The sequence below is a fragment of the Mustela nivalis genome, assembly GCF_964662115.1.
Source record: "Mustela nivalis genome assembly, contig: HAP1_SCAFFOLD_1051, whole genome shotgun sequence".
Classification (NCBI taxonomy): domain Eukaryota; kingdom Metazoa; phylum Chordata; class Mammalia; order Carnivora; family Mustelidae; genus Mustela; species Mustela nivalis.
Genome location: NW_028135613.1, coordinates 148809 through 220897, shown reverse-complemented (window position 1 = coordinate 220897; position 72089 = coordinate 148809). Strand labels below are relative to the sequence as shown.

The window sequence follows — 72089 nt, the reverse complement described above, 5'->3', positions numbered from 1 at the left end:
TGGGTGGTAAGGTAGCTCTATTTTCAGCTTTTTGTGGAACCTCCATGCTGTTTTCCAGAGTGGTTGCACCAACTTGCATGCCCACCAACAGCGTAGGAGGGTTCCCCTTTTTTAGCATTCGCTCCAGCATCTGTCATTTCCTGACTTGTAAATTTTAGCCATTCTGACTGGTGTGAGGTGGTATCTCATTGTGGTTTTGATTTGTATTTCCCTGATACTGAGTGATGTGGAGCACTTTTTCATGTGTCTGTTGGCCATCTGGATGTCTTCTCTAGAGAAATGTCTGTTCATGTTTTCTGCCCATTTCTTGATTGGATTATTTGTTCTTTGGGTGTTCAGTTTGCTAAGTATTTTTTATAGATTTTGGATACTAGCCCTTTATCTGATATGTCATTTGCAAATATCTTCTCCCATTCTGTCTGTTGTCTTTTGGTTTTGTCAATTGTTTTCCTTTGCTGTGCAAAAGCCTTTGATCTTGATGAAGTCCAAATAGTTCATTTTTGCTCCTGCTTCCCTTGCCTTTAGCAATGTTCCTAGTAAGAAGTTGCTGCTGCTGAGGTTGAAGAGGTTGCTGCCTGTGTTCTTCTCAAGGAATTTGATGGGTTCCTTTCTCACATTGAGGTCTTTCATCCATTTTGAGTCTATTTTCGTGTGTCGTATAAAGAAATGGTCCAATTTCACTTTTATGCATGTTCCTGTCCTATTTTCCCAACACCATTTATTGAAGAGACTGTCTTTTTTCCATTGGACATTCTTTCCCACTTTGTTGAAGATTAGTTGACCATAGAGTTGAGGGTCTATTTCTGGGCTCTCTATTCTGTTCCATTGATCTATGTGTCTGTTTTTGTGCCAGTACCATACTGGGCAAGAACATTTTTTAACAGTAATTTCATAATATTCCATATGTACAAGAGGGTAGATAAGATAGAGCATGTAAGTAGAGATAGAAAACATGAAAGACACAAATTAAAATTCTAGAGATAAAACTGTCTAAATATACACTGGATGAGTGAACACATCACCAAAAAAGATGTACAAATGGCCAAATCAACATATGAAAAATAGTTTGTAATTAGCCATTAGGCAAATGTGAATTAAAACTACAATGAGGGTAAAAGGTGACTTCAAACTTTGGACCTTGAGTAACTGGAATATTTATGGTATGCATGACTATTAATATAGGAAAGCTAGTTAGAACTGGACGTAAGGGATTTAATTTTAGATACGATATGTTTGAGGTAATAGAGGAACATCCTGAGTGGAAATATTTATCAGACAGATGAAGATATAGAACTAGAACTTGGAAGACACGTGATGTCCAGATATATAATTAAAAAAAATAGAGCCATGAAAGCTATACCTGAATGCTTTTTCTTGATGGTACAGTGTTCTATGTATGTTTTGTGTATGCTCATGTGTGTAGTCATGTGAAAAGCTTATGTTTCATTGCTTTGAAGTAGCAAGCACTCAAATGTCTAAATTAAATTACATTTGGTTAAATGAGAAACAGCATACTCAACCCTTACCTATTCCTCTTGTTCAGAGTGACACAAAGTTAGAAATCCTGGGAAAAATGCATTTTAATACTAATATTTAGAAAAGATCAATGAATAGCTTTAAGTCTAATCCTGCATGCAAGTCATTTTGCATAGGTATGCCTCATCATCCATGGCTACCGTCAAAAACAATACACAGTCCCTAGCACACCTCCCCTCCAAGTCTGTGTTAGGAACACCATTAACAATTATAGCCAAATAGTAACATGCTGTATCACTTATGGAGGAAATGAGATAATTAAGTCTTAGCATCCTTGGATTTAAGCCTAATATTAGATTGAACTATGTAAGGAAATGTTCTCTTAGAGAGAGCCATTTGCACAAGAACAAATAAAACTTGGTGGCATGTTGCTGAATTTGGTGAGGGTGTTGGCTAAGAAGTTCTTGCTTGCTTGCAGCTTCCTATCCATTGAAAGCATGACCGCTATGGATATCCCTGGGTATTTTTCAGCTCGACTACTTTATGTAGACAAAGAAATTTCCATTCTGGCATCCCAAGTATCAAGCTGATTAGCATAAGCATTTGTTGATCTTTCAGTAGTAAAAACATAGTAGTACTCAAGTCAATGATATGAAATTGAAAATGTTTAGCTTAGCACATTATCAATAAAATGACTTTTAGAGGCATTGAAATCCATTCAAAACAGATGCCTAGAAGCATTTTGTCTCGAGTGTTTTCTCTTCCAAATATCAAGTAAGGTTTTTAACACAGAGACATATGTTTGAGCAAAAATGTTCTTTCTATAAAAAGCAGGATAACACTAAGCAGTGTTGTTTGTTGTTTTTTTTTTTTTTTAGCAGTGTTTTAATCAATAAGCTTTCATGAATAGAATACCTATAAAATTCTTTTGTTTTGGGGGGTGTTTAGGCTGTTTTTTTTAATGTGAACTTCTGTTGGCCTCATACACAAGAATAACACACAAAACAATATGCACAAACGATACATGTTCAGTTGAATGACTTTCCAGAAAGTGAACACTCCTATGTATTTGATAACCAAAGACTGAAAATTACCAGCACCTAGAATCTCTCTTGAGTTCCTCACAGTCCTTGCTTCTCTCCTCAGGGTTAACCACCATTGTAACTTTTAACACTGTTACTTAGTTTTACTTGTGTCTGAATTTTATGTAAATTGAATCCTATTCTTCAGGTCTGGGTTTCTTTCACTCAACATTGTGTTCAGGAGAGGTGTCAATGTTTGTGCATGCATGATGGTACAGTGTTCTCTTATGCATTCTCTTATCTCAATGTATCCATTCTGGTGTTGATAGACATTGAGTTTTCAGTTTGGGACTATGACAAGTATTACTACTATAAATATTCCTTTATGTATTCTGGTAAACATAGGGGTATAGTCCTGTTGGGTATATGGTAGAACTTACTGAAACATTGGGTAGATACTAATTTCACCTAAGAAGTTGCAGTGTACATTTTTATCACCAAGCATTTTAGTTGTTGCATAACTTAGCTAATAGTTGATCCTTAAAAACTTGGGTATGAACTGCTCAAGTCCACTTCTATACTGGATTTTTTTTTTAATAGTACTGTAAATGCATTTTCTCCAAGGATTTCTTAACACTTTCTTCAGCATGCTTTGTTGGAAGAATACAATATATGATACATGTAACATACAAAATGTGTTAACTGACTTTGTGTTATCAGTAGGGCTTCCAGTCAACAATAGTTAGGTTTGGGGGGAGTCAAAATTTACACATGGATTTTCAAATACGTAGGTGTCAGTGCGCCTCACCTCTGTGCTATTCAAGAGTCAACTGTATGTGGTATTATTTGCCTTTAATTTGAGCCATACCAGTGGTGGTACTGCACTGAGTTTTAATTTGCATTACTCTGATGATTACTGATGAGCCATTGGTGTGTTTGGCCATTTTCAATGTCTTTTTTCATAAAGTGCTTATTTAAGTCCTTTGCTCATATTTCTGTTGGATTATCCTTGAGTTGTAGGAGTCCTTTATGTATTTTGGATATGACATCTTATTGGAAATATATGGTAGTCATAATTAAAATTTGGAAAAAAAAATTGTAAATATCATCTCCCATTCTGTTGTACCTTTTGATAAATAGAATTTCTTCATTTTAAAGTAGTCTAATTCATCAGATTTTTTTGTCTAGAACTTTTCTTTGTTTTTTTTTATTGTTTTTAGAAATTTTTGCCTATCCTGAGGATTTGAAGACATTCTTTTTTTTTTTTTTTTTTTTTTTTCAAAAAAATCTTGTCTTCTCATTTAGAACTATAATCCTCATGGAATTTTTGTATATTATGTAAAATAGTCAAGATTTATTGTTTTCTATGTGGTTATCCACTTTTGCCTAGATATTCATCACCTTGGGCATTTGATTATTTCTTCCTAGTGGAACAAGGACAGTAACTCCCAAGAAATAACATATATACATATATAGGCGCATGATATAGACATACATATATTGAGGTACAGACTGTGCTCCAAACATTCACTTATGAGTTGGCTTTTTTTTTAATGTTTCTGCATACATTCAGTGTTACTGATAGATTTCCAAGACAGCTTATAAAATGTTCCTTGGTACCTACTGTACCAGTATAGTGAAAAATGTATTCATATTCCATTTATGAACCCTAGGACATCTTCCCTTTCACTCACACAGCAAGATAACATGGTGCTTCGAAAGTGAATAAAGAGATGGACACCAATAGGAGTGATATGAAGGAGTAAGTAAAATAGCTGCCATTGAACAATAATAATTCTCACAACTCATGGATGACAAAATCTTAATCTCTTCAAGATATTCTGAATTGAGAAACAGTAAGTACTTCCAATGCTAAGGCAAGAATTGTATTGGCAGATTCCAGGCTGTCAGTGTAAAAGTGGAAGATTATATCCTACAGATCTCCTGGGAATGGGTCAACATTAATACCCCTCAAAGTGAATGGTACTCCTAGAGTTGTACAGTTCAGTACTGTGGTCCTGTTGGGATAGAGATATATATGAATAATAGATATGTCATACACATTTCCCAGGTATCAAGGAGGAATTGTTGCTAGAATTGGAATGTCAAATTTGCTGATGTATTATCCTTATTAATAGTTATGAGTAAGAAGTTATGCATTCTAAGCCTTTTGTACCAGATGCATTTTAAGCAGCAGTAGGCTATAACAAAATATTTTACACTATACTGGAATTTTCAAGCAACATAAACTTCTTCCTTTTACTATTTCTAGTGCTAAAGTTCGTTGTTGTAAAAGAGTGTCCACTAAGCATGTAGAATCCTGTCCAGGGAAAGGAATTCAAGTTAACTTATTATAACCAGTGCTGATTATTTCTGTGCAGTTAATCTATAAAAGTTTTATAACATAGCTGAGTGTCCAAGTTGAAAGGTGAAAGGCAACACAGTAACACTTTTCCCAAAGTTGTCTGACACAAGCCAAACCTTTTGAAGTTACTGTTATCAGCTTAAAAAATAAAACACTTGACATGTCCAAACAGCCACAGGGAATAACTACGACTAAGGTTTAAAAAAAGATGTAGACTTTCCTAAGCTTGGTATTTTAGTAGATGAGATCACTTGCGTTAGCGTGATCCTTCTCCATGCTGGCCTTTTATCTGCCTTTCTCAAGCCCACTCAGGAAAGGCTCACCCCACTCAGCAACGTGGCTTCGAGTCTCTGCTTCGATCCTTCACCAACTTATTTTAAAACTGCTGCTGTCAGGTGAGTGGCAATGCCTCCTCCGCGGACTAAGAAAAGACAGAGAAACTACATACTTGGATGTGAGCGGGCCGGGCGGGTGCGGGGGAGCTGATTCATAGCTTTGGGAGCTCTCAGAACAAATGCAGGGCTCACTGCCAGCCACCAAAATGGCAGATTGAGTTGGGAGGACGGTAGGGATATAGGTTCACCAACAATGACTCCAAGGTCAATGGTGCTGTAGCAGAAACACTAAAGGTCGGACAATCCACTGGAAGTATGGATATATTCTACTGTAGGTCCCAGGCCCTGTTGTGGGCACAAACAAGATACAAGAACACCCCTAGCTCAAGAAATTCACAGTCTAGTACAGTCACTCTGTGGGTGTGTACATCAGAAGCATCCATAATACCTTTAGATATACAGTTACTCAAGATCACCCAAGACTTTGAATCATAATCACTGGGATCAGGACATGAGAATCTCCATTTTAGCAAGTTGTGCAGGTAATTCCAATGTGCATTCCTGTCTAAATGCCTGGTCTACGGAGGAAGAGCAGCAGCCCTTGGTGTCTACACTGATCCTGACTCCCACCTCTTCCAGGGCCCTGGGCACGCTATTTAGCCATCGAAGCCTCAGTCTTCCTACCTGTACAATGGGCACAAATAAAACGGACCATTTATTACATGCTTCCTAAATGTCAACAACTGTGCTGAATGCTGTGGGTTTTTTGTTGTTGTTTTCTACTTAGTCCATAAAATAATCTTGTCAGGTAGGTGCTATTAACACATGTAAACTCATATAAAGCCTTTGCATTCTTTTTCTCTTGCTGTGTAACACATCATCGCAAATTCGGCAGCTGAACACACATGCCTGCTGATCAGATCACAGCTTGGTGCCTATGAGCAGGCTCAGTGGGTTTCTCTGCTCAGGGTCTCACCAGACCAAGGTTAAGGTGCCAGCCAGCACCGCTCTCACCCAGGGACTCTGGGGACAGTCCACTTCCTGGTGTATTCAGGTTGTGTTGGCAAAATTCAGTTTTGTGGTTGCAGTGATTAGTGGGGGCTGCTCACCACCCCTAGAGCTGCTCAGATCCCTTCTATGGGGGCCCTCCATCTTCAAGCCTCAACAGCACCAGGAATCTCCCTTGTGCTTCAAATCCCTCCGACTTCTGCCATCAGACAGAGAACTCTCTCTGCTTTTCAGGGCTTATGTGATTCAACTGAGCCCAGTGGCGTAATCTCCCTTCTTAATGTAAACTGTGAGTATAACATAATGTAATCACTGGTGTGGCCCCTCATAATAGTCACAGATTTCAGGGATTAGGGCATAACCTCTTTTGGGGCCCACTTTAGACATTCTGCCTAGCATAGTTATAGCCAACAAAATGAGTACAAAGAGTTTTCAGAGTCTTAAAGGGTGAAACTCCCTCTCTGCTATTTATTTCCTGTTTGCCTCTAGGCAAGTTACTTAACCCCTGTGGGCCTCACTAGCATGGTAAGTCAAAGGGAGGACATTATTACCTAGTTTAGTAGGTAGAAAGATTTACAGAAGTTACACCTATAAAACCAACCAGAATAATGTGTGATACGTAGTCTGCTCAGAAATGGATAGTAGGGTCTAGAAACAAAAGACGCTCTTTTGTGGTAAGGATCACATCTACATATTGAGGATGGTGTTGGGGAATAAATAACAAGAATGTAATGGGCCTTGAAGAGATTTTGGCCCATGGAAGGTGCCTGATATAGCTCCTTTCTTCCCAGAGTTTATGGGTTAAATGGCGGTGAGCCGTCTTGTTTAAATGTCACCGCATCCCGATCAGGTAGGTGAGTTATTATTACGTGTGTTTTACAGGTAACAAAGTTTCAAGGACTTAACACAGTGCCTCTCATTAAATGAGAGCAGAGCCAAAGGTCAACTACTCTGTCTTAGCCCCTAGTTGGATGGTTTCTACCCCAGACTTTATTTTTTTTAATAAACATATAATATATTTTTATCCCCAGGGGTACAGGTCTGTGAATCGCCAGGTTTACATACTTCACAGCACTCACCGTAGCAAGTACCCTCCCTAATGTCCATAACCCCACCCCGTTCTCCCATCCCCCCTCCCCCCAGCAACCTCAGTTTGTTTTGTGAGATTAAGAGTCTCTTATGGTTTGTCTCCCTCCCAATCCCATCTTGTTTCAAACAATCACCCTGTCCGTGGCTGAGTCACATCTGTTGCATCCACCATTGTAAGCACAATTTCATGGCTTTCATTTTAATCCCCCTCACACTAAACTCACAGAATTTCTACTGAATGTGCATCACTCTTGGACCACGGCACGAGTATCATAAATTGAACTGCTATAGACTGGGACCATCTGCAGAGAACAAACACACCTGGGACTTGGGACAGGAGTGGCATGGGAAGAATAAATAACCATGCTCTTTTCATGTCATGCTAGGGTTTATTTTTGCTCCTGGTGGGCACAGGAAGTCCAGGGCTGATTTTCTTTTCTTTTTTTTTTTTTTCTTTCTTTCTTTTTTTTTTTTTTTTAAATCTTTGATTTATTTGAGAGAGAGAAAGTATGAGCATGGGGAGGGGCAGAGAACCAGGCTTCCTACTGATCAGGGAGCCCAATGTGGGACTTGATGCCAAAACCCTGGGATCATGACTTGAGCTGAAGGCAGATGCTTAACAGACTGAGCCACCCAGGTGCCCCAAAGACTGGTTTTTATTTAGAATGGGAAATCCTGATATTTGAATAGAAGAGATCTCTGTGATCCCAGAGTAGGAGGAGTCAAACTACAGGGGCAGAGGGCTGGCAAGAGACTGACTTCAACCTCTCTGCCAGACCCTCAGGTCCTCCTGGGGATCACACAGGAGCCAGACTCCCAGGGATACCCCACTGGATGCTCTACGATGGTGAAAGATTCTGTGCTCACAGAGTAGCTACTGGCCACAAGTAACCCTAGAGCACTGGAAATGTGGCTCCTCCAAATGAGGAACTGGATTTTAAATTTAAATTTACATGTAAGCCTGCCATATGTGGCAAATGACAACAGTTCTCAGAGAAGACAGAGTTAAAATTTGCTCAAATAATCCCTCTCTTATCCTCCTCTCCAGTGCTCTAGCTTCCCAATCCTTTGAGAAGAGATAGTCCCAGGGGTGGGGGAAGACATTTCTGGACACTCTATTTACTAAGAGTTCACCCACGATTTGAGTTGTCTGAGGACAGGGACTGTGTCTTTTCTCTGTATACCTGACATACCTGGCTTGGGACCGGATTCAAGGAAGGTCTTTTGAGCTGAAGCAGACATTATCCAAATGAAAGATAACCTTTCCACAAAGAGAGGCAATTCATCTTCTCTTGGGGGAAGCTTTACAATTAAACACAAACCATTTCTGAGGCTTTCTGAATGACCCGGAAGTATTTGTTTACTTCTTTTCAGTATCAGGGCTCTGTGCAAAGTAGGCAGATTTTCTTCCTATCTAGGAATGCCCCTCTAATTTTCTGCTACTAACTAAGCAAGGGCATCAGTTATAAATTTTCTGATATCAAATAAATAATAACTTTTCTATTTCTAATATTACTAACTATAAGAAATACTGTAAGAAAAGAATAATAACTAACATAACTAGTGTTTACTAGTACTTCATGGTTTATGAAATATTTGTTCAAGCACAATGGGCTTTGATCCCAACAAGAACCTTGTAAGTTTCAAATCTTCATGCCCATTTTACAGAGGAGGAAGTAGAGGTTCAAAGATTATCCAAAGTGTTCAAACACACATAGGTTCTAAGGGGTAGAATGAGATTTGAAAACCAGATTTATTCTAAAGTCGTTACTTACCATGTGTAAGGAAAACACTTTGGGTCAATGTGAAGATGAATTATATATAGATCTTGAAGAACAGATTCGATTTAGACATTAAAAAAAAGGTATAAAGAGAAAGGCATTTCAGGAAAAGTACAAGCGCCACCTGCTCTATTTTCCCTGCCTGGAGTCCCATAACTCTGTTTCTTCTTCTTTCTTTCTATTTATTTACCCAAAAGATTATTTCATTCCTTAACCTGGGATGTTCTGACTGTTGATTCTTTAACCTGGGAAAACTTTCCAGTTGCTCAAATCTGTTTATTCCCTTTTTGTGGGTCCTCTCTTAGACTGTATTCTCTGGCAAAGTCAGTTCTCCCATCTCTTAGTCCAATTGCATTTTCTGTCCCACACCCTCTAAAAACCTTACACTTTAATCATCCATTTTCATGTCTGATTCCTCGACTAGACAGTGAGCTTGCCATGACAAGGCACCATAGTCTCTGTCTTTGTGTTTCAAACACCCACCACAGTACTGGGCACATAAAATGGGCACAGTAAATATTCGATGTGGTTGAGGGAAAAAAAAGGAATGGACCAACCAATGAAGGAAAGATGGATAGATGGGCAAAGAAATGACAGAGTGATGAGTCTTTGGTCCATGCTTTATAGCTGAGTATCACCACGTAAACTTCTATGGGAAGTCATACATCACCAAAAACATGGTAGAGGGAATGTTAGAGCAAGAACGATGATCACTAGCTGAAAACCCTGTCTGGAGAAGTATTTGTTGCATTGTTATTTTTGACCAGTGAGAACACTATTAATTTCCCTGCAAATTGGGGACACAGGGACTGCAAATGTTCTGTTTACTTTTCATCTATGGCTTCAAATGAGCACTATCAAAAGTTGCTTGCAACACTCTGAGTCTCCCTTTCTTTTTCTGTAAAGTGAAGATAATGATATGTAACCCATGAAATTTTGCCTTGAGGGCCAGAATGCTCTAATTCATGGGGAAGCAAACGGCTGACCTCGTAGTCAGTAAATCTACCTGATTCTCCTTTCTCTTGTATTGCCGTGGAATCTGACTTATTGTTCTCTATAGTAGACCGTGATGGCAGAGACTTGCAGCACCCCCTAACCAGTCCGCAGGGCACAGCCAGACCACATTTCTCATCCTCTGTCACAGGCAGATGCATTCTACCCAAGTGAAGATGATGAGTGCCGCCTTAGAACCTGGCCCAGAAAGACCCCGGTGGATGTTTTTTTCTTCCCTTTGTCTCTTCTAACCATCTGGAATGGAGACCAGCCCCAGGAAGATCCCTTGGACCTACTTGTAGAAAACGGCAGAGCCTCCTTAGGTCTGCATTCCTGAATGACCACACAGAAACAAAATGCTTAGCAAGTGGTTCCTTTGCCCAGGACCATTACATGAGCAGGAAGTTAACTCCAATTTTTCTTGAATGATTACACATTCGAGAGTGGCTGGAATTCCCCTCACACGAATTTACCCTCCTTTAGGGCAGGGTCCACATACTGAGCATGCCACAGAGCAAGGACAGTGCTTGGCAAATAGTGTAGACTCGTTAAACACTTCTAAAAGGAAAGAAAGAAAAAGAAAAAAGAACAAACGCGTGATGGTATCGGCTAACGAGTGCCAGCACTGAAAATGTGTCCTTGAATTTGAATTCATGGACTTTCTCAAAATTGACTCTAAAAATAGTGTTCAAAGTATTATAGTTTCTGGCTTTCCTGCTTGGTAACTCTCAGCACATATTGATTTAGACGCTCAAGTCTTGGCAATTCCCCGATAATGCTTTTCCTCAGAATAATGAAACAGGAAGGTCCCCTACACCCACAGTTGTGCTGGGAGTGGAGAAGCTGTGATTTTCTTTAACCACAGGTTTCTGCGCTTGCTCAGGCCCTCATTATGGCAAATGGATGTTATTTAATCTCCAACGAGTCCCTAACACTTTTCTTCCTCCTTAGGAAACCCAGTTGCATTTTTTTTTTAAAGATTTATTTATTTATTTGAAAGAGATTACAAGTAGGCAGAGAGGCAGGCAGAGAGAGAGAGGAGGAAGCAGGCTCCCTGCCGAGCAGAGAGCCCAATGCGGGACTCGATCCCAGGACCCTGAGATCATGACCTGAGCCGAAGGCAGCAGCTTAACCCACTGAGCCACCCAGGCACCCCCCAGTTGCATTTCTTACAGATGCTGTGTTGGCTTCACTATTGTACTTCCCAGGGTAATTCTCAGAATTAACCCACCTGATTTCTGCTTTCCCTCAAACAAGAGAGGTACGTCAAGTTCGTGATCCCTAGATATGGGCACTGCCAAGTCAGACCTTCCACAAAGGTTTCAATTAGCACTTCAGGCTTGGATCAATTATTCAATTGTCAGGTGTCTAGAGAAGGCCTTCCAAGAGTTTTGTGGTGAGGAACTGACAGTCTAGCTGGGAAAATTAGACAAATCGTCAAAGGAACAGAGTAACTGAATTCTGATAAGGACCTTGGATATATAGAGAAAAATATATGCCAATTTATTTACTCCATTATTTATTTGTTTACTGAGTACCATGTCTCGGGCCTTATGCTAGGAGATGGGAATATATCCCTGTACAAAACAAAGTTCCCCACTCTTGTGAAGCTCTTAACCAAATAGTTATAATTTGATTTGAATGTACCATGCCTTTTCCTTACTTTGCACACATTAACCTTCTACCCAGAATGTCCTTGTGCTCTTTTCACTTCCTCCTCCACCAGCTCACATTCTGCATCTGACAACTTCTGGCTCCATTCAAAATTGTGCCCAGGCATTTCCTCTTCTATTTGCACTGCTCTGATAATCTATGTTTTAATCTAAAACGTATCCTACTCTTCCATACCTTGCATTAATTTTCTCTTTTGCATTTGGCAAGTTATAATTGGGAATGTACAGATATTTGCCTTTACTTTATTTGCCTTTAGGTCTTGTGCCCAGAATCAGGACTGGCACACAATAACACAGGAAACTTCTGCTGTCCTGAACTCAACTGGAAAGGACGTCAAAATAAAAGTGCTTGCTCAAGACCACAGAACTAGTTGGTAGCACAGTTGAACTAGATCCATGCCCTCGCTAAGATAAAATTCATCGTCTTGGACCATGTGGTTTGCAGGAATTTTGCATGGAGACAAATGTTAGTCCCTCACCTCAACTGGCAGAATATAGTACACCAATCTTTCTATGTTTGGTGGGGTAATTATTTATGCCAATAAACTTTTAATATCTTTTGCATTCAGGCTACAACTATTAAGAAATGAAATTTCTTAAACAAAGGAAGTACTTAATGTATGGAGGTCAGGACCTGGGGGGACCAGTAAATATATTAAAAACTATAATATTTATCTTCTTCCTTTGATCATATTCTAAAATCTTTTAAGGGAAAATTCAGAGAGTTCTTTCTGAGACTTTCCTATTGCACAGGCACAAAAAGCTGGGTTCCAATAAAGTTCACTTAAAACAGACTCATTCCAGCAAATCTTTCTAAGATTTTCTCTTTCCTTACATTCTATTAAGAATCTATAGCTTTTTATAGCTTGTACTTGTTCATCATTATAGAATATTAGGTCCAAAGCTAAGATTCATGCACCAGTCAACAGTTCTTCACTGATTCATTATTTTAGAAAATACATTTATTTAATTTTTTTGTTCCAATAAATTATGACATGCTTTATATGTATAATTTTATGTTATCCCTTTAAGGAGAATACTTCTATTCCTCATTTTACAGATGAGAAATCTGAAACCCAAAAAGGTGAGGTAACTTGGCTAAAGTCATCCAGGCAGCATTTTTCAGGCCCAGGATTTAAATGTGGGTCTTCCTGGTTTCAAAGTTCACACTCTTTTTACCATAGCAGAGCTCAGAAGTTGTGTGTGTGGTGACGCTGTGTATGTGTGGGGAGCCAAGAGAAGGGATAGCATTAGTTGGTTGGAAAAATAAAATGTGTTATCATTATATTATCATATATATATCATATATCATATATATATGAAGAAAAAATCATATATTATTTTAAATGAAGACCTTGAGATGTGCAGTTGGCCATAAGTCACTATGGGCCGGCCACCAAAGAAAGCCACCAAATCTTACTGTGAATGACAGTTGCTAGAATATGCTAGCTTAAACAGTCAAATGTTTGTGTAAACTTGAAACATCTTTGGGAGTGAAAGGTCTTGTTGCAAGAAGAAAAAAATGGGTTTGGGGCTGCCAGCTTAAATGGTCATTCCTGAGAAGCCAGGCACCATATTGCCTTGATCTCACTATTAATCAAAAGTGTCCTTAGAAGCTATTGGAATAGCAAAATTTATGGAATTATTTTGTGAGGAGATACCTTCATCTTATAACCAGCTGGCTCCTTTAGTACAACATTTAAAAACTATCCAGCCTGCTAGAGCTGAATAACTTTATAAATGAAGAATCTAAAGGTTTAGCATTTTATACAGCAGCCAGTAAGAAGTGTAAACACAAAGAGGAGACAAAAAGATATCATTAGACAACTGCTTATAACCACAGCCCCCTGGATTTCCTCATTTCAGGACTTTGAACAGATCAGTTTCAACAGAAACCAAAGCAAAAGAATTTAAACAAACAAACAAACCCTTCCCTCTTAACTGGGTTATTGAAATAAAAAGGAAATGTTTTTCTTCTGGACCCTGAAACCCTTTTCTTCCCAACAAAACCTGCTGAGAGAAGTTTTCTTTTTTTGTTTGTAGACAATGATTTCAGAAACAGAAAATGCTGGAATTCTATGTGATCAGAGGATTTGGGAGGGGCAGGCTGATGCAGAGGCCCTAATAGGGAATGACCTTGGTCCTAGGAGCCCTGCAGCCTGCAGGCTCCATGCAAACCTGCCCAGAAAGGGACAGACAGTCAGGAGAGGAGATGAAAGTGAGGCACAACTCAAGCAGTCTTGCTTTCCCTTTAAGTCCTTAAAGATAATCACAGCCATTGTTCCCCAGTATCAGAGAGGCAAAGACTTCAAAGAAGGGTTCTCTATCACTTAAAAGAGCAGACTTAATAAAAGGAGAAATTCCATTTATCCCTGTTATAAAGATACATTCATTGGTCCTTCCCCTTGTACTTAAAAAAACTTCCATCCACTGCTGACTAATTATCTGTGCAAACCTGGCCCATGGCCCACAGTCCCCTATGTGATTCTGTCGCAGAGAGGATACAGTCACAGCTGAGTAAAACCAGTCTGCGTACTCTAAGTACTGGATTGAGAACTCACGTAGCTTACTATGAAGGACCTTAGATGAAGTGAGGGCTCTTATTCTACTTGATTCCGCTGATAATCATAAAAAAACTCACAACTATTTTCCTTTTTCCTTTAATTTTTGGATATGTAAACTTTATTTTTTCAGTGTTTCAAGATTCATTGTTTATGCACCACACCCAGTGCTCCATGCAATATGTGCCCTCCTTAATACCCACTAGCAGGCTCACCCATCCCTCCACCCCTCTCCCCTCCAAAACCCTCAGTTTGTTTCTCAGAGTCCACAGTCTCTCATGGTTTGTCTCCCCCTCTGATTTATCCCAACTCCCTTCTCCTCTCCATCTCCCAGTGTCTTCCATGTTGACCTTAGCTCCACAAGTAAGAAAAATCATATGGTAACTGACTCTCTGCTTGACTTATTTCACTCAGCATAAAGGGAAATTAGAGAATCAATTCCATTTACTATAGCACCAAGAACCATAAGATACCTTGAAATAAACCTCACCAGAGAGGTAAAGGATCTGTACTTGAGGAACTACAGAACACTCATGAAAGAAGTTGAAGAAGACACAAAAAGATGGAAGAGCATTCCATGCTCATGGATCAGAAAAATAAACATTGTTAAAATGTCTATACTGCCCAGAGCAATCTATACTTTCAATGCCATTCCAATCAAAATTCTACTGACATTTTTCAAAGTGCTGGAAACAAACAATCCTGAAATTTGTATGGAAATTTTAGCAAAGACCCAAAATTGCTAAGGAAAAGTTGTAAAAGAAAAACAAAACTGGGGGCATCATGTTGCCTGATTTCAAGCTTTACTACAAAGCTTTGATCACCAAGATAGCACGGTACTGGCACAAAAACAGACACATAGACCAGTAGAACAGAGAGGCCACATATGGACCTGCAACTCTATGGCCAACTAATCTTTGACAAAGCAGGAAAAAAATATCCAGTGGGAAAAAAGACAGTCTCTTTAATAAATGGTGCTAGGAAAATTGGACAGCTATGTATAGAAGAAGGAAACTCAACCATTCTCTTACACCATACACAAAGATAAACTCGAAATGGATAAAAGACCTCAAGGTGAGGCAGGAATCAATCAAAATCCTAGAGGAGAACATAGGCAGTAACCTCTTTGACAGACACGTCTCCAAAGGCAAGGGAGACCAAAGCGAAAATGAACTTTTGGGACTTCATCAAGATCAAAAGCTTTTGCACAGCAAAGGAAACACTCATGACTATTTTAAAGAAATCTTCAAAATGGTGAAAAGGGATGCCTGGGTGGCTCAGTTGGTTAAGCAGCTGCCTTCGGCTCAGGTCATGATCCCAGCGTCCTGGGATCGAGTCCCACATCGGGCTCCTTGCTCAGCAGGGAGCCTGCTTCTCCCTCTGCCTCTGCCTGCCGTTCTGTCTGCCTGTGCTCGCTCTCTCCCCCCCCAAATAAAAAAATTTAAAAAATGCTGAAAAGTGACATTAAGAAACTTATTTCCATGAAAACAAAAAGACAAAACAAACCTAAAAATCATGTTGAGATCCTTCTTTAGAATGGTAGGCTTATTGCTCTATTTTTTCCAAATGTTCATTCACTGACGTAGCCAACCAAAAATCACCAGTACCTACTATATGCCAAATGTGAGGCCTCACATATCTAATTGAAGAGACAGAGAAATACACTGAGTGGGGAAATGCTGTGGAGAGTAATACAGATGTTTGGTCTCTGAATTGAAGGGCACCTTAACCAGGAGAATGGGGGGTTGCATTAGAGGCAAAGGATCAGGGCTGAGAGAGAGCAGCCTCTGTTTAAGGAGCCATCAACAATAGTTGACAAGGACTGGGGTGTATCCATGAAATAGGGGAGCAGATTGTAGGCATATCACTAAAGAGCTTAAAACCATGCCAACCTGAAAGACTGGGAAGCAGGGGAGTGGTAGGACAAGTATTGTGTTTTAGGCACATGAAATCAGGCAGCCAAGGGCCAGGCAGATGGACAGATGGATGGAGTCTGAAGGGAGGAGGGTGGCAGCCCATACAAAATGGAGACCCTCATCTCTTTCAAACAATGGGAAGGTGGTATTGTCTCTTTCCTCCATCCCTCCTGCTGCTTCCCTTAAGAAGAGGAGTGAGTTATGGGATCCTGGAGACTGGGTACAATTGTGAGAACTGGAGCTCAGTCCATGTGGGGTTTTTCCACTTCTGGATCTGCAAGAGGGGTGTGAGCACACTACTGTCCAGCCAACCAGGGCAAGCCCTTTCCTTGTGCGTGTTAGCAGAGGAAACACAGAGAGGATGGGAGGGGGCTGCTGTCCTTATCTCTCTGACGGGTGGGGGGCTGGGTGACTTCCAGCTCTACAGACCTCATTTTGACTCAAGTAGGTCTCCAAGTCAAGGAGGGGCTGGTAGAAGGCGGCCTGATTCCAGCCTTCCAGCCAAACCACATGCTCCAGTCCAGCGTGGCCAGCAACATGAGGGTATTTTATCTTTATCTGGTCCCTGTGTCTGGTTTGTATTTGGCTCCAAATGCATGGGGAGAAGGGGTGTGATTAGCCAACCCTCCCAGAGATTCCCCAGTATGAACCCAAACCCAACAAAGGGCCTTGGGGATGATGAGGAGAGAGACACCAGACACGCTGAAGTTGGGGCTGCCATTTCCTGGCTATTCAGCTCTTTAGGTGCAATTCTGATACATTTGCCTTAACGTGCCGTTTATGAAATGTGTATCTTAATTCAGCAGTGAAATGAAACCAACATCATTTATCCTACAAAAATCAGGGAACTGCCACATGTATTATCCTGCCTTGTGCAATGTTACCAGCATGATACCTCCCAGGCTGGATATTACAATCATTTGATATTATCCCTTCTTACTTTAAAGGCAATTTTACATTTCTCATCCAAATTAATGGCTAATCTCAAGAGACTTACTATGTTTAATTACTTTTTATTCCTAGAATCCTCCCTTTCTCCCTGAACATTCTTTCCTTAAATGATGGTAAAAAACTTGCCATATAATCATAGAGCACAGGAGTTGTTAAATGTTGGATACTGATTACAACAGAGATGGGATCTTGAACAAATCTTTCTAAATTCAAGAGCAAAGAGTTTGTAAGACCTTAAAACAGAATCATATTTGATCAGTTTAAGAATCTGGCAAAGGATAAAGTTTCTAGATCCAGTTCTGTACTTAATATGCCAAGTCTTTAAGCAAGTTGCTCAGTCTTTCTGGTCTGCATTTTTCATATTTATTCATCAGAGCCTCCCTGTGCCATAGTCAGCACCACACTTGTAAACACCAAGTTCATCAGGCTCTGACTCTATCCACAATCTTAGCTAGAGCTTCTTATTTGTACCCATCTTGCACTCAATTTTCTAGATGTCATTGGTCTTTTCAGATACTGAAAAGCACCTTGGAAGCACCTAGGTTCAGCTCAGATTTCTTTGACTTGGTGACCTAATTTCTAAAGCAGCCTTGAGTAATCCCTGGCATCCTAGCAGCCACTGTTCCTGGACTAGACCCACTCTGATGGATGCAGAATTTATACCAGTGAATTCAGAATCTTAGGACCTGGTGTTACGATGTCCTTAGAAACTAAGGATCTGGGCCCAGCAGTCTTCCCTGAGTTTTCTTCACTAGCAATCACACCTGAGACCCAGGATGAAGTCCTTAACCAAAATCCTGTTTTCCTAACCTGAGATATCCCCGTCTCTCAGTTATGGTGCTAGCCCTTAGGTTCTGCTGGATTGCCTTTCCTAGAACCCCAACCTTCTCTAGGGCAGGAGCCGGACTTGACACCCTTTTTGGTGGTCATGGTCCTGCCTCCTATAGACACGCTGTCAAGATGTCACCAACACTCCAGCTGCCTCTTTAATACTGAGTATTACCTTCATGCTCCAAAATTGTACCCTGTCAGCTTCTCTGTAATTCTGAGTGCTGATAAATACTGCTTGATTCAAAACCTAAAACTATGCCTAGCTTTTTTTTTTTTTTTCTCTTAAATATATCTGTGGTGGAGAGGGTACATGCATTATCTATTTTGCAACTTCCCAATAATCCATATAAAGGAATATACTATTATTATTCCAGTTTAAAGATGAAAAACAAGTCAAGAGAGATGACCCAGGGTTCCACAGAAGGGAAAACCAGAGCCTGGATTCATCCAGATCTCTTCTGTATTGGTCAAATTCCCTTTTCCTACAGTTGTGATAACATATTACTTCAAACTTGGTGTCTTAATACAACCAAAATTTATTCTCTTAGAGTTCTGGAAGCCAGAAGTCTAAATTCAGTTTCACTTGGCCAAAATCAAAGTTATCAGCAAAGCTCTGCTGCCTCCAGAGGCTCTGGAGGGAGGGAATTCTATTCTTGCCTCTTCCAGCTTCTGCTGGCTACTGGAACTCCTTGGCTGGTGGCCACATCACTCCAGTCTCCTTCTTCTAAGTCAAAAAGCCCTCAGTCTTCCTCTTAAAAGGACATTTGTAACAACATTTTGGCCCCACCTTGATAATTCAGGATAATCTCTGCACCTCAAGATGCCTAATTTAATCCCATCTTCCATGTCTCATCTCACAGGCTCTTGGGATCAGTACAAGGATATTTGGGAGAGGGGTCATCATTTGGTCTATCATGCTAGCACACAACCACTTTCCAATTTCCAGTCATTGAAAACACTGGATTTGGGGGAGGGGCATTGTGAACATAGAATTATATTCATAAGAGTGAATTTCATAGGTTTCCAAACAAGTTGCATGCATTTTTCACATCCATGATCTCATAAATTCTTCAGTGCAACAGGAAAGTATACACCAGTCTGCTCATGTTACAGTAAGGGAAAGTGAGGCTCAGGGAGAAACAGATTCTCACCAAGGGGCCATAGGTAAGACAGGAACAGGAGAAACATGAACCCATAAAGTGACCATGATGGCTTTTCTGCCCAGACAAGCATCATCCTCCCTAGCTCCTTCTCTCCATCAATTGTTTCCTTTCTTACTTCAAGAAGACAGGTCCTCTCTCCTGCATTCCATCCAGCAAGAAGTCACCAGAGTACTCTATTTGATCTGCCTCTGTTACCCAGAGTTGTGCTGCTTGTCCTAACACACTGAGGTAATGATTTCAATGAGCTTGTCTCCCAAATCTCTTCCCTCACCCATAAACTGCTTTGCTTTCTCCTCTTACAATTAGTCTACATTTTTGTACTTTGAAGTACATTTGCCATCTGCTAGCCCAGTTACGCAAATGATCCAAATCCGTTTGAATCTGGTTAAATTGTTCAACTGGATTTGCTCACTCTCCATTTCTAAAATCATCTGCAAACCTGAATGTGACACATCGAGTCATAAGTAGATGAGAGTGGGAAGGTGGGAGGTGGGGCAGGGGTGGCAGAGACATGTCAGAAGGATGTCAGAAGAGAAGGGGAGGTGCAGGCATGGTGAGGCGGGTATATTCTGTACTGACTCCTTAGGAGCTGGGGAGCGAACTATATCAACCCCCAAACATGCAGGTTCAGCACCTTTGATGTCTCATTTTCTCATGCTACAAAAAATGAATTCTACTTTCTCACTTCCTTAGAAGGTGTTTGTGAGATTCACAAGATGTTTGTGTGATTCTGGTTCAGCACCTCGGAGAGCGACACAGCACAGATAATGGGCATCTGGAGGATGGTACACATTCAGCTGTTGCTTAACAGAGGCTAGAGTCAAAACTCCCTGTGCCACCTCTCTGTCCTTTGGTCTCTGCCTTCCCTGCTTAGGGTGCTCTTTGCATCCCATCCCTGGTGTGACCTCTTTCAGTTTGTGGACCATTCAGCCAATAAAACATATTAAGCACCGGCTGCAGAGATAATGAACACAGAGCCAGTCCTTGTTCTCAGGAGATTCACAGTTTAGACAACAGGCAAAGCAGTAAAGAGGTGATTAAAGCACAGTGAAATGAGGACTATGGGGAGGGAAGCAGAATACCCTAGGAGAGAAGAGAACAAAGTGACTAATTCAACTGGGGTAAGCCATCAGAACATCTGATTCCAGAATGAGTAGCAGGACTAAGTTGACCTTGAAAGATGCAGAAAACATTACAGGCTGAGCAAATGACATGTACACAGACCTAAAGAGTGAGAAGCCAGGGGAAAGTTCTAGGAGGTCTGAGGCCCTGCCTGTTCCTGGTGAGCAGAGGCAGAGCACCCATGTGGGAAGGTGCTGTAGTTTGTAATGTACTTGGGTCTCACAGTGAAATTAGTGTGCAAGAAGTAGTAAAGAAAACTATTAGCCGGTTTTAAGAGAAACTCTTTTCTCTGCTAATTGTTGTCCTGCCAGTGGCTGGCCCTCAGAGTCCTCACAATGTTATGATGAGATCAAGCCACCAGGGCCTGAGAGCAAGGCAGTACAGTACAGAGTCCCCTCACATGACATCATTTTATCTTCATAACAACCCTGTGGCCAGGGCTCTTTCAGTGCACCCATCTAACAGATGATGAAACTGAAGCTCGAATTGTTCAAGGTAAGCTATTTATTCAAGCCATGTGCCCTGCCCTAGCAAAAGGGAGAGCCACCAATTCAAACTAAGTTGGTCTGCACTCAGGGCTTATGACCTGACGGTCCAGAGCTGACGAGATGGCACAGCCCTCCTAGTTCCGGAGGCTCCATGGCAAAGGGCCTCTAGATGATCCTCTAAGCTAATCCCTTTCCATGGTGCAGATAAGGAAACCAAGGCACAGGGAAGTATAGGCCAAAAGTATGATTCAAGATATCCAGTGCTCTTGGTTTTTCTCATATCTGAGCTGACTTCACTGCACATCTACCCCCCATCACTCCATGGCCTGTCTGCTCAGTAGGACCCTGGCAGTTCTCAGGCCACACCATGCCAGCTCCTTTGTTTAAAGGGGGCTGGTTTCCACCCTGCAGCATAGTAGCATGGTTAAAAGAGCCAAGAAACAACCACCTTGGGCTTGCTCGGCTATCTTCTGCTGTGTGAACTTGGGCAAGTTATTAGCTTCTCTGTGCCATAGTCTCCCCCTCCATGAAATAGGGCCATGATAAGCACTACCAGAAGGGCTTACTGTGAGGATTCAATGAGTTGCTATATATAAGGAATTTGGATCAGTGGCTGGTATGTAGTAAGTGCTTAATAACTGTTAGCTGTATTTAAGATTACTGTTCCTACCCTCCTAATCTGTTCATACACACTGGTAAATTCTGGCCCTCTTGTAGTTTGCTGCGGCCTCCACCAGCCCCCTCTAACTCTGCAAGGAACAGTCAGCCTACAGACATAATTCTTCATCTTGAAATCCTTGGGGACCAGGCATACATTTTCTCAGAGTGTGGAGAGGGACACAATCAATGACAAAGTAACTTTCTTTTTCTAGTAAGAGACATTAGAAATGAAGAGTTCTTCCAAAGGTCTCAGAGCCCTTTCCCTCCCCCGCCCCCATATCAGTGATTACCTTCTAAAATTCTCAATAATTTACTTATTTAACAAATGTACTATTTCTGTCTGCTCTCTGCTTCCACTACAGAACATCAGCTCCATGAAGGTAGCGGCCCCCATCTACAACTGGGGGTCCCAAGCAGCTGGGAACTGCTCACTGAAGTGTTGGTCCCAGAAGAATGTGGCTACCCTGGGGAAGAAAGGAAGAGAATAAGAAAGGCACCACCTTGGGGCACCTGGGTGGCTCAGTGGGTTAAACCTCTGCTTTGGCTCAGGTCATGATCTCAGGGTCCTGGAATCATGCAGGGAGCCTGCTTCCCCCTCTCTCTCTTCCTGCCTCTCTGCCTACTTGTGATCTCTCTCTCTCTATTAAATACATAAAATCTTAAAAAAAAAAAAAAAAAAAGGAAAGACCCAGATCACTGGCCACCAGGAAGTGCCCGGTGAATACTTGCTGACTAGTGAATGAAGTGTGAGCCATGCCAGGTACCAGGAGGGTCACCTTGGACAAGCCATGCCACCCACCTCAGGAAACTGGAACTTCCTCACCTGCAAAGTGGTAAAATTATCACAGATGCTTATGCCAATTACATAACGAGTGGGCGTTAAAAATACTTTTCCGAACAGAAGCATGGTACAGAAATGTTATCATGGCCTTTAAGTATGGAATGGCGGGGACACCAACAGTCAACTCATTCATTAGCCATCTCTCACCTATCTAGTTCATGCACTGAGCAAATGGAAATCAAAGAGGCATCACCACTACCCTCAAGCGGGTTTACTGGTTGGGGGAGGAAGAGAGAATGATTTGGGGGTGAGGGTTGTTTTTCAGCAGGTAAACAGAGGAAGGAACCATTAAAACAGATGGAATCCAAGAACAGCTGTCAGAGAGGGGAGAAAAGGATGTCAACACACAGCTTCTATTCGTCAATATTCAGGACCACTCTTGTCATGAAGATTATTATTCCCATCACACCAATCAGGAAACTGAGGCCCAGACAGATTAAAATGATCTACCCAAGGTCACACAGCTTTATGTGGCAGAACCACATCTGAAGCAAGCATGTTGGGTTGGAATCACGTCAGATACAACAATTAGGCAAAGCAGTCCCAGAAAAGTTTTGCTTCTCGTCTAGAACTCTTACCAACCCTCTTACAGGTGACTAAGAACCTCTGAGCCCAGGGCCTGTGCTCCTGCCTCAGATGCTTCTCCCCAGAGCTGGCCATGAGGATGAAGACTAAGCACCAAACCCACAGGTTTGCCCACATCAGCAGGTTGGCCACCAAGGAGGGCTGCTATAGCTAATTAGCCGGCAAGTCCCAAAAGGAATTTTTCCTTTTTTTTTTTCCAGGAGTCCCTGCTTTTAGTCACACACATCTTTTCAGCTCTTATCCAGAGCTCTCTGTAGGAAATTCATTTGCATCTCTAAGAGGCTCATTTGCATCTAGTCTGACCACCGGGGGCAAGGCTTCCCCCATGGTAAGGTATTGAACCCATAATGTAAAATGGGATCAAGAGGACCCAGAGCCTCTTCTGGCTGCAGTGGGCAGGAACCCACCACCCTCACACCTCTGCTCCCAGCCAGAGTGTAAGAGGGGAGGTCCCTGGGATGGCGTTCTCTCTGATCCTAGAAATACAGGTACCACCTCCCAGGTGTCTCAACACCACAGACTTGAGCATGGTGCCCTTGTCCAGGCAGTAAGAATTTTGTGAGCTCCACCATGTGCCAGTGTGAGGCTTCTTTTCCTTCAAGGAGATCACGGACTAGAGAGTGGTTCTCGCTGGCATCCATCTCTCAAAAGCATTGTGACCTGGGAAATGAGTGAACTCACTGAGTCTAAGGTTCATCATCTGTCGAATGAGACATAACACCTTTTTTCCTCAAGTGTTGTGATGATTAAATGATTAATACAAAATGCTTTGTGCAATGCCTAACTAGTTAAGTGCTCATTAACAAGGGCTGATCGTGGCAGGGACAGGAGGTGGTAATCATAGAAGGGCGCGGGGCTGCTCCCAGGGGAAGCTGAGGACAGGGAAGGCACAGGAGCGACAGTGGCCATGGTGGGGGTGTTCTAGGAGAAGTAGGGATGGTGGGAACAGCCACAGTAGGAGAAGGAAAAAAGATGCTAGACCTCACTGGTAATATGAGAGACCGAGAAAAAAAAACTATCTCACAAATGAAATACCTGGAAAAGCTGTATTTCTTTCAGGTTTGGAGAGAAAGGCAAAGGAATGGTGGGTGGACTGGAAGCCATTCAAGAAGAGCCGGCTTTTGTGTCCATGGTTTTTGTTACATTTTTTTTTTCTTACTGAATCTTCACAAAGCTTTTCAGGAGAAGGAAGGGGGACTCAGAGTGATTACTTACTCAAGATCACAGCTGTGTGATGGTGGTAGGGTCTGTGTTCAAACTCAAGTGTGCTTCATTCCAATACTATGATTACTGCCCTATACCTCCAGGGGCCAACTGTAGCTACCAGGAACACCAGCTCCCTGAGTGCACCAACCCTGGCTAATCCCCACCTGGGAGAAAACCCTCTTCATACATTATAAAAGAGCTGGGGAGCATACTTCTCTACATATCACTCTGTGTTTAACATTTTACATTAGACCCATCGGTTCCTATGTCTCCCCTCTAAACCCCCAAACAAACTATGAACTTTTTGAAGAAAAGAGTCTTTCCTCGGTACCACAGTACCTGTTCCCATTATAATGCCTAAACCACAACATACCTAACTCACCAAATATCTATTGTTCACCTACTAGGTGATGGGAGCTCTTCTGGACACTTAGGACATTTCAATGATCAGAACAGACCCCAAAATTTCTGCCTACCTGGAACATGCCATCGATGAAAGACAAATAATAAACAAGAAGCATAGGAAATAAGTAAATTGAAAAGGAATATGGAATAAGGTAAGTGGATGAATGAATGAATAATAGAAGAGAGGATGGGTACCCAGACCTGCCTCTCTGATCCTTTCCAAAGGGATCATGATATTTTCAATCATAAACTTCACGCTGACACCACCATTTCCATACACTTAAATGTGATTTTAGCTGATGTTGCATCAGTCCTGTGGGGAAAGTAATTATAGAATCATCTTACCTATTTTGTGGAGAGGGAGACTGAGGATCAGAGATGCCAAGTGCTTGAATAGGGTTCAATCTAGAGAGTGAGGACCCCAAAGCATGGAGCTCAGATCTTGAGAGCAGGTCTTACAATGGATCTACCTCCCAGCCCTGTCCCCACCACCTCCCAGGCTCTTGCTCACCTGGCTGGATTTCCCGCTATCAAAGCTGAGGCCAAGTCCAGCTTTACTCTCAGGCATTTTCTGTGTGCTTCCCTGATGCAGTCTTTTTTTTTTTTTTTTAAAGATTTTATTTACCCATTTGACAGATCACAAGTAGGCAGAGAGGCAGGCAGAGAGAGAGGGGGAAAGCAGGCTCCCCGCTGAGCAGAGAACCCAATGTGGGGCTCGATCCCAGGATCCTGAAATCATGACCTGGGCCAAAGGCAGAGGCCTAAACCACTCACTGATGCACTCTTAACGTGCTTTCCGATCACCTGCGCTGTCTCTTCCTGGTATACATTTGACTATGTCAAGCAACAGATCAACAGCTTACGTATGTAAACCTCATCTGCTCCCCCAACCACCCATGCAAGTAGAAACAGCTGAGACGATTGTTACTTATTTCATTTTGCAGATGGGGAAACGGACCCACACTCAGGGAGATGAGGAGACTGGCCAGAGTTCAGGTAGATGCTGCGTGGCAGAGCTGTGATGGAATGCTACGCCCTTCTCCCACCTTGCTGAGTGCTCCCTTCCCTGAGCCCCACATCCAGCCTCCAGGTGCAGTGGATTTACTCCAAACATCTCATTCACTATCACCTCCCAATGGCTGCTCCCTTCCAGTGAGTCAGCGGCTGCCATCCAGGCTCCTCATCTTTATGTGGCTGAAATGTGTGGGATGTGTTCTTGTGTGGAAGCCTGTAAAATCTACTTATGGACCTAATGGCCAGTTTTCATGAGTGACAGACATACAGTGCTTTGACTACCCGGCCTAATGCATCTGTATCTGACATTTTAAATAGAACTCTCTCTCTCCCCTCCCTGTTCTTTTAGAGAGTAATTTGAGATAGCAGGTATTTTTAAATTTGTACATCTTTAATTATATCTATACAACTGTCAGAGATTAGTGATTTCCTCAATCTGGCTCTCCTTAAAGGAGAATTTGGAACCTATGTGACACCGAAAAGGGCTCCAAAGGATATGCTATCAGGAACAAAGACATTCGCAGGTAGGGCGCTTGGCTTTAGTCAAGTTTGAGTTCTCACTGCAGATTAAGTTTGTGCGACGTTTCTATGAATTATGAAAAAGCAGCATTCATGTGAATGGCAAACGTAAATAGATGTAATCGTGTAAACCAATAAAAAAGCATGTGACAGATGGAGAGCGGGCTGTGTGTGGAAATACGTCCCTGCCCCCAGAGAAATAAGTAACAATAGGTTTCGGGCGGTATCCATGTATTTTGACTCCAGAAGAAAATCTCAGCCTCCCATGAAAGCAAGCTCAGTCTGGAAGCTTGAGGTCAGAGAGGACTTCAGGAAGAATTTTATCCGGCTCTCCTGCTTGATCCAGGATTTCTCCTGTGATAAAACTCAGTTAGCAAAGATTTCCTCGATGCCTGTGGGGCGCCAGGTATAAGGCAGGCCACGGGCACATGCTAGGCACAAGGCAGGCCTCCTAGAAATCAAAGGGCTCCCAATATTGGAGGAATAAGACACAAGCAAAGGAGAACATGCAGACCACGGGAGAAGAACACTGAGGGATATCTGCCTGCTGCTCTCTGATACAAGGGAAGGCAGAAAACGGGGCACAAGTCCCCCTTTTAACTAGGTATGTGATGCTAATTTCTCTTCATTTCCCAGTAAAATGGGATTAATACGATTTTCCCCTTTGTGGGTATTAAATAAAAGCTGGCTTCTGGTTCCTACAGCTGTCTCACTTCCACTGCTTCCTTATGAGAACCCTGCAGCTCCAGGACACTAACTTTCTCACCATTCTTCCAAAACACTACAATCTCTTATGCTTGAATACATGGAGCATCTCAGGTGTTGCCTGCATGTCTTCCTCTTGTTTAATAAACTCCTTTCAGGGGCGGCTGGGTGGCTCAGTGGGTTAAAGCCTCTGCCTTTGTCTCAGGTCATGATCCCATGGTCCTGGGATCGAGCCCTGCATCATCAGGCTCTCTGCTCAGTGGGAAGCCTGCTTCCTCTCTCTCTGCCTGCCTCTCTGCCTATCTGTGATTTCTGTCTGTCAAATAAATAAATAAAATCTATATAAAAAAATAAATAAACTCCTTTCAACTCGTATGATCTAGCTTGCATGGTACCTCTTCTGTGAAGCTTCCTCTAATCTCCTGGGCACATTTCTGGCTCTTCTAATCTTGGGCAAATATATCCACTGAAGGCCTGGTCACACTGGACTATAGTAGATTCCCCGTTTATCTTCATATCCAGTTCATGTCTCAAGAAATCTATCCTTCCATCCATTCATCTATCTATCTAATTAAATCCTCAGGGCCTGCCTAGTGACTGGCCTATTATAGATAGATACTCTAATAAACTGTTGTTCACAGGAATGAATAGTGAATGAAAAATGTTCAAATAAACAATGAGTAATATGTATCAATACCTTGTAAATGTTAATAAAATAAGCTTCTGCGGGCATATGATTTCAATGATCCCCCTAACCACACAAAGTAGACTTGTTCTAAAGTAAACTTAGGGCATGGGTACCAGCCCATGAGAGCTGTTGTCGGTCACATCACCATCAGCCCTTGAGATACTCGAGTGGGCTAAACAGTAGCCCTGAAAAGATACTGTTGTATCCTTATCCATGGATCCTGTGAGTATGGCCATATTTGGGGGGGGGGGAGATCTTTGAGACATAAATAAGTTAAGGAAAATCTAGTAACAAGCGTCCTTACAAGAGACACACAGAAGAGAATGCTATTTGAAGACAGAAAGACCCACACTCAGGGAGATGAGGAGACTGGCAGAGAGAGACGTGACCACAGACCAAAAGCACCAACTAGCAACCATGAGAAGCTGGAAGAGGAAAGACAAGGATTCTCCTCTGGAGCTTTCACAGGGGGAGCAGCCCTGCTGACCCACCTAAATTTTGGACTTTCAGAGAGAATGTGAGAACTGTGAGAGAGTGGATTTCTGGTTTTTGTTTTGTTTTGTTTTAAGATTTTATTTGTCAGAGACAGAAACAGCACAACCAGAGGGAGCAGCAGGACGAGAGAGAGCGAGAGAGAGCGGAGTCCCCACTGAGCAAGAAGCCAGACACACGACTCAATCTCAGGAGCCTGGGATCATGCCCTGAGCTGAAGGCAGATGTTACTACCTAAGCCACCCAGGCAACCTTCCGGTTTTGTTTTTGGTCACCAAGTTTGTGGTAATGTGTTATAGCACCCTCAGGAAACTAGTCCATGGAGGCACTCTAATGTCTCTCTCTATACACACACACACATATATATGTATATATATATCTTTATTAAGTTTACTTACTTTATTAAATGTGGGGCATCCTGCTAGGAGTTGAAAATTAAAAGGCCAGCTTCCTTCCTGACAGGGCCTTACTCTCTTCCTCAGTGACTTGGAATAAGAGTTACCACTCATTAAACACCTACAATGCGCCAAGCCCTCAGTTAGCTTCTATACACACATAACCTCTAAATCTAAAATCTCTTTCATAGGAGACTGAAGAGGCTCTGCAGGTTAAGAAGCTGGTCCAAAGTTCTAGTTCTCACATAATAGGGGAGCCAGTTTTCAAACAAAGGATCAGTCAAGGACCCATCAGACAAAGTGAGCCCTTGCCAGCTATTCCAAGAGGGAATTTAGTGCAGGGAACCCTTACAATGGTGTTGGAAGAGCTGAAAAGCCAGGGGAAAAGGAAGTGATCCAAGGATTAGTGAGTGCAGGAAGCTGCCACCAGCCCTGGGAACAGACCCACAAAAGGAGGAGGTGCAGTCCCCAGAGCAGAGAGACAGGACTGTGGAGAGGTGGCTGGAATGACGCAAGGTTGTCCTGGAGGGTTGCAGCCGTCAAGACAAGAGCCATCCTGCAGGACCTGGATCCCCAGGATGTAGCTACTGCCAGAACCACAACCAGAAGGAGAGGGAGGAAGAGAAGAGTCCCCCACATCCCCCTTTGTCCCACTTTTCCCAAGCCCTCCACAGTGCCTCCCACGGGCTGAGCCCTGCCTGATGCCCAATGTCAGGAGAGCCTAGGGGAGAATGGGATTGCAAGGCACAGCTCCCTGGGTAACAGAGGACACTCTGCCGTGTCCAGGTAGAGAATGACTCTGACAGCAACAGGCACAGAACCGGACCGGACTGAACGTTTTAGCCCTGTGTCTTGCTGAGCGGATCTGCTGTTGGCAGCTAGGGTCTAGTCTTGGAAGAGGCCGTCGCTCACCCTGTGACTACAGGCAACCCACACAGGTCCTGTTGTTCTGTTCTGGAAGAGCACCCAGGAGTTGTTGTGGCAGGCCCGCCTCCTCAGAGACCTCACTGGAGAGTCATGCCAAATGACATGCAGGGTGACAGGGTGACGAGGCCAGGGTGAACATCTGCTTACCTTGAGCCACAAGAACAGGCTTTCTTTCACTTGACAAAACAGTATGTCCACACTCACACCTGTCCTCCCTTCCTCTGGAATGTTCCCTTCAACCTCTTACCCTGAGATGCTTTGTGCCTCTGCCCCAGCTGCCCTGCCTAGCTCTTTTCTTTCCAAGCATATTTCCTGGGGTCTGGGGCCCCTAGGAGGATTTCACAGGAGGAAATGATGGCTGGTGGGGGAGGGGAAGGTGAAGGATGGACTGCGGTTGGTCAGTAATCCTCCCTAAATCATGTATGGCAAGATGTAGCAGACAATCATTTCTTGTGACTGAGACAAGGTCAAAGGATTAAGGGGGTTTGGGTAAAGAAGGGTTGGCATTTGGTCATGAGAATTATAAAAGTCAGTCTGCTGAAAAGAACAGCATGCTAGGTGAAAGTCTGATAATATAGTCTAGAATCTCTTTGAAAAGCCTGAGTTTTTTCAAGGTGAAAGGCAAAAGACCAGAGCCCTGTGTGTCTAACCATGCAAATGGAGCTACAGAAGAGCCCCTCTCCAAACCTGTCCCCTTCCTCCTGTGCATGGCTCTGGGAGCTGGGGGGGGGGGGCGGTCACTGCCTGAGCCCATTGAGCCTTCTCCTGATGGGGCTGGCATCACCTCTCATCTATGGAGCCCTGAGCCCAGACCTGGCTGTGCTCTGTTCACAGTATCAAATTATTCCTCATACAAACCCGTACAGCACAGAGAAGCATTTTCATTGTATAAATGAAGGCACTGAGATGTGGGTATGCAGCACTTTATTTAAAGTACTCCGTCAATAATAAAAGAACAACTACTTACTATGTGCCAGACACTGGGCTAAGTAAGCACTTAGCATAATGCTAGTTGGCATTAATACATGGGATGCCGGATGGCTGTTCCGTGGGGAGCTGCAGCAGGCTCTTCAGGATTCAATACCTAAAGGAGATCAGGATCAAAGACAGAGAGCATGACATGAAAGGCAGTCACCGGAGCCCTGCTTCTGTCCCGTGGATGTTTACTGCACCTTGGAGGCGGGCATGAGGGTGGGGCAGAGAGGACAACTGTTTTTCTGCCAAAGCAGATGCTTCGTGCTGTTACTGGGAAGTACTTCTTCTGCAGTACAATTATTTGTCAGTTTCCCAGATGATACTTAGGTCTCCAAACTATTTATGGAGTACCTGCTTGGTGGCAGGCATTTTGGACACTGGCAGTGTCTGAAAAGACCAAGTAGATCCCATCCCTACCTTCAGGATGCACCACCGGGTTTGAAGACAGATGTGGGGCTAAGGGAAGTAGAGCACAACAGAGGCCAGTGCCCAGAATCAGAACATCCCAGGAGAGGGCCGATCTATCCTTGTTCAGATGGGTCGAGGAAGACTTCCTGGAGGAAGTAACATCTAATCTTAATCTTCTTGGTGGTTGTGTCTGTTCAGACCACACTTCACTACTTTGCATAGTGATCCCCTCCCACTGCTCATAGCTTGGGCTCTAGCACCTACTGTCCGTCATAGGTCTCTAATTCTTGAACAGCCCACTGTCAGGGGGGATGAGCCTACAGATTTTCCCTGCCCAAGATCTGGAATGGGGACCCTGCAACTCAGTCTTCATTGAGATTTTGAATGCAGAAGCCAGTAAAGCTGGCCATGAGCAGCACAGTGACCAAGGTGAGCCTGACTGCAGAGAGGGAGAAACAAGAAGCCAGTCTGGAAAAAGCAAAGTAGCTCTGGAGAGATGAGAGGAAGATATGTGAGTGCCTGGCTTTTCAGAGCTCTGCTCAAGGCTCTCAGAATGCCCAGCCTTCCAGATTGCCTCTTTTATGAGTGGGGTCTGCTCCAAGCAACAAATTATTCTGGAGGAAGGCCAATGTGAAGGTTGAGCAGGGAAGCATAAAGTAGCACAGAATGCTTGAGGGCCAACGAGTAACACTGAGTGCTAAGCTGTAACCTTCCAGAAGGCATGAAAGGGGCAGGTGCAGTGCCCCCACTCATCCTCCATCACCTATAGCACAGAGCTAGGCAGGGGTGGATGCATGCACATGGGCTCATCCAGCCCACCTCCCATGAGCCTTAAGGTTCCAGGAACCAGCCATAATACATGGACTTTGGTTCTCCCATAGTCAGAAGGGCAGCAGCTAGTACAGTATGTCTAACACCATCTGGAGCCCTTATACAGATGACTACATCTCGTCTGCATTCTCACCCTTAGAGATCAGTCCCATCACTTCCATTCTACAGGTAAGGAAATGAAGACTTATAGGACTTGAAGTTCCCATGGTAACTGCCATTGATAAATGGTAGAGCTGTGATGGGTCAGTTTGGAATTCTGAAGACAGTGACACAATCACTAGGCTATGCTCCAAAGAATATGGGCCTTACTGGTCATTTTCATGGAATCTACTCAAATAAGACCCTATGCATGCTGGCCATCAGGAAGATGTTCCAGAAATGGCACTTTGGCCTTTCTCACATTGGTGGGGATGCAGCAGCATGAGGGGATGGACATTCCCCTTTTGCCTGTGACACAAAAAGAGGTGTGGGGATATCACCAGGTACAAAGAGGGCTTCCTTCTCAGGCTACCAACCCAACAGCTGCTTTCAATCCCCTCTTTTCAGGCCTCACAGGCTGTGAAAGGACAAAATGTTCTGAGGACTGCTGTATAAACTGGCCAGAGAATCCAGGGCTGCAATCTCAATCAGCACCTCCTTTAAACCCACATGTGTCCAATATGGGGTAACACGGGGGACGAATCTGAACTGCTCATCACACCACCTAACTGAAGAAGTCAGAAGGGCTGAATGACTTAGGTACCTTGACTATCAGTTTGGTGTGGAGTGTGTGTGTGGGGGGGTTGGAATGAGAATGCATCTGGTAGACTTCTAGCTGCAAAGAAGGGAAAGAGCCCCAACTCCTGCACTCATAAATCCATTCCATGTCTACGGCAAGACTGTGTTTCCTACAGGCTGCTCCCAGCCAATGATGGAGCAGGCAGGGATACTCAAGTAGGCCTATTCCCAGGAGGTGGGGCCTCTTCTGATGCGTGACTCTGGCTCAAGGACTCCACAATGACCTTACTGAAGTCTGAGATGTTCCTTCTACTTTTCCTTCCTTCCTTCCTTCCTTCCTTCCTTCCTTCCTTCCTTCCTCCCTCCCTCCCTCCCTTCCTTCCTTCCCTCCCTCCCTCCCTCCCTCCCTCCTTCCCTCTTCCACTCAGGACCAAACCTGCACTCTGGTCTGATGGCTCCCCTAGCCTACTCTGGCTCCTTCCCCATGTCTTCTCATAGGCAAGACAAAGTCCTTTCATCTCTTCCTATCATCACCTCCTCTGTCTGACTGGAACCCCACCAACCCTGACAACCCTAACTGCTGCTGACTTTGGAGCCTGGTGAGCACAGGCTGAAAGGCAGACCTCCTGGTTCTGTTACAAGAGGAGACACAGGACACAGCAGGGATGTGGGGGGTGGGGAGCATATACTCAATATGGGCCTCCAGATGCAGACTTGACTCTGTTCATTTTCATCACCGAAGTTACTGGGTACCGCAGACATTTTCTGAAATATACCAACCTCTGCAGCAGCTGGTTTCAGAAGGATTTTAGAGATGATTTCCCCCATCGAGATGGATAATCCTTCAGCTCTGAAATGGAAGATCATAATGTTTTGCCAATCTACTCTGATCCCAGGGAAAATGGACCGGTAGAAGATGATTTTAAGGTTTACCGCCCCCTTCCCCACTTCTAACCCAATCTGTTAAAAATTAAAACTCAGTAAAGCATGGTGTGATGACTTTTCAATCTGTCATTCTTACAAAATAGAGATACTAAGCAGGCCCCAAGTTTTCTCACTGAAGATAAAGATAGAAGCTAGTGTGGTGGACAGAGTTCTCCATCAGAAGCTGGAGCTCCACCAGTCAGTCAAGTTTTGGGCCCTGGGAAAGCCGGCTCCCATGCATTTCAGTCTTCTCTTTTAGAAATCAACATCTTATTACCTTAAGTGAGTAACAGCACCGGAAACACATAGAACGGTGCCTGGTACATAGTAAGTGCTCAGTAAATATCAGCTATGACACCATTCTTAATAATAGTGCCATTATCATTGGTTTATCATGCAAATTAATTGAGGTAACAATATTTGGCGTTTTTTCAGGCCTTTGGTGAATGTTTATTTTATTTGAAACTAAACCAGGAGCTTCAATACTTTTTTAAAAAAGTGACTAATGAAAGTTTCCTCTTCAAGAGGAAGGGGTAGGGGGAAGGAGGAAGAGAAGGAGTATCTAAGGAAGGTCTGGGATACAGTGTCTGTCTTCATTTCCTTTCAAGATCTTTATTGCATTTTTATTGGATTGCAAGCAGTTCTGATCCTTCTGATGGATATGTGTGCTGTGCTCTCAAGAAGATAAAAAGAGAGAGAAAGAGAGGAGCATAAAACTATGTACACAAAAGCAGTGATGGATGCCACGGACAGAAAATTTCCAGCGGACCTGGTCTATAAATTGTCATTTAAATTTGCAATTTAAAAACGCTGTATGACTTTTTGATTTAGCTGACTGTATATGAGAGACAAATACTGGAATCCTAATAAGCAATGTTTAAATGACAGCTCCAGTCTCCCAGACAGAGAGGGCAGCAGTAGAATTCTAAGAAGAGAAAACAAATCTACCAAGAATAGGAAAGATGACCAGAACTAAATAGTTGCACTAATCACTTGATGACAGATACCAGGAAAATGTATTTTTGGCTGCTTAAAATTCGAATCCTTAACAGACGGAGGATAGGCGATCAGCTGAAAACCCCTACAGTCGCTGTGATTGAGCTCCATCTTTACATTTCATCACATTAAAACAGATGAGCCAAAAAATCAAGGCACCAGGACAACATATTAAAGTTGATAAAGCTGAGGTTAAAAGAGGTGAACTGCAAGAATCACTGGCATCCAGAGGCATCCATTGGCAAATCTGATTTCAAGGCTTTCCTGGAGTGGCAGCCCCTGCTGGGGACACACCCGTAGAGGGGAGCCCACTCCCAAGGTCTCCTTTTCTTCTTGCTGTGGGGAAACAAGTTAGCATCATCCCTCAGCTACAAATATTGAAGACAAACATTTGCATCAGTCCAAGGGTGAAAAGAGAAAAATGAATCATCAACCACTGAAATCAATTCTGTGTGCCACAGCTCAAGTGAGATCTGACAAATTTAGGAATGAACCACTGAAAAAAACTCAACAATGACATAAGGGTCTGGAAGCAGGGCTTGTGAGTAAAAGCTCAGGGAAATGAGATCGCCTCCCTTATTATAATTTGATAATTGCACAATTTATAATGACATGAGAACAGCTTAGATGGTAAGGTTTAGTGGAAAAGTAATGCAGAATTAAATATCCAGTAGGATCGTTGTAGTAGAATGCATGTGTTTGCATGTTTGTGTACACACACTCATGTGCATAAAAAACAAAGTAAATAAAAGATTGAAAGAAAATATGCCTGAATGTTAACAGTTCTTGCTCAGAGCCAGGGTATGACTTCAGAAACCCCCACACAGTGCTTCAAGCAGCCATTAAATCGCAAATGACACAAAAATCTATTTGTAATCTATAACTTTGAGAGCAGGAGGAGAAGCTAGAGTAATCATTACTTTAAAACATCAAAGGAAAACTAATGAAATATAAATTCTAGAAAAATGCAGGCCAAAGGCCAAAGAATTACCTATCTAATATAGGCTACTCGATTATTCTACAAATGCTTAATGAACACATTAAGCACATATGTTCCTGATCCTACATGTAATAGGAAATGAATAAAATATGTGTACAACTTGAGAGGCCTTTTACTCTAGAAGTCAAGTCAGGGGGAGCCTGTAGCTAGCCCAGCAAGATTTCTGATCTGTTGATCTTCCTTTAACTAGAGGACAATGTAGGATTTATTTTCCACAACTAGGGATTTAAATCTAATGGGTAGACAGTGTCTATAATAATAGAAGACATTTCACAAAGCACCCATTGAACTGAAAAAAGTAATAAATCTGCACTCCAAGAATCTTTATTTAAATGGCACAACCTCCAGGAGGCCCTTGGGTGGTTGCTTATCTCTGCTCTGGGATTTCAACTTACTGTAATGAACTCTAATTGCTTCTTAGTTGTCTGTCTTTGGGAGAGATCTCAAGTTCCCTAAGCCCAGGACTTGTTTATAATCTTCTGTGGCCAACACTCTGCCTGGTTTTGGAAAACACTCAAACACTCAAAAATGGAATGAAGAAAAGAAGGAGGGAAAGAGGGAAGGAGGAAAGGCAGGAAGACTCGCATCTCTTCAACATCTACCCTGTGCCAGGGCCTGCAGTACGCACTTCACATACACATTCGGTTGTTTCTATTTCTATTATTCTGAACTCCAACCAGGAGCTTATTTATTGAAAACTACCATGGTCTGCAAAGCATATAGACTTTGAAATTAAACTGTTCAGGTTCAAATCTGCACTCTGCTGGTTTCTAGCCTCAGGGAGGCTGGTGAATCTCTATGACTCCAGGTTTCCACATAAGCATGTGAAATGTGAAAATAAAGTAAGATTAAATATTTAAAATGCCTGTCTTCTCCTCCTTATGGAAATGGCTTTATTTCCTACAAATGTGTATTGCATACCTCCTACTCTTGATTCATAGCTTTGGGCCTGACCAAAAGCCGCTGGGTACTTGGCTAAGATAGCAGGAACAAGTCCTACAGAGCCTCACGAAGCAAGGGCTAAAAGCGACCTTAGCGAGTTGCACATTTCCCACCTGCTATCAAGCATAACACTACCTTTCATAAGTCCAACGTGATCCAGCACTCACAGTTATCCATCACAGCTTCAGCCCAATGTCCAATGTCTTTAGCACATGCTTCCATATCGCTGTTAATAAGGGATACGGGGATGATCATTTTCCCAATGATAGGGGTCCTGATCCTTTTTAGGATCACATAATAAGAACATTTTTCATTGTTGGAGATAATTCCCCTTCCCGTGCACATTTGTCAAAGACAGTTTCCAACAGTCCCATACATCATCCTGAAATACATGATAAGATTCAGGTCTGCTATTCATCATCTGCTGGGCTCCTTCCAGTGTAGAGAGTTCCTGTGTGGCTTTTCCTGCCTCTGGTTTAATAATCGGAATGCAAGCTCTCCCTAGAGCGGTATCACCAGTCAGGGGAACCAAAAAACTCAAGTGATGACAGTCCCCAATCCAAGGGAAGTGAATCTACAATGATGATATATAAATTCTTTCTTTGTAAAAAATAGTAAATTGCAAATCTTTCTGCCACATACCAACAGGACACAGACTCCCAGGAACTGAGCTTTTCACTGAGGTTTTATTTGACAACCACTGCTGGGAAACAGCGAATATGGCATATGGCATAAAGGGTCTGGGCTTTGGATCACTGAGAGCAAAGTTTAAAAACTCATGTGATGGGTGACCTTGGACATATTCTGAACTAAGTTGAGTATGTTTCCTCATCTTGTAAAATAGGAGTTTTACCGACCTCATCAACTCTTTGTTGACCGTACTTTCTGTTTGCACTGAGTAGTTGGGCAATTAATGTCATTTCCCATCTTGCACACTAACAACTCTTCAGTAAATTCTCATCCCAGCTCTGAGAGGGCACAACGATGCCCAAGACAACAGTCCCTCCCATCACGTCTCTACTTAACAACACAATCCAGTAAGGAAGAGAGGTATTTAAGTGCATTTCGGGTTGATGGAAGAAAGACAGAAAGGCTTTCTCTGGGTGAAAAATTTTGTAAAAAGCCAACATGCTGAAAATCATAGGAGGAATGAAGGCTTCATGGGGAAAGAGAATGCTGAGAAAGAGCTTCATGGACGTGCTCTCTGAGCTGGGTCTCAGAGGATGAGGCAGGCCTTGGCAGTGAGCTAAGAGATTAGGGTGATTCCCCCCCCCCCCCAGGGAGAGAGAAGAAAATGAGCTGGAAAAAACTCATGCATGTGCAGGAAGGGCCAACCAAGTCAATGTGTTCAGAAGGTCCACATGCACAAAAGGCACATGTGATGCCTGTTGGATGCATGAGAGAGGCAAAACTACAGGTCTCTTCAGAGTATAAGGTCAGGAGTAATGCCATGAACTCTGTCCTGCCTCCTTAATTTCCATTTCCTTCTCTGTAAACTTGGAGTTTTAAATAGAGGAGCTCCCTCAGGGTCTTGTTCAGGAGAAAATACATGTAAGCGTTCAAATGCAATGCCTGACAATTTCTAACTGCGGACAGGCAGTAGCTACCTTCCTCACCAGCGTTGTCATGATTATTTCTGATGCAGGGAAGCCCACTGGGAGGTGAAATGGGTTAATGGGACAACTCATCGATTTGGAGGCATTTGCAAAATTGGAGTGCTTGTTCCCAATTATGAGCTAGAATTGCATTCTAATGAATGCACACAAAGTCCCTCAAGTTCACCTAGTCTTTACCTTTTTATATCTGGAAAACACAGAATAACTGGCATTCTCCTTAGAAAGGGAAATGTTCCTAGTCAATCACCGGGAACCCTTGTGTATGGCAACCTCCCACCTGCCAGAGGAGGGGAGTGAAGACCTTCCTCTGCCTTTCCAACTCCCCTCCTTATTGTATCACATATTCTGCCTTTCCTCTACCTTTCCAACTCCCCTCCTTATTGTATCACATATTCTGCCCTCCTTCCTTCCTCTCGGTATGGCCATGGCAACCTAAGAGTGTTTCTGCTGGACTCTGCCAGATGATGTCTTTCAGTGTAAGCCTTACTGATATTTGCTAAGAAGACACATTGTTCAGTAGGGAGTAGCTTAGTCTAGTGTGAAGCATGTAGACAGGACCTGGGATCAGAGCGAACTAGCCACAAATGGGTTTCTTTACCTCCTCGTTGCATGGACTTCAGGCAAGCTGTTCATCTCTCTGAGCCTCAGTCACCTCTCCTCTAACATGGGGACACTTGTCCAAAGATTGTTTTCAAGCTTAAATGAAACAACATTTCACCCCCAGCAAACTTCTCCTCTGTATTTTTTTTTTTTTAACATCTAATGCAAGCTTTATTGGCAGAATTTTCAGGGGAGTATTTTTCAAATTGTATAAATAATATGTGATATTTCCTTCCATTCTGCATTTTAAAACTCTGTATCAGGAATATATAATTGTTCTTTTAAAATTAATTTATTTATTTTCAGCATAACAGTATTCATTATTTTTTCACCACACCCAGTGCTCCATGCAATCCGTGCCCTCTATAATACCCACCACCTGGTACCCCAACGTCCCACCCCCCCACCACTTCAAACCCCTCAGATTGTTTTTCAGAGTCCATAGTCTCTCATGATTCACTTCCCCTTCCAATTTATCCCAACTTCCTTCTCCTCTCTAACTCCCCATGTCCTCCATGCTTTTTGTTATGCTCCACAAATAAGTGAAACCATAAGATAATTGACTCTCTCTGCTTGACTTATTTCACTCAGCATAATCTCTTCGAGTCCCGTCCATGTTGCTACAAAAGTTGGGTATTCATCCTTTTCTCTGTCTTTTATCTCCATGTACTCTCTTGATGGGTTGTGCAGAATTGTTCAATCCTGCAACATACGCACTCTGACCAACCCAGAGGCTTTACAGAAATAGGAGGGGGTTGCTGAAATCCTAGCACACCTTGGAACATCGTCTGTTCACTCAGCAAACCATGCGGATAAGAAAACCCCAAGCTCCAGGGCATGTGCTGATTATCTGCAAAGATGAACAATCTCCAGCTCCACATGTGCCCTTACCTGACTCACGGGACTTGGAGGGATAATGTAAAGGGCTTTGTTCTTCCCAACATCAAAATTCAAGCCCAGCCATGGCCAAGGGCAGCATACTGAGCTTAATGAAGCAGTGGGATGAACTAATATGGCAAATCGTATAGCTTTACTACCAATATGGCTCACATCACACTAAATTATGGCACCAGACGTGACAGGACACACATCACAAAAGGAGAAGTAGTTCACAGAGTGGTAGGAATTTTCAAGGCGACATAATAAGAATCTCAAGAGCCAGCACTTCCGGGATATGCTTGTGTTTTGTCATTTTCTTTCTCCTTGTGCAGATCATCCCCCTAACCCAGCCCCACCACGTGATCACCAATTCAACATGTACTCACCATGTTCTGAGTGCTGTGCTAGGAACTCAGGGCTAATGGTAGAGACAGAAAAATAAGCCAAAACTGATAGGAGAACCATGGCAAGTGTGGTGATTTGAGTACGTGCAGGGTGCTAGGGAATCCTTCACAAATCCAGCTGAAGGAGGCTTATCTCTGTCATAAATTCATTCATTCACCTGCTTATTCATTCGCCCACATTGCTGCATACCTACATCTCTCAGCACCGTGCTCAGTGGTAGAAGTGACATGGTTATTAACAAGACAGGCACGGTCCCTGCTGTCACAGGGCTCCCAGCCTAATGAGTGACATAGAGGAACAAAAAGACGACTAAAAATATTTAACAGTGAGCAACATGAGACATCTGAGAGCACACAAAAGAGTCATGACCTGCAGCTGGGGGTCAGGGGTGTGGGCTATAATGGGACTCCAAAACATTTCCGAGGACAGTAATACTGAACTTGAAACTAAAGGATATGTGGAGTAAGCTCTGAAAAGAAATAAAGGAAAATGTATTCTTTGGAGAAGAAACAGGACTTGCAAAATCCCTAATAAGAACAATCGTATGGTATGATCAGGGAACTGAAATTAATTCAGTTGTGCCATAGAATGGACTATTACTGCAGAACAGCATGGAGAGATGTGACCAGAGAGATAAGGAGGCATCAGACCAGGTGTGGCCTCTGGGACACCATGAGAAGCAGTGTGGATGTCACCCTGGGGGCACTCGGAGCTGCTCACTGAAGGGTCTGAAGCAGAGGGGAGACGTGATCAGATCTCCAAGTGTCCCGAACAGCTTGGAGATGAAAAAGACTGAAAACCTGAGAATCCCTTAGGAGGGGCGTGAGAACAATCCAGATGGCAGGTGAAGGCAGCCTGGACTGTCCTTGGGAGAGGAGATGTGAGGAGAGAGAGCATGGACAGCTTTGGAAGGCATTTGGGAGGTCATAGGGGCTGGCAGTCAGCAATTAATTGAGAATCTTATGAAGCCCAAAACGTCAAGTATCGTGGCTCAGAGAAATGGTTGTTGGGTCCTGACCATGAGTTGGCCAAGTGAATAGACAGGGTGAGAAAGATGACCCAGGTAGAAGTAGCTGACACACAGATGTCACAGAGGTGAGTTCTGGAAACTGAAGCCTGGTGTGGCTCCGGGTAAGGAAGGCCAAGTGACAAAGACATGGGGACCAAAACTCAGAGGGCTTGCTTGGGGGGTTATCCTCTTTGGTATGCTGCTGGGGTTATACAACACATTCAGGGAAGAAAGGGATGTGAAGGAGGGCTTGGAGAAAGCCTGACTTCTTATAAAGGAACCAGTTAAAGTGAAGCCCAGAACTAAGTCACCAATAAAACCTGAAATGAGTTTATCTTCAGGGAATGGCTACAGTGAGTGATGTGTCCTAAAATAAATTCAAGACCATGTGCTCGAAGAGAGTACAGAATTCTCTCCCCACCACACATCATATGATCTGACAGCCTGTCCTACAATAAAGGACTGGACTTCTTGACCCAAAACAGTATTTCCTCCCTCCAAGCCCTTCAGCCCCAGAGCTTTATGGATCAACCTCAGAGAAACTGATGTCATCATGTAATTAAATCCTGGATTTTGAATTTCCAAAGCTTGCAAATCACAGAGTCAGGAGAGAACAATTAGCATACCAAGATCCAAACCCTGCCAAGAGAGAATGGTGCCATAAATCTGTGATGTGCCTCATCGGTTTCTGTGCCTCACCTGCCAAAAAGAATGCAGCCCCCCTGTAATTCTGTCGGAACCACCAGCCTCCAGCATCAAGGCACAGGGCAAACCCAGAACATGTTTTCAGGGAAGACCACACAGACGTTAATGTCTGGCAGACCTAGGGCTTTCCAGCTTATGCAGACAAATCACATGACCCAGAGCAAGTCTCTTGATCTTTCTGAATGTTATTTTCTCATGTGTTCCATGGGGCGATGTAAGATTTGGGCTCCTTGTGGACAATTTATCTAAAATGGTTTGCACACAGGAAGCACAATACAAATGATAGCTATTAATAAACATATATAGCTTAACAACACAGTCCATTCTCCTTTGTATTTCCTGTCTGCCTTGCCCATTATTCTTGAAACAAGCATCCCTTGGAAGATGAACCAGTTCCTTCTTCTCAGGGATGCCCCCAGGTGCCTCTGGAGGAAAGGGCACCTTATACTATTCACTGATGTCGTACAGCACTAAGAGACATGCTGCCTCTCGGGGCTTAGTGAGGAGCTGGGGCGCTGGAGGGAAAGGGAAAGTTCCTCATCCTGGGTCTATGTACAGAGAATCGTGCTGGGTGTTGTAGGTCTAGTCACTCACGTAATCTCCATGACAACACTTTGCGATAGGTGCTCTTGTCCCTGTTTTATGGATGAAGAAGCTGAGCCTTAGAAAGTTAGAGTAGCTAGCCTGAGACATTCAAGCAGACGTCGTGTCAAGTCTTAAATCAAACTTAAGTTCATCTGCTTCTAAGGCATGACCTCTTCCAGGAGTCTTCAGTGTAAAGAAGAGGGAGCAAACACACCAAAAGGGCAATCCCAAGTAGGTTAAGTTGTCTGTAGTCTGAGGAGCTGGAGGAGCACCAAGCATGGGAGCCATTCCTGGCCTCCAGCCCTGACTCTGCCACTATCCAAAGAAGTGACCAGTGGCAAGTCTTTCTTTCGAGAAGCTCATCTGTGAGCAAGAGGCTCCAGCTAGCCTCCAAATGTAAATTCCTTAGAACCCTTTCTGTTTCTCCATTTCTAGAGAACTTACTCTAGAAAGTAAGTGTTTATGAAGATGTGTTTATGAAGTGTGTTTATGAAGATGAAAACTCACTTGCTTTTAAGTCAGAAAAGCCATGAAAAGAATTTAAGAGTATTTTTATTATGAGGAATGTGCCATATTTTAAGGAACAAATATGAGTGTGGGGTAAAAATAAAATATTAACTTTTGAGTAGTAATAGGATGAGAATGAGTCAAAGTTGCAAAGCGGAGAACAGGTCTTTTCAAGGAAGGATGAGACTATAAAAAATCAGACGGGCCTCCTGAGGTGGAAGGTCTTCAACTACATGAGGTGCCTGCAGTCAGGGTCTCCTTTCCAGAAACTTCTCTCTCCCCAGAGAACACTGACTTCTGGAAGGGCTCACACCGGAGCTGGATAAATCCTTGTGGACAAAGGACTTCATTCATTCGTTAAGGCTTCCTCTAGGTTTCAGATTTGGTCACCCAGATCTAATTTGCGCCTCTGGTGCCTGAGGAAACAGAAGTTGGAAAAGCGGAAGTGGCCTGAGGTAGGAGCCCGGGGCTAAGGTCTTGACAGATGGCAGGCAGCCTCCCTGTAGGGCAAGAGCAGCAGGCAGAGGCAGGGAAACAGCAGCTCTGCACCACAGGTGTCATAAGAATTTTTTTAATTAATTACCCCAGTCCCAAGGATCCAATCAGATGATGAATGTGATGGCACTTTACAAGCTCCTCAGGGGGAAACCCTAGTTAATAGGATAGTTCCCAGGGCTAACTGACCAAGTGAAGGATGAGAACCCCAATGGCATTACTAAAACACTTCCTTAACCAAAACTAACAAAAATTTTTAAGACATCTCCCTATAGGGATGCCTGGATGGTTCAGTCAGATAAGCGGCTGCCTTTGGCTCAGGTCATGATCCTAGGGTCCTAGAATCGAGTCCTGAATAGGGCTTCCTGCTCAGTGGAGGGCCTGCTTCTCTCTCTGCTTGCCACTCCCCCTGCTTGCTCGCTCTCTCTCTCTCTCCCTGAAATGAATAAATAAAATTTTAAAATAAAAAGATTTAAAAAAAAAAGATGAAGAAGAAGAAAAAAAGAAACTTCTAAATAGTTCACACAGCTACTAAGGCACACAGCCAGGGTTAAAACTCAGCTTGCTGGGGCTCCAAAGTAAATGCATGTGCCATAAGACCACCAACTTCTCCTAGACCCATCAGGGCTCTGATGCTCGGGGCTGGATCTTTTAGGGAGCAAGTAAGGTAGCATTTTATTGTCATTATTGTTTTGCTAACTAATGATCCTTGGACATAACTCTAATATATGGAAAGTGAGTAAGTTTATTTGTAGGTGTTTCTAGAAGATCAGGAAACAGTGCTGAACTGTGATCTTAGAAGGAAAAGGGCAGAAAAACTAATGCTAAGCAGGTAGCTGTCACGCTGTGGCTCCCACGCTGAACCTTCACCCACAATGCTCCCTGCCCCGCCTTCTGGTAAGTATTATTTGCACACATGCACACACACACACTCATTGAGACAGGGTTCTAAGAGGCCAGCTCTGGTTACACAGTAAGAGGGAAAATAATTAGAATTCAAAACCAGGTCTGGCTCCAAAGTGAGTGCTCTTTCTACCACCCTTGGCTGCTAGGTGGTGCTGACTGAAATCCCTGGGCACTGTCCCCAAAGACTCCTGCACCTGCTCACCTGGGACCCTTCCTCTCTCACAGTCTTCCACTGGGTGGCCTGGTGCCGGGTTTATAAATAACCAAAATCACAGCAGATGTTCTCCCCCTTTGATGGCAGGTAACTTGACCTGAAAATCTACATTCCCATCCTCCATCAACTCCACTCCTGGAATAGGCACTATTGGACAAGCTGCATGTGTAGTAACACAATCCAATAAAAATGAAATGAAGAAAACAACTTTATTTCTTACTACGTTCAAGTCTTCCTTATTTGAATTGTGAATACTCCAGTTATGTCTCCTAAAGGGTCTGTCTAGAAATGCATTTTATGGTGAAATATGCCCCTGGGTGACTTGTGTTGGAAACTCTCTGACTTCCTTTCAATAGCCTGGGTTAAAGAAGCGGGTGATACGTTTTGTGAGAAATTCTAAAGGGCCTCTAAACTTTTCTTTATGCCACTCTCAATCTTGATAAATGACCTGTACTGTCAGGTATTCTCTTCTAGGAAATAAAATATCTGCCCCAGGAACCATCTAAATCTTGCCAAAGGGGCAAAAACACCCCCTCTAGTCTATAATATCATGTAATAATATGAGAAATGTACTTATGATATAATGTCAAATAACAAAGCAGGATATGAAACTGTACGAATTAGTTTGATCTCAAACACATATCCTGAAAACAGTCCAGAGCAATTATTTTTTTTTAATTTTATTTATTTATTTGACAGAGAGAAATCACAAGTAGATGGAGAGGCAGGCAGAGAGAGAGAGAGAGAGAGAGAGGGAAGCAGGCTCCCTGCTGAGCAGAGAGCCCGATGCGGGATTCGATCCCAGGACCCTGAGATCATGACCTGAGCCGAAGGCAGCAGCTTAACCCACTGAGCCACCCAGGCGCCCCAAGAGCAATTATTTTTGAATAATGGGATTAGGCATGCTTAATTTTCTGTTTTAATTTTCAGTTAAGAGAATATATGCCTTCTAAAAAGATTTTCTTCTTAAAAAAGAAAATCATTTTTTCAGAAAAGGGCTTAAATATCATTCAGTATTTCCTGAGCACCAAAAAAAATCACTGTATGAAATTAAAAACTTTAACAAATACCAGGCACAAAGGTTCTTAGAAAAGAAAATTATATGCCAATCGTGCTGATGAATATAGTTATCAAAATCCTAAGTAAAATATCAAAAAATCAAATCCATATATAGAAAATAATATATCATGAAAGAGTAATATTTACCTTAGAAATGGAGTTTAGAAAAATCTATCAGTAAAATCCACTGCAATATAAACTGAGAGGAAAAATATGTATAATCATTGAAATAAATATAGAAAGAGCATATGACAAAATTCAATGTCCAAATTCAGGATTTATTAAAAAGCAACAACACTTCCAAAACAATAAATGAAGAAAAAAAAAGATATAGTAAAAATTTTAATATCACAGTTACAGGAAACTTAGAAGCACTTCCATTAATTGAAGATCAAGTTAAGAATACCTCCTATTACTAAATATTGTACTGACAGACCCAGCCAATGCAATAAGACAAGAAAAACAATTACTTAAGGATCAGAGAGGAAGACATAAACCTACTCATGAGGTTCTATGTTGCTTCCATAGGAAATCAAAGAGGAATTGGAAGAATTAGTAACAAACTTTAGTAATGTTATTATATTCAAGATTCAAGATCAATAAATAAACTGTTAACATTTCCTTTTAAAATTCTACATATTTTGGCTCAGTCAGCAACATTTGCTTAATGGAATACTTACTGTTCCACAGGGAAGACTGTAGAGTAAGAAATAAATTAATCCTCTTATGAGCACATTCTCTCCCTTTTTGAATGTAGGTATGTGCTTTCATAATGCCTTGAGCCAGAGAAGTCTATCAAGAATGCATATTGTTTATCACTACTACATAGCTAAGAACAATTGTAAAATCTTACTTTGGGACAAATCAGCTATACACTTTTTAAGATCCCCTTGGTTCTAGAATGGGTAAGAGAAAACAGTATAATGCTGATGATGAAAATGAAGAAGAGGAGGAGAAAAGCACAGAGCGGCACCTGGGTGGGTTGGCTTAGACGGTTAAGTGGAGCCTTTGGCAGGGTCCGGAGATCAAGTCCTGCATTGGGCTGCCTGCTCATCAGGGAGTCTAATTCTCCTTCTCCCTCCCCCCAACTTGTGGTCTCTCTCTCTCTCTCTCTCTCTAGCTCAAATAAATAAATAGACTCTTTAAAAAAAAGAAGAGTACAGAAATGGGAGAAAAGAAAGAGAAAGGAAGAGTGGAGGGAAATAGAGATGACAGGAAGAAAGGAGATAAGAAGTAGTAAGGAGAGATGGATAAGGAGAAAAGGGAAGGAAAAAGAGAAAAGGAAAAAGAAAAACACACAAAAAGGCTCTTTGTTGGGGCACTTGTGTGGCTCAAGCATCAATCTTTTTATTTTTTTTAAAGATTTTATTTATTTATTTGACAGACAGAAATCACAAGTAGGCAGAGAGGCAGGCAGAGAGAGAGAGAGAGGAGAAAGCAGGCTCCCTGCTGAGCAGAGAGCCCAATGCGGGGCTCAATCCCAGGACCCTTGGATCATGACCTGAGTCGAAGGCAGAGGCTTTAACCCACTGAGCCACCCAGGCATCCCTCAAACATCAATCTTCACCTCAGGTCACGATCCCAGGGTCCTGATATCAAGCCCCGAGTCAGGCTCCCTTCTCAGGGGGAAGCCTGCTTTTCCCTCTCCCTCTCTCTCTCCCCCTGTTGGTGCTTGCTCCCCCTCCACTCTCTCTCTCTCTGTGAAATTAATGAATAAAATCATTTTTAAAAAGGCTCTTTGTTGATCCCTTAATAAATGCCAAGTACTATACTAAGTATTTAATCTGTCTTATATCAATTATTCTTCATAGTAAACCTCTGAACTTTAATATAATATCCTTACTTATAGGAGAAAAAACAGATGCTCAGAGAGGTTAAGTAACATTCTAAGGTCACACAATTAAGAGCGGGCATAGCTAGAATTTGAATCTAGGTCTCCCTGTCCAGACTCCATGGTCCTGGCCACTCACTAGGAGATATTCCTTGCATTATGTATCGTGCTGATTTTAGAGTCCTGTAAGACATGAAGATGAGGAGGTTCTAAAAAATCACCTTCATATTCCCATCCCAAATCTTCAACTAAGCCAATGTTCTGAAAACCTGAATCCTCATTTTAGAATGCTCCTGATTCTGGATGTTAAAATTAAGAATGAAAAGATATTCAGTAAGATACAATTTTTAATGCATTAAGCATTCAAGAGCACAAGTTTAGTGGAAAGGTTAAATCTGAAGCAAAAATATAACTTGTCAGTTTTCACTGAAAAAGCATTTGAATTCTAGTGCATTATCATGCTCTGCAATCTTTCTTCCCCATGTAGCAGTTCTCCCAAGACCTGCTCTCTGACTGACTTGCTTTGCTTGTATTATTCTTAGACCATGATGCATGAAATACAAGGTTTACATTAAGTTTTAGCAAATAAAATAGAGTGCTTCCAAAATGTTTGTGTTTCAAATAAACATCCAAAACAACATTTACCATCCTTCCTGAGGTTGTGGCTGTCTGGGAGCTGCCTGTGTTTTACATTTATGTCCCTTGTTTCCTATAGAGTGTCAGACTAATGACATCATGAAACATGACGGGGCAGGCACAGCAGTGTCTCAAACGAATCACTGCCTATACAAACTACTGAGTGCATCCTGGTTTGCAAGACCATAATGACAGATTTCAAGACCTGAAAGAGAAGTCTGTTAATCCTCCTCCGTGCACCTCAGAAGATGAGGGAGAGAAAGCCAACACACAGCACGAAGTTGCTTATGCCTAATTGCAACCTGGAGAGAAATATCCTGAAAGGCATGGTCATAAAGCCATGGGACCCAATTCTCCAGAAAACATGGAGAGGGTGAGAGTTACCTCATTATCATATTACACATGCCAGTCATCATTAGCAGGTATCTATGTGCCTGCTCGGGGTCAAGCACATTCCAAGTGTTGAAATTGAGAGGTGAATGAGAGGTCCGGCTCTGCAGGAATGCTTGGTCCAGCAGATAAACAAAAACACGGGAAATTTTGAATAAAATGAGATTCTAACAAAGTGCTCCTGCAGCAAAACAAACAAAAACAACTAACCCAGTGCAGGGAGGAAGGAAAGGACTGATCTGAAGATTAAGTGGGAGCCAGCCTAGGAACAAGCGGGGAGTGACAAAGGATTTCGTGCTAGATTAATTGTCCAGTGGTTCCCAAAGTCTGGACTCTAAAACAATGGCACTGGTATGATTGCGGAATTTGTTCCAAATGCGGGTGTGGGCCCTACCCCAGACCTCCTGAAACCAAAAATTCTGGGGATGAGACCCAGCATCTGTGTTTTAACAAGCCTTCCAGGTGGTTCTGGTGCTGCTGGAATTTGAGAACTTTGGAAACCTGCGAAAGTGAACCCCAAGAGACAGAATGCCTGGAGGACAAACAAGGTTGGATAATGGGGGTGGGAGGATTAGGCAGAGACGTTGCTCACTGGAGGGATGGGAGGAAGGCATACCAGGAAGGGTTTTATATGTTATGAAAATAATTTTGGATTTTACCCAAGGCATAATGGAGAGCCATTAAAATATACACTACGAGTACAGAAAACAACAAATAATGCTAGCACCCATTAAAAAACATATGCCATGGGGCACCTGGTTGGCTTAGTGGGTTAAGCCTCTGCCTTCAGCTCAGGTCATGATCCCAGAGTCCTGGGATCGAGCCTCACATCGGGCTCTCTTCTCAGCGGGAAGCCTGCTTTCCCCTCTCTCCCTGCCTGCCTCTCTGCCTACTTGTGATATCTGTCAAATAAATAAATAAAAATCTTAAAAAAAAAAAAAAAAACAGGGGCACCTGGTGGCTCAGTGGGTTAAGCCTCTGCCTTTGGCTTAGGTCATGATCTCAGAGTCCTGGGATCCAGCTCCATATTGGGCTCTCTGCTCAGCAGGGAGCCTGCTTCCTCCTTTCTCTCTGCCTGCCTCTCTGCCTAGTTGTGATCACTCCCACTGTCAAATAAATAAATAAAAATCTTAAAAAAAAAACCCAAAAAACAAAAAAACAAAAAAAAAATGCCATCACAAAGACAGTGCTATAAATCATTCCAGAGATAAAACACTGCACAGATAAATAGCCAGTAAGAAAGGAACAAATCAGCCCAACCTTTCTTTCTGGAGTCTTTCTTGGCACTGATTTTCACAGCTCCTTGAAGTTCTGTCTCAGTTGATATCCTACCAAGCCTTAGTCCACTTCACACAGATTCCGAGCCTTGGCCAGGCTCATGGAGGACTCCTCTTCAAGACAACGACTCCTCCCTTCAGAAACAATGCTCCGAGCTGCACATCTCATTCACTCCTGAGCGCTGCGAATCAAGCCAAGAGAATGTTTAGAATCATCACCCTTGTGAGGTTCAACAGAAATTAGTCGGGGGGTGGCAAAACAGACTGTCAAACACACAAAACCAGGAAAACTTTGGTCTTTGTGTACAAACTGCTCCCTTGATGTCATCAAGCCACTGACAGGGTTTGTAGCAAAGGGAATGACAGGTCTACCTGAAACATGGTCTCTTAACCTAGATACATAACTAGACACCTATCTCTTTAAAACTCTGGATTTCTAAGAAGGACAAAACCCAACTCCTTGTTTTCCACATGTCTTGCTTTCAAGCAGTAGATGCCACCCAGAAAATACAGCAAAGGAGTATTTCCTGAGCAACCCTGTGGAGACATTTCCAACAGGGCACCCATCCATCAGCCAAGCTTGATCAGAGCCATGCTGGCTAAGGCAGATCATAGGGAAGTGACCTGTGGTCTCTCCTTCACTGACAGGCATCAGCAGGGACATAGAGTTAACATACAATTGGGCTCCAAGGGTCAGGTGACAAATGGGGCTGAGAAACTTTCCAGCCAGCCAATTTTTATGTCAGCTTTTTCCTCAGCTGTAAGAGCAGACAAGCATTTAATGTGGAGAGCAAAAGAGAAGAAGCAGGCAGCCACTCATTCTGTTCTTTCTTTTTTAATAAATACACATCACACATTACTAGGTACTATTAAGTCCAGACTCTATGCTGGGAAGAGAAGATAATGATAATGATAATACAACCACTTCAATTACAGCTAATATTTACTATGCATTTACTCTATACTTTGCCCTCAGCTACGGGTTCACATACATTATCTCATTTGATTTCAGTTAAATTGAATGAATGTATCCCCTGTGTCGAGTTAATAATCTTTCCCAGTGACCATCTATCTGAAAGTTACATCGGAGAGTTCAGTTGAAAATAAACATTTCACTAGTTATCCCATTTTTTTTAAAGATTTTTTTTTTAAAAATTTATTTATTTGACAGAGATCACAAGCAGGCAGAAAGGCAGGCAGAGAGAGGAAGGGAAGCAGACTCCCCACTGAGGAGAGAGCCTGAAGAGGGGCTCGATCCCAGGACCCTGAGATCATGACCTGAGCCGAAGGCACTGGCTTAACCCACTGAGCTACCCAGGCGCCCCTAGTTATCCCATTTTTAAAGAAAATGAAGATAAAGCTGCTGGAAATGGTTCTTTAAACTGAGCAAGCCAATTCTGAGCTCATCCCACAGACCCAGAATGGTTGAATCCAGAAAGGCAGATTCTGAATGCCAGTTTCTGCTCAAAAAGAACAGTAAACCAAACCTCTTAATCATGACAACTAAGGAGGGCTTAACTAGGTCTAATGTAAAAGCCACATAAAACTATAGGAAGACTTTGTGCATTCTAGCTTCGTCCATGTTGTTACAAATGGTGAGAGGGTATAATGCTGGGTGAACTATGTCAGAGAAAGACATATGTGGAATTTAAGAAACAAAACAAAGACGAAGAGAGGCAAACAAACACACTTTAATTTGCAGAGAACAAACCAGGGGTTACCAGAGGGGAGCTGTTGGGGGGGCATGGGTGAAACAGGTGAAGGGATTAAGAGTACACTTAACTGTGATGAGCCCTGAGAACAGCTGAGTGACTCTACTGTACACCTGAAACTAACAGAACACTATGTGTTTATACTTAAATAAAAAGACAATAAAATTAGTAAAATTATAGGAAGCCCTGATAATAGGGAAATTCTCACCTTAGCCAAAGATACTTGGTTAATTTATTTGTTAAAAAGCGATTATTATTATTTTTTTAAAACAATGCTGGCCCCGAATGATGTCTCAACGATAGGAACCAAAGCTACAACTAAGGAGAATGCAAAACTGTCTTCCTAGAATGGGGTCCATGAAATCAAACACAGAAAATGGGAACCTTCCCTGCCACCCTTGTGCCATCTAGCTGCACCATGCTACTAGCCCTCACCCCCACTTACCAACCTCTCCCCCTGACAGAAGACAACATCCCACAGGAGATGACAGAGTCACAAAGCCCTACATGTACATAATTAAATTTTTTAATAATACTGATCATCTCATGGCCACAGCCAGTGACGAAGAACCTATGACAGGCCAGGCCCAAATGCCGGCTCATTCACGTCAAGAGTCAGCTACCGTGCAGCCACCCTGGCTAAGAGTGCGGACTCTTTATTCCTGTCTTCACAGGTGCTCAGTCTAATGAGGATGTAAGGCAGGTAAGGGACTGCAGGGACTGCAGGGTTGTCCCTCCAGGGACAACCAGAACACACACACACGCAGACACCAGGTATACTGGGACACAAAGGAGCAAGGACTCTCCTTTACTTGGAAGAATCACTAAAACTTCTCAGAGGTGAGACGCCTGGGTGGCTCAGTGGGTTGAGCCTCTGCCTTCAGCTCAGGTCATGATCTCAGGGTCCTGGGATTGAGCCCCGTATCTGGCTCTCTGCTCAGCAGGAAGCCTGCTTCTTCCCCCTCTCTCTGCCTGTCTCTCTGCCTACTTGTGATCTCTGTCTGTCAAATAAATAAATCAAATCTTAAAAAAAAAAAACAAAAACCCTTCTCAGAGGAGGAGCCCTATACTGTGGGGTCTCAAAGAATGATTCTTATGCTAACTGGATAAGAGAAGACCAACAGGCACTCAGTAAGTCCATGTATAATAAATGAATGAACGGTTGTTTCTGGCAGAAGGATCAGCTGTACAAAGGCACAAAGACTGGCAACAAACAGCCAAACTAAGAAAAGGAAATCTAAGTCTGGTAAGGAGGCGATGTGCCTCCTCACATCTCCAGTTGTAACTTGCATGCTACCTTTCTCTTCAATCTTTCTTCTCGTGTCTGCCTTGACATTCTACTGACCCTTCAAGGTTGAGTTCAAAGTATTGTATGCAGAAAGGTTTTCTGATCTCTATTCAATGGGATTTCTCCCTACTTATGCTACAATCTGCTTTTTGGCCAGGTGCCTAGCTTCAGCCACCGATATGCAATGTGATATTGAGGAAGTTACTCAGCCCCTCCTTGCCTCAGTGTCTCCATCTCTGTAATGGCGGTAACAGGGAGCCATTGTGGAAATGAAGTGTGACCACACATGTCACATGCTTGGAAGAGTACCTGTGCTTAAAAAAGTGCTTAAAAAAGATGAGGTGCCAATCATTTCCTGTGTTAATAGCTCAATGTCACGTGGCAGTGAGTGACCTCCGGTCCATACTCTTATTCTCCCTTTACAGAAGAGGAAACTAAAGCAGGTTAAGTTTTCCTTGTAAAGACATGGCAGGAAGAGATAGAATCTAAGATATTTCCATCGTGCTGTTTTGCACACAACAGGTACCTAACATAAATAACAGAATGAGCTGAAATATATAGATTTTACCCAATTTCAAGGCTTCCTAAAAGTTCCCATATGGGGTGCCTGGGTGGCTCAGTGGGTTAAACTTCGGCTCAGGTCATGATCCCAGGGCCCTGGAATCAAGTCCCGCATTGGGCTCTCTGCTTGGCTCCTCGGCAGGGAGCCTGCTTCCTCCTCTCTCTCTGCCTCTCTGCCTGCCTCTCTGCCTACTTGTGATCTCTGTCAAATAAATAAATAAAATATATATATATTTTTTTAAAGAAGTTCCTACATAAAACTGGATGGGAACTGGGCCGTGTTTTCCTCTTCAACTTCATAAAGCACCACATAACACCTCTCCCTATTCCGTGGGTATCTCCAACACTGCTTCTTCAACAAACTGGTACTGTGTTCAAGTGTTATAAAACACTGCTTGTGCATTTCTGAAGAACACCTGGATATCCATAAGGAAAGGAAACCAACATTATTTCAAATAAAAACTTTGATAAGGAAGCCACAGTAAGGAGAGAAGTTACCACAGCCCGGGTCTTGGCATCCCCTTTAATTTTCCAAAAGCCAGAGGTTGGGAAAATGCTGTGAAGTAACTCCAAATTATTTAGGAAATTTGTTTCTTTGTAATTAAGGAGATTAAAGTCCCCCAAGGGCCAGGAACCATGTAACAACTGAAATCATTTTCCCTCAGTAAAAGCTGTGAAACCCTATCAGTTAAATTCAGGCTCACCTAGAATTGTGAAATGCTTCAATAATGTTTCTTTGCTCCACACAGTCTGCAATAATTTAATATTCCTGAAGTGTGTCAGGTTTTTATAATGAGCTCTTCAGATCTAAATATGAATTATGTAACATTCCACTACAGACATTCTGTCTAGGGCCCTGCTTCTAAATGTAAAATCCTGTGTTCAGTGAGTTTGGGAGGGAGGGGTTGTGAGGGTAGTTTGTTGGGGAGGGAGGGCGAAAAAATCACCAAACAACAAAGCAGAGAAAACATGTAGGCGTTAAAAGTGAAGAAGAAGGAGAAGAAGAAGAAGCAGCAGCAGCAGCAGCAGCAGCAGCAGCAGCAGCAGCAGCAGCATAAAGGCCTGAGCATCCGTAACAGAACAAACACATACTAAAAAACCTACTGTAACACAAGCTCGTGCTTTCTCTCCCCCTACTCATCCCCCTCATAAGATCCTACTGTACAACAGCCAGCATTTAGGTGGGCCTGCTATTTGGCAGGTATGTTACTATGAACTTATTTTATTCAATCTTTCAACCACTTGAAAAGTTAGATGTTATTATCAGTTTTCATTTAACAAATAAAGGAAAGCAGAAGCTGGTCAGTAGCTGGTTCATGGTCGCACGGCTCTTAAGTAGCACAGCACAGGTCAGGGTACAGACTACTCTTCTCCCCACCTTCCCGCCCCACCAAGCCTTCCAGGTGTCCATCAGATGGCCAGTGGAGAAACAAAATGTGGTCTGTCTATGCAAAGGAATACTGTACAGCCATAAAAAGGAATGGGGTATTGCTACATGCTACGACGTGGATGGCCTGTGATAACAGGAGGGCCAAATGAAAGAAGTTAAACCAAAAAGGTCACACAATATATGATTCCATTTATATGAATGATCCAAAACAGATACCTCCTAGAGAGATGGAAAGCAGATCAGTGGTTTCAAGGTACTAAGGGAAGCAAGGAAGAGGGAAAGGGACTGCTTCATGAGTACAGGTTCTCTTTTGGGGATGCTAAAAAGGTTTGGGAACTAGATAGAGGCAGTGGTCGCACAACATCATAAACATAATAAATACCCCTGGATTGTACATGCTGCAAATGTTAATTTTATTTTGTGTGCATTTCACCTAAATTAAACAGAAACAAAACAAGAAAACCTCCAAGCCACGTCCCACATCCAGCGTGTCACTTGGTGATATGCTAGGAACACTGCAAATTCCAGTCTGAAAAGATAACCTGGACTTAAAACACAGATGAAAACGCAGTCTTCCCAAAAGGCAAACTTTGGGATTAAAAGCTGCATGCCACAACCTGCGTGTTTGGGGACTTAGGCATTTTAATCGCTTTGTCCAAACTATAGAGCACTCAAGACAGGTTATTAACAAGGCACAAGAGTTTGTAGCCATCCAGACAAAGAGCCTGTTTCGTCATCAGTAAAATGGAAAGACTACCCCCAAGGTTGTAATATTTGGAAGATTAAAGAAAAGAGTCATACATCTGCTTGTCTTTACATAAAGAAACACAGGATAAACAAGGTAGGGCACCAGGATGTCATTTTACTACACAAATAGGGGCATCTGGGTAGGGGAATGACCCAGTGACCGGGTGGAAGGATGTGGCAGAGGGTGATACTTCTGAGTCGAGCTTTTTGCATTATTTCCCCCATTTGGAAGCCCACTGTTCTACACACATGAAAAAAGCTAAATTAAATGCACAGGGGTGGGAAGTGAGGGAAACAGCTTCAGAGTTCCTTATGGCTGTCTGGCCCACTAAGTTCTCTCCCTCTTCTTTGAGACATTCATTAATGAACATTCTCCCTACTGCAATAGCCTAGATAAAACATTTCCTTAATTGTCTAGTACATTCTTTCACAAAAGCAAAACACCGTCCTTAAATTACCTGTTTTCCAAGCTGATTTTTGCTTCACCTGAAACTCTTGCTCTGAAGGAGAAGTATAGCTTGATCAGCTGTTTAGAGCATGGAGTCTGGAGCAAGTCTCAAATTTTGGCTCTGCCATTCATACTGTATGATCACGGGCAAGGGACTTGATCTTCTTGTGACTTAATGTACCTATCCATAAATGGGGATGAGAAGGGGGATGATCATGGAGGTGATAGTAATTGGAATGTTGATGATGATGATAATGATAGTGATGAGGAGGAGAAGGAGGAGGAAGATGGTCATGGTGACGATAATGATGGAACCTACCTCCCAAAGATATTGTTAAAGGAGCTCAGAACAATTGCCTGGTTCAGAAGGCTATACATACATCTGCTATTCTTATTTGAGGAACATCTAAGGCTCACCATGTCCTAATATTCTGAGAAAAGTTTATCCGTTCTAATGAACTGAAATTTCATGCTCACCTTTAACCTCAGGGCTTACATGGCACATACATTGTAAAAGAATAATAAATATTGAGTAAGTTAATGGAAGATGGTGAATGGGTGGATTTTGGGAGGAAGGAAGAAACTATAGGTGAGGAGGCAGGTATTATTATAAGCAAAAGATGCCTAGTTTTCATCAACTGTAGTATTTCCTTACAGTTAAATGAGCAATTTGAATTCTAAACTCTATCTCACAGATGTGTCATTTACTCTCAGAAATCAAATTAAATACATTTCTTCAAGGAAGCGTGTGCTACACAGGCAGCTGATAGGATCAAGACCACTGCACTCCATGTTCTGGGGTCAAGGCGTGTGAGGCAGTGTGACCTAACTGCAATTAAGGACAGCTGTCTCTGGAAACCTGGTTTCTTTCCTAAGGTAGAGAGTATAAATTAAAGTCTAGCCAGATTGAAATGCATCACTGCTCAACTGAGTACAGAAACGAATTCTTCACACTTTGATTTGTCAGGAAGACAGAAATGCTTTCAACATATAATCAACCCCATCATTCTTCACAACAAATGGAAATGCGTAGACTTATCCCGGCACCTAATGTGGGAAATCTTTTTAAACTTTAAAACAGTAGAACTGTATGTCATTTTAAAAAATTAAGCTGTAATATGATATTCAGGTTATATTCTCTGAAACAAATCAATATTCCAGGCAATCAGGAATAACGCTTGCTATATACTGCCCTCTAGTGAATTTCTGTAAGAATAGCGTTCCTCAGAACATTATTTCAAATAACCTATGCATAAGCTTTCTTTTCAATGGGATATTAGATCTTTGACATAAAGTTTAAAATGCATTTGAAAATACTAGATGATAATCCTCAAAACTATTTTTTGAAATCAGCTTGTTTTAAAATTATCTGATGTCAAGGTAAAGTACTTATTTATTTCCTCCAGAGCTTGGCTCCCCCTTAGGAGTTTGCCATAGTATTGGTTTATTTCTGTTTTGGCCCATGTTTTTAGCGGTCCCTCAGCCTACTACTACTTCTGAATTCACTCTGGGCAAAAGAGGGTTGGCTTTATACTTGTCAGAAGAAGCTCACATAGTTCCTTTAAGCTGCCTTGATACTACAGGGCAAGCAACCATTTCTTCTCATTTTACAAACAAAGTCACAAATCACTGCTAAAGTTGAGAGTAATACTGAGATGCTCCCATTTCCAGTTCTGATAACTGGAAAGTCACACGACATCCAGCATACTGTAATTTGACTTGTTCCATCAGAATTTGGTTTGAAGTGTCTGCCTTCTGCTTGGGTCATGATCCCAGGGTCCTAGGATAGAGCTTTGTGATGGGCTTCCTGATCAGCAGGGAGTCTGCTTCTCCCTTTGCCCCTCTCTCCACCCCCAACCCTGCTTAGGCTCTCTCCCTCACTCTCTCTCTTTATCAAATTAGAAAAAAAAATTAGTTTGATGAAATATTATCTGTCCTTTCGTGGCTACCCAATTTCTTACTGCCTCCATTTCTGTAACATTTTCTGTTGTCAAAACAAAAAACAAAAAACTCTCACAGTACAGCTGTTCCTCATAAGGTAATTTTCTTCCTCATTTTTTTGGTGAACATTATACAACAAACATTGTGCAAAATTGGGAACTTAATGTATGAGATTTTTTTTCAGGGCAGGAAATTATGATGAATACTAACTAAATAACAGGACTCTCACAGGTTACTAATTACATGGAAAAGATAATGACCAGAAGGACCTTTCTGGAAGAAAATTATTGTTTTTTTTTTCTCTTTAAAGTAAGCATGACTAAAGCTAAGCTCAATTTAGTCCTCTAAATATACACATAAAATATGAAATCATTCAGCAGAAACTAGCCTCCTTCTAGCTGATAAAATACTTCTTTAGAAGTGGGATTTGAAAATATTGTTCTAGCAGTAATTCATCACTGGATTTATGAATACTGGAAATATGTTTGCAGTCTAATGAAATTTTGTGATAACACAGCACTTGAAGTCATTCTATTTGACTTTATTTTGAATGCAGTTCTATATTCTATTTGCTTATCAAAATAGTCCTTCAATCTTCGCAGTAATGAGTATGGGCAATTGTCTGGTTAGCCTATAATAATATCCTCAATTACATTTTAAATATGCTATAACCAAACTTTGAGATAAAACTCTTTACAGAATGCTTTAACAAAAAGATTAAGAGATAAAGAAGAGCTCTTGAAATTGACTGATTAAATTGGACTCTAGTGTAATTTGATATATTCATCATTTACTTACTCACTCTCTTCCTCTAAAAATATTCATTGAGGATCTACTATATACCAGAATGTAAAATGCAGAGTGTTCAAACATGATCAGGAAGGACTTGCCGAGGAGGAGTTCAACATTTAGTGGACAAGTCAGATGGGTAAATAGATTAATTAAAATACAATATAGTTCAATATTGTAATAGAGGAATGTATGGCTTATTATGGGACATTTTACAGAAGGGGATTATTTGCATTTTAAAAAATGTGAGTTTGTTGGGTACACAGTCTGCAGTGAGCCTACTCAAAATGCAAATGGAGCCAGGCACCGAAAAGCCCGGCTTGTACAAGAAACTACATTTGGCCTGCATTAGGGCAGCCTGGAAGGAAAGGGAGTTTGGTGGGTGGGAGGTCTTCACATATTTCAACAGGTGCTTAGAATATTTATGGAAACAGTTGAAGAATTTTAAGCAGAATAATGATATGATCAAATTTAAATTTTAGAAGGTGTACCCTGATGGGGGAAAAATGTGAGGGACGTTTCATTAGCAGCAGGTAAACATGTTAAGAGGATTGGGGGTATTCCAAACATGAGATGCTGAGAAATGCAAAGCCAAAAAGATCATAAATCTAATGAAATGCATCTTAAGAAATTTAACATTTATTTTCCAGATTTACAAATTCTGTAAAGTGAGTATTTTATAAATCATATCAAATCCTTTCTCAGGTGAAAAATGTATAGAAGTAAAATTGCTAATTGGAATATGGCTACATATTATTAATACAAAAGGTGTTATTCATATTTGCTTATTTATTCTTTCTCATTGGGTATCATTCTGTATTCCATTTTGTTACTTATTTGTCCAATATGTAATCAGACCTGAATTTTGCCTTCTCAAATACATTCTGTACCTTTCTAGGCTATTTTGGTAATTTAAAAAGCATTATTTGTGGACCATTACAAATCACTGAAATAAAATCGGGTGGGGGGAGGAGTTAATAGGAGAAAGATGACAAGGGACACTGCTAGACACCTAGGATACAACACTAGCATGCCACAATGATGGAAGACAGTCTAGAACACAATGCACCAACCCTTAATTAGACGGAGCTAATCTAAGAATCACCTAAGGCACCTCAATCCTGGGCCAAAAATAGAATAAAAATGAGTCCAATTTCAATGCTTAAATGAAATTATACTGGGGGAAAAATGAGCAAAGCTCTTTATGCTCTTTATGACAGCTGAACTCAATTTTAGTAGGGAAAAATTAAGATTGCTTAGTTTAAAGGGGAAAAAAAACAAATTTATGTGCATTGTCATGAGTCAGGTACCCTGAAGCCTTCACTCCAGACTGGACCAAGACTCTTGGTTCAGAGCCCTCTAGGTGCCAAGTGATACGCAGTCACCTGCTGGCTGTGGGTCTTTGGACACATTTCTTAGCCTGTCTAGGCAGAGTTTCTTCATCTATAACAGGGTGTCATGGCACTATAGACATTTTTAGGCCAGATAATTTTTTGTTGCAGGGAACTCTCTCAAACATAATCCCAAGCTGTTTACCCAGAAGATTATGAGCGAATTTCCTCCAGGGTGAGGTGAATTTCCTGCCTGTGTACGGCCTTGTTTCCCTAAGGTGACTGCTTACACACACATCTCCACATTGTGGGTCCCATACACCCAGGCTAAATCTTTGAGAAGAGCAATATTTCCCAAAGAATTAAAATCTCCAAGAATGGCACCCTAGCTAAAAATGGAAGGAGTTCACATTACCAAGTAAACACGCAGGTTTTTAATCTTACACGTCTGCATTTTAATCACTTTACAATTTTCCTTAAGAATCATGGAGTGAATTATTAATATTTGGGTAAATAATCTGTTGTTCATAAAAACACAAGCACAGTCTGAATTCAAGTTTTTCTTTCTTGCTAGATAGAAATCATTCGCAGGCACATTTGAAGTCAGAATTTGCTGTAGCTTCTACCATCAACAGAATGTTATGTTCATTTAGTTCATTGGTTGATTTTAGGAACTGAATTCTAATTAGGACCTCTTGCTACAAATATGAATTTCGCCCTTTTCTGTTTCTTTTTAAATGTTGACTGCTAGTTTTAGCTTCTTTTTAAAAGATTTTATTTATTTATTTGACAGAGAGAGACGATGAGAGAGAGAACATAAGCAGGGGGCTGGGAGAGGGAGAAACAGGCTTCCTACCAAGCAGGGAGCCCAATGCAGGCCTTGATCCCAGGACCCTGGGATCAGTGCCTGAGCCAAAGGCAGATGTCTAATGACTGAGCCACCCAGGCACCCTATCTTCTTTTTAAATCTTATAAGTTACAGAGCCACATCTGCTGGCCCATTTAATGTAACAAAGGTCTAGAATTCACTGTTAGAGGATTTCTTTTTCTTCTTATAGTCACACTTGCCAACTTCAAAACATCTTGAGCATATCTTTTATTGACACATCTTCTCTATTTTACTTGCCCTGGATCAATAGTTGGGCTTCCAAAGCTAAACAATGGGATAAAAAGACATGTAGAGAGGGGCACCTGGATGGCTCAGTTGGTTTAAGTATCCAATTCTTGGTTTTGGCTCAGGTCATAAATCTCAGGGTCCTGGTACTGAGGCCCACATGGGGCTCTGCTCTCAGTGCCATGGAGTCTGCTGAAGATTATCTTCTTCTCCCTCTGCTCCTCCCACTGCTCTTTCTCTCACCCTTTCTCTAAAATAAATGAATAAGACCTTTTAGAAAAAAAGACATGTAGAGAGAGAGAGAGTTACATACAAGATAAACATGGAGGATTTTATGGTTTTTTAATATTCAGCAGCTTTTAGTTTCTAAAGCAGATTTTTAAATGAAAAAATGTGGAATTTAAAGCACAAAATTAAACATGAGTTGTGTGGCCTAAGATGCAGCTGAGGGATTCCAAAACTACCCCAAAAATGGAATCTGCAATCAGCTGTTAGTTCTCCAGTCATTGCTTCAAGTGTTGAGGACAGAGAAATCACCCCTGACCTCACTTACAGAGAGCAGAAGTCCTATAGGAAGCAGAGGAGGGTATTTAAATATCTTTTGTGACTTCTGTCATTTCTCTAGGCAGGCCACTTTGAACATCTCCATGTGGTATGATCAGAGGCAGAAATAGAAAACTCTCAAAGAGGAATAGCTACTCCTCTTTCTGCTCTGATCAAGAATAACAGTATTAACAATTATAATCCAGGGGCGCCTGGGTGGCTTAGTGGGTTAAAGCCTCTGCCTTCGGCTCACGTCATGATCTCAGGGTCCTGGGTTGGAGGCCCACATTGGGTTCTCTGCTCAGCAGGGAGCCTGCTTCCTCCTCTCTCTCTGCCTGCCTCTCCCTCTACTTGTGATTTCTGTCTGTCAAATAAATAAATAAAATCTTTAAAAAAATTATAATCCAGGATCCACTCCAAACTTTATGTAATATTTTGATAGTCTCAGTAAGCAGGCTAAATGACCCTTGCATAGTTACTTATCTGTATAATAACATGCTAATTTTGCCCCCAAATTAGAAAGGCTTAACTTCCAGCAAATCTAACCAGGTGCAACTTCTGTATGTGCGGAGTCGCCGCCAACATGGTGTGAGTTTATGGGTACAAAGAAAATCTTTCCAAATACCTCTGGAACCCTTTACTCAGGCTTTTGGGCGTCGTGTCTTTGAGATAAAAGTTTGCTTCACCTGCAAAGTGAGAGTAATAGTCAGTATTCAGCTCTTTTAACAAGATAGTAAAATGAGATACACCTGGCAGGAGCCTAATGGGCTGGGCACTGCCATGGGAGGGAAGAAGGAAACTTAAAAAGGAATGTGGGCAAATGTTGAAGGCAAGCTTGCTTGTGACACAATTTTTCCAAGGCCCACTCCATTCCAGTGCCCATGATTGCCCTCTTCTCTTCTCACTAATTAAAGTTAGAATTGTGGGATATAAAAGGTCTTCTTGGATAAGTTCCCAGGCCCCTCAACCAAACTGACAATGTTCTACTGATCAGGTCTTTTGCTAACTCCAGAACTCACTGTTTGAAAAGAATAATTAAAACAATCTTACAGCCACCAGCCGCATTGAGGATTTCAGTATTCTGCAAAAGCAAATATGTCACCTGGAACTGCCATAAAGCTTGAAGTGTGTATAACATCCCAATAAGTTTCCAAAATGTCATTAATTATTATTATTTCTCTGCAAGGGAATATATGAGCAAAAAAAATCATTTTATAAGGACAATAACATTTCCTCTTAGCATGTGGTTCAAGATCTATTTCACAAGCTTGATTCAGAGACAAATAGTACTTCCTAAAGTGTTCGGATAACACAATTCCAAACCATTACCTTTACAACGGAAATCTGAAATAACATTATCTCTGGGAGATAAGAGACCCTAAGTCAATAAAAAAGAGGATGTTAATATTACTGTGTATTATTACTGCACATGTACCAAGCGCTTAGCCTATGTTATCCCATCTGGGGCAGAGACTCTAGTCATCCCATACAGCCACAATAGCTTTCTTACATACTATTAGTAATAAAGATAAACATTTTTCAAGTTTTTATTTTCATTCCAGTTAGTTAACTTACAGTCTTATTAATTTCAGGTGTACAATCTGGTGATCCAACACTTCCATACATCACCTCGTGTCCATCATAACAAGTGCCCTCCTTAGTCCCCATCCCCTAGTGACATTCAAAGTAATGATTGATAGATGTATATTCAGTAGTGCCATTTTATTACTTGTTTTGTTGTTGTTTCTGAATATTTTCTCTGATCCTTTCTTGTCTTCCATGTTTTGCTGATTTGGTTTCCTTTAGTGATGTATTTGGCTTTCTTTCTCTTTATTCTTTGCATATTCTTTAGTGATTTGGGATACATGGTTATCATTAGGTTTGTATATAATCTCTTTGAATATAGCAGTCAATAAACGTTGATCAGTGAAGTTTGAGCTCAGTTCTTTTCTCCTCCTTGTACTTTAGGCATCTTTTATTATATTTTATGCCCTCTTAGTGAGTTTCTTGACTGATATTTTTAAGAGAAGTATTTATTTTTTCTGTGTTTGTGTTCTTGAGTTCTATACCGTCACTTTGGGTCTCTCCTTCCCATTCAACGAGTCCCCTTTAGTATCTCTTGAAGGCCTGGTTTACTGGTCATAAACTCCTTAGTTTTTGTTTGTCTGGAAAGCTCTTTATCTCTCCTTTTTTTGAATGGTAGTCCTGCTGGATAGAGTATTTTCAGCTGCACATTCTTCCCGATTAGCATTTTGGATATATCACACCACTCTATTTTGGCTTGTAAGGTTTCTATGAAAAATCTCCTGCTAACCTTATGGGTTATCCCTTGTTAGTTACTGACTTCTTTTGTCTTGATGCTTTTAAAATGTTTTCTTTATCACTCTATTTTGCCAACTCAATTATGCTATGTTCTGGTACGGACCTGTTTTTGTTGATTTTGATAGGGGTTCTCTGTACCTCCTGGGTCTGGATATCCGTTTCCTTCCCCAGATTGGGCAAGTTTTCAGCTATATTTTCTTCAGATAAATTTCCTGCCCATTTTTCTCTCTTCTTCTGGAAATCCTATAATACAAATGCTATTATGTTTGAAGCCACTGAGTTCTGTAAGTCTATTCGCACTCTGTGTAATTCTTCTTTCTCTCTTTTGTTCACTTTGATTACTTTCCATTACCCTGTCATCTAGGTCACTAACTCATTCCTCTTCTTCTTCCAACCTGCTATTCATCCCATCACGTGTTTCTCATTTTATTGAGAACTTTATTTCTGCTGCATTATCCTTCATCTCTGTGTTAAGGGCCTCACTTTTGTGTTCTACTCTTTCTCAAGTCCAGTGAATATCCTCATGATCCTTGCTTAATCTCTATCAGGTATGTACTTATGTCTGTTTTGCTTCAACCTCTAGCCATGGCCTTGTCCTGTTCTTTCATTTGTAATAAATTTTCTCTGTCTTCTCATTTTATCTGCCTCTCTGTGTCTGTTTCTATGTGTGAAGAAAGTCAGCCATGGCTTCTGCTCTTGCAAGTAGTGGCTTTATGAAGAGTAGGTCCTGGAGTGCCCTGCGGTGCCCTGTTCCCCAGAGCCTGGCACTTCAGGAGGGGACCCTGTGTGTGATGCTTACACTCTACTGTTGTGTCTGGGTCAGTTGTCCTTTCAGTGGGTTGTCTTTCCTGACTCTGCCTGCTGTGGGCTGTGCTTGTTCTCTGTGGTGTTAGTGGGACACAGGCCAGTTCTGAGCCATTGTGTCTTCTGGGGAACTTGGGAGTGGAGCACCTGTGTTATCAAATTTGTGTTGGGCCACTAGTCCTATGCCAGATCCCCCAAAGCCCTTGATGGCTGGAGGCTGCATGTTAGGGCAGTCAGAGGCATGAGGCTGGGGGAAGCAAATGACAGTGGTTGGGGGCACAAGGCTAGGCATGGGGTGTGGCAGCAGGTGCACCCAATAGCCATGTGAGGTGTGCACACAACTTTAACAGAGTTTAGCCTGAGCTCTGGGTGGAGGCTAGGAGGCTTTGAGTAGACAAGGCCTCAGGACACCTTGTGAGTATGGTGCACTGCTTGCAGGTTAGGTAGCAAGTGTCTGTGCAGCCTTGCCTCCTGTAGCTAGCTCTGTGTTTATGTTTTGGGATGAAGGAGGAAAATGGCCCTTGCCAGATCCCTCATTTTTAGAGAAGTTCCCCAATGTGCTCTGAAATCAGTATGAACAGATCTATCTCCCATTTGCCCTGGGCCGTGTGTAACTACTGTTTTTATTGCCTGTTCATGCAGGCTGTTGTCTCTTTGAGTGTGGTGCCCCAGCTATCCCTTGCCTTCCCAGCTCACGAAGCACTGAGTCAGCTGACTTTTAAAGCTTCAGGCTCTAAGTCCCACTGATTTTACACACACATGTAATCAACCCCTCTAGGTTTTAAAGCCAAATGCTATGGTGATTAGTTTTCCCTGTGTGAGCTCCCCAGTGCCAGGGCTCATTTCTCAGACCTCTCTGTCTACACAGCTTCTTTGTTCCTGCCGGCAGCCTCCCTCTCCCTTTCTGACCTTCGTAATCTTTCAGATCCAACTTCTCTCTGTTTCATTGTGGAGTTTGTTCTGCCAGTCTTTGGATCACGCTCCAGTTTATTGATTTGGATGCTGATGATACCTAGGTATAAACATGGCACAGGGTGAGCTCAGGGTCCTCCTACTCTGCCGTCTTCCCAAGCTTTGAGTTAAAAATGTTTAGACCATAACTGCCTAGCTGATGGCTGCAATTTAAAGATGACGCTTGCATCAAAAGTGTGAAAATAGAGTGCAGCTTCCTCCACTCCCCTTTCCGGAGTCGAGGAACCTCGCCTGAGGGTGTCCATCTCCTCCCTACGCAACTTTCCTGGCTCCCCTTCTCCTGAGCCCTGAAACATCACCAGAGAGTGCCTTTAATAAATCTTGCCTTGCACCCACCAAAATAAAAAAAAAAAAAAGTATGAAAATAAGTCTAATTGCCAGACAAGGGGGCATGAGTGGAATGATGTGCACAGCTTCCGGGTCTTGTCCTTAAAGGAAGGACACACTGATTACTTCCCTTTCGCCCAGCTCTCACTGCTAGGATGTGGGAATAGGCATCTTAGAGCACTACTGAGTACTAAATATTGATAAATGTTAAGCAACAGGGTAGGAGCCTGGATTCTGAAGATCAGAGAGCTGCAACCCAAGCCTGAACTGTGTATTGGGACTTTTGCAGTATAGAGAAACAAATGTCCATCTTGTTTAATCAACTATTATTTTGGATCTGTCATTAGCACCAAAGCAACTCCCTGATAAATCATTCCATCTTCACAACAATCCTAAAAAGGAAAGGTTATTATCTCCATCTTACAAATGAGGAAATTGTAAAAACAAAACAAAACAAAAACCTACCAAGTTTCCAGAACCAGCAAGTAGCAATCCTAAGTCTAAAACTCAAACCCAGGGTTGCCTGGGTGGCTCAGGCAGTTAAGCATCCAATTCTTAGTTTTGGCTCAGGTCATGACCTCAGTGTCCTTGGATTGAGCCCCACATTTGGCTCTGTGTTCAGGTGGGAGTCTATTTGAGATTCTCTCCCTCTATTCCTCCCCTACGTGTGCACTCTCTCTCCACCTCTCTCTCTCTCTCAACCTCTCTCAAAATAAATAAATTTTTAAAAATCTTTAAGACCCCAATCCAGCTTTCTACTCTATCACTAAAACTGCTAATACAGTTTTATGCTAGATCTGGCTTTTTATGGCCTTGGAATTGTCCTACTTACCCCATTTCAGCCTTAGTTGAGTTGTTGTGAAGATTAAATTAACATAAAAATATGTAAAATATTTAGATAGTGACTGACACATGGTATTATATAGGTTATCTATTAAAACTGCTATCATTATCATTATTAAGCTTCTTCTAATTCCAAAATCCTCCAATATTTATTCCTGGAGAACATAGGTAACCAACTTCAAACTCAAACAAACTGAGCTAAAAGTTTAGAATTTTAGAGACACGTGTACCTTCAGTTTAAGAAATTGCAAGAACATTTACCCAGCAACCTCTGATATTAGCTGTGTGAGGAAACTTTGACTGTTGGAGTAGGCAGGTCTGTGATGTATCTCATCTGCTGAGATTTCTAATAACCTCTTAAATAAAATTCACTGAGATTCCTGGTTGATTTTTTGCTATAATAGTATAGAAGGGGCAGTCCCCCCCCACCAATAAATATTCTTTATGTCTCTTAGAGATCGATTGTCTGATTCTTTGGCAGCTGTATGCTGACCAGAAGAAACACAGCATTTCAGCCTCCTTGCAGCTAGGATGAACATGGTCATGAACAGAAATGAAACCTCACTTTACCATTAAACAGAAGGCTGTACCTTTTCCTTCCTCTTCCCCTTTTTTCTGTCTGTGGTATGCTTCTTCCTACCAAAACCACCTTACAAAAGTTGACTGTTAAACATTCAAGACTCTAGCAAGCCAGTTATTAAACTGTTGGTAGTTTAATATCAGCCATGAGAAAAGTGTTTACCACATGGAAATCCATTAATCCAATCAGAGCCAATATCCCCCAGCTGGGGACTTTTTTTTTTTTTTTTTTATATACACAGAATAAGTTTACCAGCACTGTTTTCCTTGCTTTCCTAGAATCAGGATACTTGAGTAAGATCTGTGGGCCTGTATCATGAGGGCAGGTCCCAGAGATGAGAAAACAAGGGGTCCTAATGCGGAACAAAGCCATTGTGTCCACTTAGGCTCTCCAGGTGAGTCACATATTTATATCCAGCTCAGTGATTCTCAGTAGGGGCCAACGTGGCCCCCCTGACCCTCAGAGGACATTTAGGAGACATTTTTGGTTATCATTAACTGGGACAGTGTGGTTACTTCTGGCATCTGTGGGTAGAACTCAGTGATGTGGCTAAACATCCTACAATACACAAGAAAGCTCTCATTTCCAAGAATTATATAGTCTAAAATGTCAACAGTGCCAAAGTTGAGAAATCCTGATCTAGAGTAAGCCACTATTTTGTTGGATTTCTATTATAGCCAGAAAACCTGTAGCTTAGCTAATAATACAAATATATAACTAAAAGCCCCAATATCCTTTTGTATAAATACAAATGCATACATACACTCATACATAAATCTATATGTACATGTCCTTATATAAGAAACACTTTTTTAAAATAAAATTTGAAGGGAACCACTTATATAATGGGTTTCTTAGCATTTTTCTACTTTTGAAGCATTTAGTCCTTGAAATCTCTGAGTCCTTGAAATCTCTGTTCTGGACAAGAAAAGAAGTAATTTACTAAGTGACTGGAGAGGTCTAAAAGAGTTAATCCTTCTTCAGAAAATGAGTAACTCACTCCTACCCAGAATCTTATATTGGGAGCAAGAGGTGAGGGTGTTAATATTTACCTTCCAAGAAAGTGGTAAACCTGAAGTGCTCTCTGGAATTTCCTCCTGAAATTACACCAAGGACGTTATTGAATTTGACCAGTAGAGTTCCTGGGATCACATAGAAGTAAAAATGGATTCTGCAGAAATGTCCACTGGGGAAATAAAAAAGTTGACAAAGATAAAGAAATAGAAATGTAAGCTATCCATAGATGCTCTGTTGAAATAAAACTGAAAATGTATATTCCATAAGACCAGAATGAACCTGAGGAAGAAAAAGCAGTAAGTACTTTCTAGTCTTTATGTAAGGGGGAAAGGGACAGAGTTCTGATTTCTCCAAAGCAAATTGATTCTTTTGGGATTAAGTATCAACAAAAGTTATATCATTTATATCATGTGAATTGTATATCTATAATGTAAATTATATAAGTGTGTATGTATGTGTATGTGCATATAAACTAAACTGATGAGTTCTAAATTTTAAACATAATTATAATAAAAATCAGTTTAATCTGATTTTATCACTCATATTCTACCTAATCAAGGAATCATACTTCTTCCAATAACAGTAACCTTTTTTCCTGTCATTCCAGACCCACCCTCTGATTTCTACTGCTTAACCCCAGCTGACTTTTTTCCTTCTAACTTTCTTTGTCTAAAATTCATCCCAGTCTGTCATTTCATCTATCCCTTATCTTCTTGAGTAAAATTAACTGGTGCTCAAAGTTGTCATGTATACTGTCTCCCAACAATGTCTAATATTCACCATCATTATCATTTATAATCGAGGCACTTCCTTCCCAATGCAATTCAAATCTTTTTTTTTTAAGATTTTATTTATTTATTTGACAGACAGAGATCACAAGTAGGCAGAGGGGCAGGCAGAGAGAGGGGAGGAAGAAGGCTCCCCACAGAATAGAGAGCCCAATGTGAGGCTGGATCTCGGGACCTTGGGATCATGACCTGAGCCAAACACAGAGGCTTTAACCCACAGAGTCACCCAGGTGCCCCTCAATTCAAATATTTTACTGATCGGGGCGCCTGGGTGGCTCAGTGGTTTGGGCTGCTGCCTTTGGCTCGGGTCATGATCTCAGGGTCCTGGGATTGAGCCCCGCATCGGGCTCCCTGCTCCGCAGGAAGCCTGCTTCCCTCTCTCTCTCTCTGCCTGCCTCTCTGCCTACTTGTGATCTCCGTCTTTCAAATAAATAAATAAAATCTTTAAAAAAAAACACAAATATTTTACTGATTTATCAAGTTTTTTTTTAAGATTTTACATGTAAAGAGCAAACAAAACTGCAGCCTGCATTCCACTTCTGACTCAGAGATTGCAAACTAGCACCCAAGTCACTTCTAAGCCCATATATGGTTGAGCACATACTATCATGTTTTTTAAAAAGTATTTTCCATGCTATAGGCAATTTATCATGCACATTATTAGTTCTGTACCTTTTCTTCTGTTGGTCCTCTGATCTTCAGGTTTGGGCCATTACCTCTGCTTGGCCCTTTCAGATATGCAGATTCTTCCCATTCTTCAAAAGGAGGGTTGCTGGGGGGAGGGGGTTTGGGAGAAGGGGGTGGGATTATGGACATTGGGGAAGGTATGTGCTTTGGTGAGTGCTGTGAAGTGTGTAAACCTGGTGATTCACAGACCTGTACCCCTGGGGATAAAAATATATGTTTATAAAAAATAAAAAATTAATAAAAAAAAAGAATAAGTGCAAAACCTGGAGACCTAAGCACTGGTATAAAGCTTTTCTCAGTTTCTCAGTCCTCCATGATCTGATTCTACTCCCTTTCTGTTATCCACATCATTTATTTATACATCCTCTTTTTATATGTGAGGTCATTCATTGAAAGATTCATTCATTCTTCATCTCTAGAAGTTGCTTCTCCTGAAGAGACAAACTGACCAAACTCATGAAACCGTATACACACATATGGTACCTGAAATAGCAACAGGTACAATATCTGAGTGACACCCCCGTCACGTATTAGTATAGGAAATTTACAACACAAACGGAGCACAATTCTGTCATGCATAATTTTAATTATTAGCATTATTTGTGGTGTAGTTTGTTGATTCTTTATACACAATGCATCACTATTATTCCTAAATAATTCTAGAGATCTTGCTCCATTTGTATTCTTAATTTTCTGAACTAATACGTGACTTGAATATCCCCCAGATATCGTATCTGTTGTTAATTCAGGTACTATATATGTGTGTATAGTTTTGTGACTAAAAAAAATCATGATCAGAGTAATTTTTCTTGACAAAATATGATAATATTTGTTTCATTCAAGCTTTCTTATAAGAAATTAAACTAAATGATCCCTAGTTGAAGGCACTAACAAAAATATTCTTTAAAAAAATTTTTTTTTTTAATTTAAGAAAGAGGGGAAGAGGGAGATTGCCCTCAGGTGGGGTAGGAGCAGAGGGAAAGAAAGAGGGGAAGCAGACCCCCACAGAGGGTAAGAAAGAGGGAAGCCTGATATAGGGTTTCACCACCAGACCCTGAGATCCTGACCTGAGCTAAAATAAGAAGTCTGATGTTTAACCAACTGAGACACCAAGGCACCGTAATAAAATTCTTCTTTTTTTTTTTTTTTAACAAGGATATTTCTTTATTTAAGGTGACAGAAACTTGTCTGAAATTTAATGTCAAACTGTAGCCTAAAAATGCCAAACACTCCCATACAACCAGTAGTTGAAGATTTTGAGCAACATCAATAAAATATATCCTACAGATCACAATATGAATAAAAGTATGGGCCACACACATTATTAATATACACAGCCTAGGGGCACCTGGGTGACTCAGTCCGATAAGCCTCATACTTGTGATTTCAGCTTTTTATTTTTTAATTTTTTATTTTTTTATAAACATATATTTTTATCCCCAGGGCTACAGGTCTGTGAATCACCAGGTTTACACACTTCACAGCACTCACCAAAGCACATACCCTCCCCAATTTCCATAATCCCACCCCCTACTCCCAAACCCCCTCCCCCCAGCAACCCTCAGTTTGTTTTGTGAGATAAAGAGTCACTTATGGTTTGTCTCCCTCCCAATTCCATCTTGTTTCATTGATTCTTCTTCTACCCACTTAAGCCCCCATGTTGCATCACCACTTCCTCATATCAGGGAGATCACATGATAGTTGTCTTTCTCTGCTTGACTTATTTCGCTAAGCATGATACGCTCTAGTTCCATCCATGTTGTCGCAAATGGCAAGATTTCATTTCTTTTGATGGCTGCATAGTATTCCATTGTGTATATATACCACATCTTCTTGATCCATTTATCTGTTGATGGACATCTAGGTTCTTTCCATAGTTTGGCTATTGTGGACATTGCTGCTATAAACATTCGGGTGCACGTTACCCTTTGGATCACTACGTTTGTATCTTTAGGGTAAATACCCAGTAGTGCAATTGCTGGGTCATAGGGCAGTTCTATTTTCAACATTTTGAGGAACCTCCATGCTGTTTTCCAGAGTGGCTGCACCAGCTTGCATTCCCACCAACAGTGCAGGAGGGTTCCCCTTTCTCCACATCCTCGCCAGCATCTGTCATTTCCTGACTTGTTGATTTTAGCCATTCTGACTGGTGTGAGGTGATACCTCATTGTGGTTTTGATTTGTATTTCCCTGATTCCCAGTGATATGGAACACTTTTTCATGTGTCTGTTGGCCATCTGGATGTCTTCTTTGCAGAAATGTCTGTTCATGTCCTCTGCCCATTTCTTGATTGGATTATTTGTTCTTTGGGTGTTGAGTTTGCTAAGTTCTTTATAGATTCTGGACACTAGTCCTTTATCTGATATGTCGTTTGCAAATATCTTCTCCCATTCTGTCAGTTGTCTTTTGATTTTGTTAACTGTTTCCTTTGCTGTGCAAAAGCTTTTGATCTTGATGAAATCCCAATAGTTCATTTTTGCCCTTGCTTCCCTTGCCTTTGGTGTTGTTCCTAGGAAGATGTTGCTGCAGCTGAGGTCGAAGAGGTTGCTCCCTGTGTTCTCCTCAAGGATTTTGATGGATTCCTTTTGCACATTGAGGTCCTTCATCAATTTTGAGTCTATTTTTGTGTGTGGTGTAAGGAAATGGTCCAATTTCATTTTTCTGCATGTGGCTGTCCAATTTTCCCAGCACCATTTATTGAAGAGGCTGTCTTTTTTCCATTGGACATTCTTTCCTGCTTTGTCGAAGATTAGTTGACCATAGAGTT

The 72089-nt window shown here is 41.9% G+C and overlaps 1 long non-coding RNA gene across 2 annotated transcripts; it reads left to right on the top strand.

The window, feature by feature from the left end:
- The first annotated feature begins 20709 nt into the window (after positions 1-20709).
- LOC309857669 lies at positions 20710-27446 on the top strand. 2 transcript variants are annotated; one of them, XR_014307843.1, is made up of 7 exons: positions 20710-20781; positions 21797-21927; positions 22116-22267; positions 22868-22965; positions 23920-23992; positions 24474-24623; positions 25416-27446. It is a non-coding gene; the product is annotated as an uncharacterized lncRNA (long non-coding RNA). The 2 variants fall into 2 exon arrangements; XR_014307844.1 differs by having other exon boundaries at positions 22868-22983.
- The last annotated feature ends 44643 nt before the right edge of the window (positions 27447-72089 follow it).